The sequence below is a fragment of the Herpailurus yagouaroundi genome, unplaced genomic scaffold, assembly GCF_014898765.1.
Source record: "Herpailurus yagouaroundi ecotype Mexico unplaced genomic scaffold, PumYag 387, whole genome shotgun sequence".
In the NCBI taxonomy this organism is placed as follows: Eukaryota; Metazoa; Chordata; class Mammalia; order Carnivora; family Felidae; genus Herpailurus; species Herpailurus yagouaroundi.
In genome coordinates this window covers 1,813,604-1,885,692 of record NW_024412604.1, presented here as the reverse complement: position 1 = coordinate 1,885,692, position 72,089 = coordinate 1,813,604, and the positions used below count along the sequence as shown (strand labels likewise).

General features: G+C 43.2%; 1 protein-coding gene and 3 long non-coding RNA genes across 4 annotated transcripts in view; 3 read left to right on the top strand and 1 right to left on the bottom strand.

Moving 5' to 3' along the window:
* LOC121022281 (uncharacterized) overlaps positions 1 to 6,855 on the top strand; it is a 7,757-nt gene extending 902 nt beyond the window's left edge. Inside the window, exons 2-3 of the long non-coding RNA XR_005786887.1 lie at positions 6,319 to 6,406; positions 6,812 to 6,855. This is a non-coding gene — a long non-coding RNA (uncharacterized LOC121022281). The remainder of the gene's footprint in view (positions 1 to 6,318; positions 6,407 to 6,811) is intronic.
* Positions 6,856 to 15,206: 8,351 nt separating this feature from the next.
* LOC121022271 (uncharacterized) lies at positions 15,207 to 21,462 on the top strand. The gene is made up of 4 exons (XR_005786882.1): positions 15,207 to 15,254; positions 16,170 to 16,437; positions 16,684 to 16,881; positions 21,419 to 21,462. It is a non-coding gene; the product is annotated as an uncharacterized LOC121022271 (long non-coding RNA).
* Positions 21,463 to 23,351: 1,889 nt separating this feature from the next.
* LOC121022252 (uncharacterized) lies at positions 23,352 to 27,060 on the top strand. The gene is made up of 4 exons (XR_005786868.1): positions 23,352 to 23,694; positions 24,313 to 24,410; positions 24,606 to 25,630; positions 26,108 to 27,060. It is a non-coding gene; the product is annotated as an uncharacterized LOC121022252 (long non-coding RNA).
* KBTBD12 (kelch repeat and BTB domain containing 12) lies at positions 27,047 to 56,744 on the bottom strand. Its single transcript, XM_040463259.1, has 2 exons — positions 56,450 to 56,744; positions 27,047 to 29,873 (listed from the first exon to the last, which is right to left on the bottom strand). Exons 1-2 carry the CDS (start codon positions 56,541 to 56,543, stop codon positions 29,692 to 29,694), a joined length of 276 nt encoding a protein of 91 aa, XP_040319193.1. The 5' UTR covers positions 56,544 to 56,744; the 3' UTR covers positions 27,047 to 29,691.
* Positions 56,745 to 72,089: the final 15,345 nt, after the last annotated feature.

Genomic DNA, 72,089 nt, shown 5'->3' with positions numbered 1-72,089 from the left:
TGCTGGGACAGGAAGTCTTTTTTTTGAGAACCTAACCGGGGGTGGCAAATTACAATGACTGCAAGAGGCAGGCAGGTGACTTCAATCATTAGTGAAGCGGTCCAGGTGTGACATCACTTGATATCCATCCCCCACACAAAAAAGTGACCATGCACGACTCTCAGAGGTGCTTCTGAAATGCAGCCTCATCTTCCAATCAAGGAGCCATTGATAGTCTTTTCTGGGGTGGCGGCCAAATGCTAAAACTGGCAGCTCCTGGTCTAAATGCAGGAGATAGGCCAGAGCTGGTTTAGCCAGCCCGCACCCTGTACCACACTGATGGTTAAATTATTGAAAGACAAGGGGTGCCTGGGCGGCTCAGTCAGTTAAGCATCTAACTTCAGCTCAGGTCATGATCTCACGGTTCATGAGTTCGAGCCCCGCGTCAGACTTTGTGCTGAAGCTCGGAACCTGGAGCCTGCTTCAGATTCTGCGTCTCCCTCTCTCTCTGCCCCCTGCTCCCATTCATGCTTTAATGTTTTAAATAAACATTAAAAATTTTTCTTTAATATTGAAATACATAAGGGTAAATTGTATTGTACTAATTGTGATGTGTTATAGTTAGTTAATATAAGTTTAATATAAACTCATTGGTGACAGTTTTAGGATATTAGTACCATTGAAACTGGGCCTCCTGATGTAGCTACATCTGAGAAATAGTCATGACATAGTTTGGCCTGTGTCACTGAAGGAACTGGCTGAGTTACTTATGTTAACAAAACGCTAATTGCTTTAGGAGAATCACTAGCTAAAATAATCTTATTGTTGGCACTTTGTGATTGTTTTCAAAGTAGTAGCTGTGCAGCGTCTCGTATTTATACATGTAAGATTTTAGTATAAAATACTAAAAAATACCTAGAATGAACAGACAAAAAAATCTGGATACATTTTTAAATATATTTATTTTGAATATAATAAACATGAATCTGGTCCATCTGCAGAAGAAGGAATTCCAAGAGCAGTGAATCCCAGCCTGAGACTTGTTTCGATGCTGTGCGAGAATCTGCACAAAATGAAACTTGTATTAAATAAACTTTATCATATAAAATCTATAGATCTGGAGTGAGAAAGAACTTGATTTTTTTTTTCCAAGCAAGAATATGACTTCTTGCTGGTGACAGAAATGTTGGATGCAAATAGTGCTCGAAAGTTATGTGTTGAAACATTAAAGTACTAAGCAAGTGTATTTCAGCAGGATGCTGTTAAAACTTGTTCAAGTGAAATCTTTGGTACTATATAATTGGGCATTTTTATGAAAATATTTAGAACTTTTTTTTTAATTTTTAAAATTTATTTCTGACAGAGAGAGAGACAGAGTTTGAGCAGGGGAGGGGCAGAGAGAGACAGAAACACAGAATCTGAAGCAGGCTCCAGGCTCTGAGTTGTCAGCACAGAGCCCAACACGGGGGCTCGAACTCACGGGGGCCACTAAACTGACTGAGCCACCCAGGCACCCCTAATAGGACTTCTAAAGGACTGCTATTGATATGGACATGGGTACCATGGACCCACTCGTTACAAAACATAGATGTACCTAAATGAGAAAACAACTTTTTGACAAACATAAATGAAGGCAGTGCATTTAATTTTTTACTTACTAGATTACCGGTTTATTATAAAAAGTGTACTCAGGAAAAGCCAGATGGGAGAGACACACGGGGCAAAGTATGTGGGAAAGGGCTCAGAGATTCTGTGCCCTCTCCAGGTGGGCCGTTCTCCCCAAATCTGCATGTGTTCACCAACAGGGAAGCTCTCCAAACCCTGTCCTCTTGGGTTTTATGGAGGCTACATTACATAGGCATAATTGATTGAATCATCGGCCGTTGCAAATTGATTTCAACCTCTAGCCCCTCCCCCAAGGCACAGCGTTTTATTTTTTTATTTATATATATTAACAAAAATTTTTTTAATCTTTATTTTTGAGAGAGAGCATGAGCAGGGGAGGAGCAGAGAGAGAGGGAGACACAGATTCCGAAGCAGGTTCCGGGCTCTGAGCTGTCAGTACAGAGCCTGACACGGGGCTCGAACTCACAAAAGCGAGTTCATGACCTGAGCCCAAGTCGGATGCTTAACCGACTGAGCCACCCAGGTGCCCCTATTTATATATATTTTTAATGTTTTTATTTATTTTTTCCTTTAAATTTTTATTTTTGTGTGTGTGTGTGTGTGTGTGTGTGTGTGTGTGTGTGTGTTTTAATTTTTTTTCAACGTTTATTTATTTTTGGGACAGAGAGAGACAGAGCATGAACGGGGGAGGGGCAGAGAGAGAGGGAGACACAGAATCGGAAACAGGCTCCAGGCTCTGAGCCATCCGCCCAGAGCCTGATGCGGGGCTCGAACTCACGGACCGCGAGATTGTGACCTGGCTGAAGTCGGACGCTTAACCGACTGCGCCACCCAGGCGCCCCTTCCTTTAAATTTTTAAAAATGTTTATTTATTTTTGATGGAGACAGAGACAGAATGTGAGTGGGTTGGGGCAGAGAGAGAGGGAGGCACAGAATCTGAGGCAGGCTCCGAGCTGTCAGAACAGACCCTGACGTGGGGCTCGAACTCATGAGCTGTGAGATCATGACCTGAGCTAAAGTCGGACGCTCAACCGACTGAGCCACCCAGGCGCCCCTGTTTTTATTTATTTTTGAGAGAGGGGGAGAGCCAGCAGAGGGGCGGGGGGCGGGGGGTGAAGAGAATCTGAAGTGGGCTCCCTGCTGACAGCAGAGAGCCCAATGTGGGGCTTGAACTCAGAACTGTGAGATCACGACTTGAGCTGAAGTCGGAGGCTTTTCTTTCTTTTTTTAATGTTTATTATTTTTGAGAGTGAGAGAGGCAGAGCACAAGCAGGGATGGGCAGAGAGAGAGGGAGACACAGAATCCGAAACAGGCTCCAGGCTCTGAGCTGTCCGTACAGAGCCAGACGTGGGGCTCCAGCTCGGGAACAGCGATATCATGACCTGAGCTGAAGTTGGGCACCCAGCCGCCTGAGCCACCCAGGCGCCCCAGGCAGATCGTTTTAAATTACCATCAAAGAATCTTCATTTTGGGGCCCCTGGGTGGCTCATTTGGTTGAGTGTCTGACTTTGGCTCAGGTCATGATCTCGCAGGTCATGCGTTTGAGCCCTGCGTTGGGCTCTATGCTGATGGCTCAGAGTCTGGAGCCTGCTTTGGATTCTGTGTCTCCCCCTGTCTCTCTGCCCCTCCCCTGCTCATGCTCTGTCTCTCAAAAGTAAATAAACATTAAAAAAATATTTTGAGGGGCGCCTGGGTGGCTCAGTTGGTTGGGCGTCCGATTTCAGCTCAGGTCACGATCTCGCGGTCCGTGAGTTCGAGCCCCGCGTTGGGCTCTGTGCTGACAGCTCAGAGCCTGGAGCCTGCTTCCGATTCTGTGTCTCCCTCTCTCTCTAATCCTCCCCCGTTCATGCTCTGTCTCTCTCTGTCTCAAAAATAAAAAAAAAATAAAAAAAAATATTTTGAAAAAAAGAAACTTCATTTGTTTTACTTAAAGTGTTTCAATAATTTGCTTAAAATACAAATTTCAAGATTTTGAAGATGATGGTTTTTGTTGACCTTATGATGTGAGCCACATTTAATACACTGTAAAGAACTTTGCTCGTAGGTAAGAAAAATTATATTTCACTGAAAAATATTTCCATAAAAATGTCATTGGAGTATTTGACAGCAATTTAAAAAAAGCCATTGGATTTTGTACAAAAGTACTAATGTAATATTAGAAGATCTGGGGTTTCAGCCAAAAGTTTAGAAAAAATTTGGATGTATTAACTTGGCACTAAGTTACCAAATTTAATTAATTTTGGATAAAGCAATATACAAGATGCAAGTCAAGTAATTCTCATATTTTGTTTGATGCACTATATTTACTATCACACATCAAATAAAGATCAGAAAGAACTGCAAATTACAGAGTGAAAATGGAACCTTGATAGACAGCTTGAAGCCCTAGAACTTCAAAAGCAGTTTGGAAATCAGTAAGTTGTGTATACGTTTGTTCACTGTCAGAAACAAACGGAGTGGTTAACTGTTTCAAAAACATGTTTTAAGCATGTTGGCCTTAATAAATGATATTTTCATGGAAATGTCAAAATTCATTTCAGTTTAATGAGAAAAGTGATTTCATTATTGTAGCTGATATTTTAATGAACTCCATAAATGAAACAGCTGAACGTATGTAAACTGTTTAGTCTGTTTGGGCTGCTATGATAAAATATGAAAGACTGGTTACTTATAAACAACAGAAACTCCTCACAGTTCTGGAGGCTAGAAGTCAGATTACGGTGTCAGCACAGGGTGGGTTCTGGTACAAACCCTCTTCTGGGTTGCAGACCACAGACTTTTCTTTGTGTCCCCACGAGGTAGAGAGCAGAGCAGAGGAAGCAAGCTCTCTAGTGACTCTTATAAGAGCATTATTCGTTATGACTCCCACCCTGTGACTTTATCTAATTCTAATTATCACATTGGTGGGGGGGGCATGGGGTTTTTTTTTTTTTTTAATTCTTTAAACATTTATTCATTTTAGAGAGAGAGACAGAGCGTTAACAGGGGAGGGGCAGAGAGAGAGGGAGACACAGAATCCAAAGCAGGCTCCAGGCTCTGAGCTGTCAGCACAGAACCCAAAACAGGGCTCGAACCCACAAACTGCAGGATCATAACCTGAGCTGAAGTCAGACACTCAACCGACTGAGCCACCCAGGCGCCCTGGGACAAGACTTTAGTATGAATTTGGGGAAGACACATTCAGTCCATAACATAAACAAAGAAAGGAAATTGTGAAACAGATGTGGAAGATACAGATATGAAAAAAATATGTACACTGTTTGAAACTAAATAAAGTATCAATTTCAATAAAAAAACTATAAGATTGTCCCACAGATAGTATGAAAACATATTTGAGGACAAAAGTGAAAAAATGTAATGAACTTTCTGATTGCTTCAATTTACTGAGTTCTGAAATTTGGCCAACTGGTTTATGCAGTTCTGCAGATTGAGGGTGAACAAGAAGTAGTAAATTAAGCCAACTGGTTAAAAGGCATTTCAATAAATGATTTTTGTGATTTAGTCAATAATAGAAATATTGAATATGTAAAAGCCTCAGAGTATACGTCTGGGAAATGTTTAAATATAATTGCTATTCATCAGAAGCTGAGAATTCAACACTGTCATTGATGTGAAGAAAGATTGGCTACTTAAAAAACTCATCTAGTGGTTATCAATTTAATGAGGAAGTTGTTGGAAGAATTTGACGTCGCTCCCTATGTCAAATCATGACAGAATTTAGTGACAGCTGCATCAAAAGATAAATAATTTCCAAATATAAACAAATGATTTACCCTTACTGGAATGATCTGATGAATTATTTTTGCTACAATTATATTATTTAACTAGCCATTTTATAATACATATTGTTTATCTAGAAAATAGTGTAAGATGTGTTTTAAGTTTTTCATTTACATATTGATCCATATATTAATATTGCTAGTTCAATATTTCTGTGGAAGATAGCTTTTGTTGTTATTTTTTAAATAAATATAGGGAGAGTACATAAAGCATAAAACCTAAATTTTTACTTTGAAAAATCAGAAGAGACCTTACAACATTGTGCCTACATTCCTACAAGTGAGAACTCAGCCACATAGTGGTTGCTCTTTTTAGGTTGGTCATGAACTCTTCAGCTCCCATAAGCATTTGAAATTGTGGCCCCTGCTTTAGAGTTTTAAGCCTGGGCTCCTGGCTGGATGGTGGTGTCATCTACTCCATTTACTAAATCAGAGGAATCAGGAACAGAATGAGTTGTCTACCCTTAGCTCTGTGGTGAGTGTGTGTGTGAAGGAGAGGGAGAACTGTGGGCTTGATTTTAAACATACAGAGTTTGATGTGCTGGTAATGTATCAGGGAAGAGAGGTCTGATAAGCAGAACTGATGCTGAGAGATGGGTTAGGTTTAGAAAGGTTTGAAGTCCTCTTCAATGACAGTAGATGAGATTTCCAAGGAAGAAAACATGGAGAGAAACCAGATTTAAGGAAAGACCTTGAAAGAGAGAGCGCCACCCATGTTTAAGAGTAGCGAGGAGGAAGAGCAGTAGTTCAAGAAGTAGAAAGGCTGAGTGGAGGGGGCGTGTTATTTTGGCAAGTTTGTTGATGTACTACTTAGGATGTAAATTTGGCTGTTGCTGCAGAGTCCGAAAAAAACACAGTACAATAAACCAGAGGAAGTCTGGGTAGCAGTATAGAACTCAAGTTCTGCATATCTTATCACTTCTCTCCCTTTAGGGTGGTGTCCTTGCCTACAAAATCCATCATGGCACATCACTGTGTCTACGTTTTGGCATGCCCTTCCTTTTAACACACAACCTGGAAGGTGAGCACATTACTTCTGCTCATATCCCATTGGCTATCACCTAGTCATATGACCACACTTATCTGAAAAGCAGGCTGGGAAATGTAGTCTCTATCTTGAAACGTTATGTGCTGGCTAAAAATCAGAATTACCATGGAAGAAAGGGAGAATGGATATTGGGAGACAGCCTGAGCATAGGATGTTAATATAGGAATTACCATCAGAGAGAAGTCTAGGGAATTAGGTTTTAGATTGGAGAGCTACCAAACAGAATTTGTTCGTTTTCTCTCTTCTGTGGGGGAAATTGTTCCTTTCTGTTTTTATTTTATTTTATTATGTTTAAAAATTTTACTTTTAAATGCAACTTGTGTTGCCTCTTCTTTTTATTTAAAAATTTTTTTTAAATGTTTTAATTTATTTTTGAAGGAGAGAGAGAGACAGCATGAGCAGGGGAGGAGCAGAGAGAGAGGGAGACACAGATTCCAAAGCAGGCTCCAGGCTCTGAGCTGTCAGCACAGAGCCCGACGTGGGGCTCGAACCCATGAACTGTGAGATCATGACCTGAGCCGAAGCCGGACGCTCAACCGACTGAGCCACCCAGGCACCCCGACCTCTTCTAATCTTTTTGTCAAGTTGAAAAAGGTATGCAAAAATGAAACAAACATCCTTATTCCTACCACTCACAGTTAACATTGTCAACAGATTGTTCACAGACAAGGCTGGGTGCTTCAGTGGATATAAGAATCCCTTGCATTAATTTCCTCACCCTCCTGGCTTAGCTGTATATGACAAAAAGAATACCCAGTTTGAATACATTGGAAAAAATAAACAATCCTGGAATTTTTTAGCTGATGTACGTCTAAGCATAGGTGAGTCTAAGGGCTCAAAAAATGTCATCAGACTCAATTACTCTCCACCTCTTCTCTGCTGTCTTTTGTATATAGGCTTCCGCCTTAGACTGATTCTCCAAAGTCCCAGTCTTCCTGGTTCAAGTCCTCCAGAAGGAGAGATTCTCTCCCACAGTTCTTACAAAAGTCATGGGTTTGAGTATCATTGGATTGATTTGGACCAGGTGTGCATCCCTGAGCTGTCCCTGTGACTATATGGGATGAAATAAACTGATTGGTCAGGCCTGAGATTAATCTCATCCAAACCATAATGGATGGACAATGTTTGAAGGGTGGTTGTATTGTGGAAAATCAGGGTGCCCCTTCCAGAAGAAGGAGGAATAGATCCTGGGTGAGTAAAAAAGTATGCATATCCCTACCTGTCCACAACCTGCCACTGGAACGAGCATTGGATACGGAGTCCAACAGACTCACATTCCCATTCTGGTTCAAATATTTGATAGTCACATAAGTTATTTAAAATCTGAGTTTCAGTTTTTAATCAGAGAGAGATGCTAATATTCTTATGGGTTTGTTGTGAAGGTCAAGTGGAATAACACAGGTGAGGACACCTAACAAAATAATGGGCCTGGACAGCCTAACGTTTGCAAATTTCCTTTTTGCTATTAATTCAAGCCTCTTTGAAGCATCCAGGGGCAAGTTCACCTTTCTTGCAAAAAAAAAAAAAAGTGAGTTAATAATTATCACACTTGTTAGCACCTATTGTTTGCTGTGCACCATATGCATTGTTAGATAGGACTGTCTCACAAGCCCACACAGACTGGGCTGCACAGCTCCCCATCTGGCCAATCACAGACTCCAATGAGGATGGCGCCCCCTGGGGGTGGCAATGCAGCAGTCCTATTTACAGGTACTAAGTCAGTCCTCATTGGTCCTGTGAAGATGGTATTATTAACCCATTTTACAAAGACCTTTGTAACTTAGGTTAAGGAACTTGCCTAATGTCATTTAATGGCTAAGTGACACGAGCCAATGGAAACTGTACCCTTCGGAGATACCTTGCTGTGGCATTATAAGCATAATCTCAGGATCCACAATGAGTACAGTCCTCCACTGAGGGGACGGGAGGGGAGGCAGAGGGAGAGGACAGACCATTTCATTTTGTAAAACCATCTCCAACCTCCCCTCCCCACCCCCAATAAAAAACGCCTACCAGAACCCCGGAGCTGAGAATATTGCCAGCTGACTCATTTACTATCCCTAGCCTCTAGGAAAGGGACAGAAACATAAACAGTCTGGAGCATCTTCTACCTCCTCCAAATAATTTGAAGCAATTATAGCAATCGTGAAATGTGTCAGATTGACAAGCTTTGGAACGATGCGGTTTATTTATTTACTCAGTGGATAATGCTCTGGATATGGTAGCAGAAGTATCTTCCAGGGTCCTGTCAAAGTCAGATGGTGCCGTTTCTTGGATTTTTCATGTGAAAATACATGCTTGTAATTCTGGAAAGGACTTCAAGCACTTTTGCTCCAACCACGTTGGCCTCAGAGTTAGTTGAGAGAGTTAGAGAGTTAGTTGTCTTCTGTCTCTTAAAAAGGTTTTGATTAACACCTCTCCAAAGGCCATGAGTCCTCACAAAGTTGTTTACTTCAAAACAATACATTTGAGATATTTTTTAAGAAAATATTTTAGGGGCGCCTGAGTGGCTCAGTTGGTTAAGTGTCCAGCTCTTGATTTCAGCTTAGGTCATGTTCTCACGTTTCCTGAGTTCAAGCCCTGCTTCAGGCTCTGCGCTGACAGAGTGGAGCCTGCCTGGGATTCTCTCCCACTCTCTCTGCTCCTCCTCTGCACTCTCATATGCGTGCATGCTCTCCCTCTCTCAAAATAAATAAATAACTTTAAAATATTTTTTAAAAAGAAAGAAAATATTTTATAGATCACAAATAAACCCAATTTTTTATTTGATAGGCTTTCATGACAGGTTTTGCCAAAACTTGCAGTGGTTTTCAGTGGCCTTCAATGTTTAGCTTTGGGGAAGCACCTGCTGGCCGTCTGTCAGGTCAAGGCCAGCAGGCTGTGCGTGGCGCTCAACATCAGTCTTACAAAATGCTCAGCATGACTCCTCGCTTGTTCAGGGAACTTAATGGCAACCTCAGCTCTCAAGAGAACAGCTGAGAGTAAATCAAAGGAGACTCCCACATGGCCCTCACAGCCGTCCTAGGGCTCACTTTACTCTTGAAAGAATCATTTCAGAACCTATTTGCTTTTCTAGAGGTACGGTCGTATGTAGTTGTTTTCTGAGATGCAATTCAAATACCATAAAATTCAACCACGTAAGGTGTACAACTCAGAGGCTTTGGTATATTTGCATGTTTGCACAAACATCATTATCTGATTTCAGAACATTTTCATCACCCCCAAAAGAAACCCCACACCCATTAGCTGTCGATCCCCATTCTACCACCCTTACCCCTAACTCCCAGCCACTGGTGACCACCTGGTCTGTCTTTAAGGATTTACATTTTCTGGATACTTGTTTAAGTAGAATTATATAATATGTGATCTTTTGTAACTGGCTTATTTCACTTAGCATAATGTCTTCAGGGTTCATCCATGGTGGAGCCTGCATCAGTATTCCATACCTTTCTATGGCTAAATAATAGTCCGTTGTCTGGTATTTAATAGCACTTTTCACCTTTTCATTAGTCGGTGGATGTTGAATTCCTTCTACTTTGTGACTACTATGAATAATGCTATTACGACAACTCACGTATAGGTTTCTGTGTCAGTATTTGTTGTCAGTTCTCTTGGTTATGTATACATAGTGTGGCATTGCTACATCATATGGTGTCATTATGTTGAACTATTTGGGGAATTGCCGAACTGTGTTCCAAAGCAGCTACCCCATTTTACGTTCCTGCCAGCTGCATACAAGGGTCTAATTTCTCCACATCCTCCCCAGTGCTTGTTATCATCTGTTGTTTTTTAATTGTCATCTTAGTGAGAGTGAAGTGGTATCTGGTTGAGGTTTTGATTTCCATTTCTGATGGCTCATGAAGTGAGCATCTTTAATGATGTTGAGAATTTTCTTTTTAATATTTTTTTTTCAAATTTTTAATGTTTATTTATTTTTGAGACAGAGAGAGACAGAGCATGAACAGGGGAGGGTCAGAGAGAGAGGGAGACACAGAATCGGAAGCAGGCTCCAGGCTCTGAGCTGTCAGCACAGAGCCCGACGCGGGGCTCGAACTCACGGACCGTGAGATCATGACCTGAGCCGAAGTCGGACGCTTAACCAACTGAGCCACCCAGGCGCCCCGAGAATTTTCTTTTTAATACTTATTGGTCCTGCATATATTTTACCTGGAGGATGTCTGTTCAAATTCTTTGCCCGCTTTTAAATAGAATTGCCTTTCTACTGTTGAGTTGCAAGAGTTTTAACATATATTTTGGGTATGAGTCCCTTAGCAAATATATGATTTATAAATATTTTCTCCCATTCTGAGCACTGCCCTTTCACTTTATTTATTTATTTTTTTAATGTTAATTTTATTTTTGAGAGAGAGAGAGAGAGCAGGGGAGGGGCAGACAGAGAGGGGGCAGAGGATCCAAAGCAGGCTCCACGCTGACAGCAGCGAGCCCGATGTGGAGCTCGAACTTACAAACTGGGAGATCATGACCTCAGCTGAAATTGGATACTCAACTGACTGAGCCACCCAGTGCCCCTGTCCTTTCACTTTCTTAATGGTCACCTTTGAAGCACAAAAGTTTTTACTTTTGAAGAAATCCAATTATGTGTTTTTCTTTTGTTGCTTGTGTTTTGGATATCATAAGAAATTATTTCCTCATCTAAGGTCAAGAAGATTTACAGCCATTTTCTACTAAAAGTTTTATAGCTTTAACTCTTAGATCCATTTTGAGTTAATTTCTGTATATGGTGTGAGGTGGGGATCCAACTTTATTGCTTTGCATGTGGATGTCCAATTGGCCCAGCACCATTGGTTGACAAGACTATCCTTCCCTGCAAAATTCTTATGCGGAAGCACTGACCAACCCCTAGGACCTCAGAAAGTGACTGTACTTGGAGATAAGACCTCAAAAGTGTTAATGAGTTAAAAAATGAAGCCATGACAGGGAGACTTCATCCAACATCCAACTGGTGTCCTTTTAAGAAGAGGACATGTGGACACACAGAAACATCAGGGATGAATATGCCTAGAAGGATGGTCATGTACGTGAAGAGGCAGCAGGAGGGCAGCCATCTGCAAACCCAGGAGAGAGGCCTTAGAGGAAACCAACTCTGTCAGCCTCTTAATCTTAGATTTCCACCCTCCAGAACTGTGAGAAGTAAATGTCTGTTGTTCAAGCCACACGGTCTGTGACGTTTTGTTATGGCAGTCTTAACAAACTAATACAGCTGAGGTGAAATAAGAGTAGGTTCAAGGGCAATTGACAGATAGGAGCCATTTATCACGCCCCCTCCTCCCCCTCCACTGCTGGCCCAGGGTGATATTTGTGGCACCTCTCACTTCCTCTTGGTGCCAGTGTCTTTCTATGATCATTTCCTGTCCCCTTTACCAACCTGACATTGCCTGAAAAAACAATACCCACAGTAGTTAAAACTGGATTGCTGTTGATGTCAGTGCAGTTGGCAGAGTGAGGACCTTGCCCATTTTCTCCTTCATAAAAGACACAAGAAAACTGCCAAAAATGATTAAAAAAAAATCGACTTATTCAGAGCTCTGAAGGGTAGCCAAAGCCTTGCGGCAATCTGGCGAGCATTGATTCAAGAACAACAGCAGAATCACGATGAAAGTGGTGAACTTTGTGGTGTTTGAACCTGCCCTGTCCTCTCCCCACAGCCCCCAGCTCTGCGGTACCCCCGGAAGAGCAGCAGGTGCAAATGGCGAAAACCGATGGCCTGGCAGTCACCGGAGGGTGCAGAGTGGGGTGGAGCTGCTTCAAAGCCCCGTTGCAAGAGAGCTGGCACTGCTTGACTTGTCCGGAGGGTCTCTGGAAGACCCCACTTGGAAGACCCCACTTTATTTGACTTGATTTGGAGCTCAGAATTCACCTAGTGCAAAAAAGCCTTTTCCCCAGGGGCATTTGCCAATAACACGTACAGGCAAGGGTGCAGGCAAGGGTTCAACTTGCCTTCACAACTGCCTGAAGTAGCAAATAATGCTTGAGACAATAAGTTAGCCAAAAAGGTTAAAAGGCAGAACTGGAGAATGGGCATCCATAGCAGCCCCAAAGAGCTCTAAAACATTCCTGAAATCTAGAAGGCCACATGCATGGGTTGAGTACACACATGCGTACGGCTATGCATGTGCCCAGCAAAGACTCTAACACGGGGCGGACCTGGAGGCTCTACTCCTTGAGCTGTCCACTGACTAGCTGAGTGTTGAGGGTTTGCTCAGGCAGTGAACCCCTCCGTGTATGTTAGGAGAATATTGGTCTCCTGTGTTTAAGGAAATCTCCATCTAATCATTAGGTGATCACTAACCTAACTCAGCAGAGACTTCGGTGGCCACACACAGCAAAGGATACAGAATTAGTCCAAATAAATCACTAAGCAAACAAACAATAACAATGATAAAAGTAAGCCCTAGAGAGGGGACAAAATCGGCTTCTAGAGTTGCCCTATTATATTATTTAAAATGTCCAGTTTTCAATGTGGATTTGAAAACATGCCCCGAAAAAAAGGAAGAAAAAAAAGAGGAAGAAAAAAAAGGAAGAAAAAAAACTTAATACACAATGACATTTATGTATGTATGTATGTATGTATGTATGTATGTTTAAATGATTCATTTATTTGTCAGTGTGTTTGCTTTAAAACTTTTTTAACATTTATTTATTTTTGAGACACAGAGAGAGACAGAGCATGAGCAGGGGTGGGGTAGAGACAGAAAGGGAGACACAGAATCTGAAGCAGGCTCCAGGCTCTGAGCTGTCAGCACAGAACCCGACGCCAGGCTCGAACTCACAGACCGTGAGACCATGACCTGAGTCGGAGTCTGGTGCTCAACCAACTGAGCTACCCAGGTGCTCCTGTCCGTGTGTTTGCTGTATTAGTAAGGTACAGCATACATACTATAAGATACACAAATCTGTGTCCAGCTCAATAAATTTTACTTACATACACACTTGTTAACCATGATCAGATCTAATTCACCAACATCCAGAAGCCTCTCTTATGCACCCTCCCAGTCATGACTTTCTCACCAAATAGAACCACTATTTTGACTTCCATCACTATATATTAGTTTTACTTGTTTTAGAATTTCATGTAGATAGAATTAAACAATATGGATTCTCTTGTCTCTGCTCTCTCATTCAACATTGCACCTGTGATGTTCATCCATGCTCCATGTAGTAAGACCTTGTTCTTTTTCGTTACTGGTAGTATTCTATTGTACCATATAGCACAATTTCTTACTCATTTTATTGTTGTGGAACATTTGGTTTGCTTTTCATCTTTTACTATATTGGACAATGTTGCTATGAACCCACTTGTACATGTCTTTTGCTGCATGTATCTATGCTTTTTCATTGGTATCTAGAAATGGAATCGCTTATCATATGGTCATGTCACACTGCCAAACAGACTTCCAAAGTGATTCTAGAAGTTTATACTCCCATGAGCAGTGAACGAGAGTTTCTGTTGATCTGTACGGTTATCTACCCTTGGTTTTACCTTTTTTCTCCTTTAAATTGTACTCATTCTAGTGGTCATGTTGTGATCTCTCATTGTAGTTTTAATTTGAATTAGCCTAGATGGCTAATGATGTTGATCACCCTTTCATGGGTTTATTATCTGGTTATGAAATGTCTGTCCAAATCGTTGGTCTTTTTTACGTGAAATTTTCAGGGTTGTTTTTTCTTGTTAATTTGCAGGATTTCCTTATTTTTGGCTCTATTATTGTGAACATAATTCTGTTCTGTGACTTGAGTTTTCACTTCTTGGTGATATCTGTTAATAAACAGAGAAGTTCTTAAATTCAATGAAGAAGAATTTATAAATCTTCTATATTATAGTTTGTGTTTCTGTACTTCTGTAAGTTTAGTGTTTAAAAAAAGTTTTTTGCATACCTCAAAAGAATGAAGATTTTCTCTTATATTTTGAATTTTTATTGTTTTATGTTTTGTAGTTAGGTCTTTGACCCACTGGAAAATGATTTTATGTACAGTGTGAAGTGTGAGGTAAGGGTTCTTTTTATGTTTTAATTTTTTTCCTCCAAATTTTAATTTAAATTCTAGTTAGTTAACATATAGTGTAATATTGGTTTCAAGAGTAGAATTTAGTGATTCATCACTTACATATAACACATGAGAAAGGCATCAAAACAAGTGCCCTCCTTAATACCCATCACCTCATTTCGCCCATCCCCCACCCACCTCTCTCCATCAACCCTCAGTCTGTTGTCTACCATTAAGAGTCTCTTATGGTTTGCTTCCCTCTCTCTGTTTTCCCCTTCCCATATGTTCATCTGTTTTGATTCCTAAATTCCACATATGAGGGAAATCATATGGTATTTGTCTTTCTGTAACTGATTTCGCTTAGCATAATATACTCTAGTTCCATCCATGTTGTTTCAAATGGTAAGATTTCATTCTTTTTCATGGCTCAGTAATATTCCATCACACACACACACACACACACACACACACACACACACACACACCACATCTTCTTTATCCACTTATCAGTTGATGGACACTTGGGCTCTTTCCATAGTTTGGCTATTGTTAATAATGCTGCTATAAACACTGGGGTGTATGTGCCTCTTCAAATCTCTATTTTTGAATTCTTTGGGTAAATACCTAGTAGTGCAATTGCTGGATCATTGGGTAATTCTATTTTTAACTTTTTGAGGAAACTCCATACTGTTTTCCAGAGTGGCTGCACCAGTTTGCATTCCCACCAACAGTGCAAGAGGGTTCTCGTTTCTCCGCATCCTCGCCAACACCTGTTGTTTCCTGTGTTGTTAATTTTAGTCATCCTGACAGATATGAGGTGGTATCTCATTGTGGTTTTGATTTGTATTTCCCTGATGATGAGTGATGTTGAGCATCTTTTCATGTGTTTTTTTTTTATCCATCTGAATGCCTCCTTACACAAAAACTTTAAATGTGCTTTTCCAAAACATGTACAAAGAGTTAAAGCATGTCTGAAGAATTAAAGGAAAGTATGCGAACACTGTCTTACCAAATAGAAAATACCAATAAAGAGCTACAAATTACAAACATAGAAATTACAGAGTAAAAAAACAAATACAGTAACAGAAATGAAAACTCCATCAGAGGAGCTCAATAACAGATTTCAACAGGTGGGAGGAAGAATCAACAAACATAAAGATAGAACAATTGAGATGATCCGTTCCGAGGGAAAGACAGAAAAGTGAGAGCGAGCTAAGCCCCAGGCAAGCATAAGGAAGCATATGACAGTCACAGTGATGACCACGAGACCTAAAAGGGGGCTTTCAGTTTGGTACAGTAGTTAGTCCTTCTTACAGGGGATTGTAAGGTGTATTTTGCATATATTCAAGTCCCGTTATACAAAAGTGTGTTGATCACAGGATAAACCCTGAACCCCCAGAACAGCTAGTCCCAATGTTGTTCTCTGCTGGGATGTCTCTGACCGGTAGTAGTTCTATTGCAAGCAGTCCCTTGGGTTGTACGCAGTGTCTTGTTTGTACCTTCCTGGTACTCCCTGTAACACCTTCATTCCCTCCCAAGAAGCCACTTTTAAAGTGCAAATGATGAGTTTGATCTGATTTAAATAAAGCAAATCATTACTGACAGACCTCTCACAGTGCACTTTACTCTGATCAAGTCACATATGTGACTTAATGCATTTTCCAGCATGACAGTTGAATACTGTTGGCCTAGGAATTATGCTTACTAGAAAATCTTTATTCTCTCATGTTAGGGATAAATGAAGTGTTCCACCAGCAATGACTCATACCTCCAAAACTGTTTTTGAAGATCCACGGGGCCAACTCGTATTTACCTCTGAGAAGTTCAGCCTGGGTGGCCAAGGATGCCAGAGAGCTGCTGTGGACGAGAGAACAATCAGTGAAGCAATTCAAGCCCCTCCTCCTTGTAGTTTTCCCTGTGCCACGGACCCGTGGAAGAGATGGGGCCAGTTTTCCTGTAGAAAGTCCCTTTCTCTGGATTGATCTGCTTGCTCCCCTGAGGTATTGTATTAACTGCTTCTCCATTTTTTGTTTCCTAACAACTTAAAGTTATATTGAAGGATGTATTGGATGTAGTTACAACATTTTTGGCAAGAATCCTTCACAGGTGGTGCTGGGTACTTCATTCCGTATCATGTCAGATGGCACAGAATGTCTGCTTGTTTTGCTCTTACTGATAAGTGGGTCCAGATAATGACAGCTTGCTCTCCCTTATAAGGTATATTTTTCCTCTGGATTTTTCCCTAGGGGATGAGACTTTGTCAGCCTGTGGCTATCACCCCACGGCTTTGGCATTCATTGATGATTGTAGCCTGGATCAGTTATTTCAATTGTGATTTTAAAGCTGTCCCTACTTCCACATTTATAAATGGAATGCTTCTGCAAAGAAGAGCTTTCCCACATCAGCTGGAGTTCCTTGGTAACCCGGAATTCCAGTTTGTATCGGTAAGTCAGGAATCACGCTTAATTATGCCCCGTAATAATTTTGAAAATAAGGAGTTGATACTCAATAGTGGCAAATTAGATTTATTTTTGCTTTCCCTTATTTTGATTATTCTTATAAACTTGTGAATTTTTATTTGATGGGTTTTAATCAATTATAATAATTCTTTTTAATGCTCAAATATTCCCATCTTTGGACAATGGGGCCTTTTTTTAGGGGGCTCCTTGTGATCTTTGACGTGTTATGGAGCTATTTTTAAACATTTAATTAAATTTAATTTTAAATACCAGTATAGTTAACATATCGTGTCATATTAGTTTCAGGTGTACAATACATTGATTTAACAGTTCCATACATCACCCGATGGCTCATCATGACAAGTGCACTCCTGAATCTCCATCACTCATTTAACCCATCCCCCCATTCACCTCCCCTCTGGTAGCTGCCGGTTTGTTTTCTGCAATTAAGAGTCTGGGGGTGCCCAGGTGGATCAGTCAATTAAGCATCCGACTTCGGCTCAGGTCATGATCTCACCGCTCGTGAATTCGAGCCCCACGTCGGGCTCTGTGCTGACAGCTCAGAGCCTGGAACTTTTTTCCTCTGTGTATGTCTCTCTCTCTGCCCCTACCCTGGTCACACTCTGTCTCTCTATCTCACAAAAATAAACATTGGAAAAAAATTTTTTAAAGTACATATATCTTTTTGAGTTAGTGTTTTTGTTTTCTTTGGGTAAGTACCCAGTACTGCAGTTACTGGATCATAAAGTAATTCTATTTTTAATTTTTTGAGGAACCTCCATACTGTTTTCCAGAGTGGCTACGCCAGTTTGCACTCCCACCCGCAGTGCACAAGAGTTCCTTTTTCTCTACATCCCCACCAACACCTGTTTTTTCTTGTGTTGTTGGTTTTAGCCATTCTGACAGGTGTGAGGTGGTCTCTCATTGTAGTTTTGATTTATATTTCCCTGATAATGAGTGATGATGAACATCTTTTCATGTGTCTGTTGGCCACATGTATGTCTTCTTTGGAGAAATGTCTATGTATGTCTTCTGCCCATTTTTTAAATTGGATTATGTGTGTTTTGGCATGGAGCTAGGTTTTTCAAAGCTGCCTTATCACCACTCATGTGCCAGACTAGCTAATGAACAAGTCTGATAACAGCAAGGGACAGTGAGCTCATGGAGCCATAGGACCTCTGGTACATTGTTGATGGGTGTGGAAATTGGTGTGACCGTTTTGGAAAACAGTTTACCTTAAGCTACACATACACCTATGCTACGACTCAGAGATTCCACTCCCAGGAAGATACTCAAGAGAAATGATTGCATATGTTCACCAAAGGACATGGACAAAGTGTTCATAGCACCCTTCATAACAGTTTCCCAAACTGGAAACTATGTGTTGATTGATGGCAGAATGGAAATATATCGTGATATATATATATGATATATATGATATATATATATATATCTGCACTGTCAGTGTAGACCCCAATGCGGGGCTCATACCCATGAACCATGAGATCATGACCTGAGCCAAAGTCAAGAGTTGGACACTTAACTGACTGAGCCACCCAGGCCCCGACTCCTTCATTTCTCCTGACAGGGTAGCTCTTACTATTTTCCTGATACAGATAAGGAAGCTCAGATTCAGACAGGTTAAGTGACTGGGCCAAGGCCACACAGCCAGTGGTGCGGGAGCTGGGGTTAGAACCATGGAGTGCTGTGTGGCTCTTTATAAAATATATTGGAAACATGTAGGAAAGAATAGAGAACAATGTAACAGATATCTGTGTGAAGATCACAGGGCTAGAACAAATCCTGATGTTGCCTCCTACTTGGTTGGGAATCCTTGAGGTCCTGGAGACATTCTGATGAAACCGAAGTCAGCTTTGGGCCTTTCTACATCGCGTTTCTCTCTCTCCCTACACATAAACCTGTCTGAGGTCATTGTGAATCTTTGTCATCCATGTTATTTACTTTATTACATCCGTACACATCTCTAACTCATACACAGCATCATTTTGCATGTTTTACGCTGTGGTTTCATGCGGGATCTATAATCCGGCTACATGCTTGTTGTCATTCAATGTTATGTTTCTGAGGTTTATCCACACAGATGTGTGTATTCTGGTTTGTTCTAATTTCTGCAGATGGTTCCGTTGCACGAATGCACCTAGAGTAGCCATCCATTCTTCTGTTGAGGGGCGCTGGGTTCATTTTCTGACACCTTCCCAGTTATTACAGAAAACGCTGCTGTGAATGCCTGGCGCGCATGCTTACACTTCCCTTGGCCTGGGGGCAAGGGTTTCTTCCCTCTGCATCTGCGAGGGTGGCAGGGCGTTTGCACCTTCAGCTTTACCAAGTAATGCCAAGCCATTCTCCAAAGAGGCTGCCTTGAGGTGCTCCACGCGGCAGAGGGTCCCGGCCAGGCCGGGCCAGGACGGCGCTCTTGTCTGCTTTCTGCCAAAGGAGGGGTGAGGAGTGGTGTCTTCTCGGCTGCTCATCCCCCCCGCCCACCCCCCTGCTTTTTTTTTGCTTATCGTTTTGTAGACCTTCTTTAGGTACCCTGTTTCTAAACCAGGTCTAAGGGACTTTGCCGATGCGGTTCCTGCTTCTCCGGATCCCTGCTGTCCGGGTTGTGTCGGGAGCAGGCCCTGCCAGGGCCTGGGGAGCGAGCCTGGTCCCGGGGCAGTGGGGGGGCCCACCGCCTCAACGCAGGCAGTTGTCGGGTCCGGCCACCAGGGGGAGGAGCTGCTTCCCTGACATCCTCGCCCGGTTCGCGGCCGCAACGTTGGGAAACGCGGCCTCCCGGAGAGGGGCAAGGAGGGTGGGTCGGGGCTGGCGCCCCAGGAGGGGCGTGGCCTTGACCCTAAAAGCAGGGTGAGCCCCCCTGATGGTGGCGCTGAAGGAGGCGGCCCTGGCTAGCTGGCACCTGACGCCTGGGCGGGGCAGCCCTTGTCCACGGGACAGTGACCCGAAGGCTGCGGCTGGAGCCACCAGGTCCAAGGCCGTTTTCCAGGTGGTCCTGTTTTCCCGCTCCATTTGCTACCATCCTTCATCCTTCCTGGGTTTAAGTGGACCAAAGAGCAATCCGGTTGGCAGCTCGACCTCCCTCCTCGGGAGAGCCTGATGTAATCAGTGTTCTTGGCCCTTGAGTCCTGACTGCCCTGAGTTTCACACCCCGCCTGTCTGACCCGGGTCCTGTCTGACCCGCAGCCGCAGCCGCTGCAGGCAAGACTGGGGCTGGGCGGGGGGGCGGCGGAATCGTGTGAGACGAAAGCCCTGAGGGGGGGGGGTGGAGTCTGGCTGGGTGGCTCCCAGGGGAGAGAGCCAGGGACGCAGGACTGAGGGCTGTAGGCCCCAGGGACCAGCTGTGGGTGCCGCCACTCGGACCCCTGCGCTGGAGGGACACTGGGCACGTGGTTGGCACACAGAGACAGGTCTGGGTGTGACTCCACACCCCGGTGTGCCCCCACCCCCCTGACTTTGGACAAGCATCAGCTTTCCTGTCTCTAAAATGGGAGTGATCACAGCAGCAGTGATTGGCTGGCAGGTCTGCCAAGTGCTTTGGAGGTTACATGACTGAAGGATGTAGGGCCTGTAGGGAGCTGTGGTTGGGTTAACTGTCATTAGTCATATAGAGAAAACCCTACTGCAGACAGTGCAAAGTGACTGGAAATTATGTCTTTTTCTGAAAGACAATGCATGTACTTAGTTCAATTGCCACACAGAGTATATAGAAAAAATTTGGTTTCAGGGGCACCTGGGTGACTCGGTTGGTTAAGCATCTGACTTCGGCTCAGGTCGTGATCCTGTCGTCCATGAGTTCCAGCCCCGGCTCGGGCTCTGTGCTGACAGCTCAGAGTCTGGAGCCTGCTTTGGATTCTATGTCTCCCTCTCTCTCTGCTCCTCCCCAGCTCGCGCTCTGTTCTCTCTGTCTCTCAAAAATGAGTAAACGTTAAAACAAAATTTAAAAAAAGATTTGGTTTCTCCCTTCCCTGTCTGACCACAGTCTCCCAGTTCCAGAGTCCTGGAGGGGTGCAGTGTACCAGCTTCTTAGGAATCTTGCTATATACCCCCACGCGCCCCCCCCCCCCATGCCTACATATACACCCAGGCACACACACGTGTATACACACACACTCCGTCGTATACACATGCACATACCGCTGGGAAAATAATTAAAATCTCTTGCCAACCCAGAAAACCTCTCCATGAAGATAGAAGAGAAAGGAAACGGGTTTGTTATTGAATAAGCATTGAACCAGACTGCGTGCATCATGGGTAATCCGCTCAAGAGGTTGCAAAGAAGAAAACGACAGCTCACCTTTTTATACAGCCTGGCAGACACACGCCATTGCCCACGTGCTAGTTGTCTCTGCCCAGAGGAAAAGTGAAATTCCTCCCACCCTTTGACAAGCAGGCAGTTGCGTCCTGGGACCTGGCAAGAGGGGGGACAGGCACCAACCTTCTGAATGTTTACATTTAAAAATTTTTTTTTTATTTTTTTTTCAACGTTTATTTATTTTTGGGACAGAGAGAGACAGAGCATGAACGGGGGAAGGGCAGAGAGAGAGGGAGACACAGAATCGGAAACAAGCTCCAGGCTCTGAGCCATCAGCCCAGAGCCTGACGCGGGGCTCGAACTCACGGACCGCGAGATCGTGACCTGGCTGAAGTCGGACGCTTAACCGACTGCGCCACCCAGGCGCCCCGGAATGTTTACATTTTAGAGAGGGAGGCTTGACTCTGAGAAAGCCAGTCCCAGGATGCAAAACCATCAAGAAGCTTATTTAGCTTTTATTTTTAAAAAGTTTATTTTATTTATTCATTTTTTTTGTCATCTCTACACCCAATGTGGGGCTCGAACTCACAACCCTGTGATTAAGAGTCACATGCTCTTCTGACTGAGCCAGGTAGGTGCCTCCTTATTTAGCTTTTTTTTTTTTTTAATTTTTGAGAGAGAGAGAGAGAGAGAGAGAGAGAGAGAGAATCCCAAGCAGGCTCCATGCTGTCAGTGCAGAGCCTGATGCAGGACTCAATCTCATGATCTCTGAGATCATGACCTGAGCAGAAGTCAGGAGTCTTATGCTCAACCAACTGAGCCATCCAGGCACCCCCTTATTAAACTTTAAAAGAGAGTGACATACCAGGCACCTGGGTGGCTCAGTTGGTTGGGTGTCCAACTCTTGATTTGGGTTCAGGTCATGAACTCACAGTTTGTGAGTTCGAGCCCCACATGGGGCTCCGTGCTGGCAGTGTGGAGCCTGCTTAGGATTCTCTCTCTCCCTCTCTCTCTCTCTCTCTCTGTCCCCTGCTTTCTTGCTCTCTCTCTCTGAATAAATAAACTTAAAAAAAAAAGAGAGAGATTTACATACATCTCAAGGAGACAGAGATATAGCATTTACAATGTCAACTTTTCTAAAGGAAATGCTTAAGTGTGGGAGAGGGTCTGGTTTTCCTGTCATGCACCAGATAAGACTCAATTTCTTTAGTTTTAGGTTTGTATTTACCCTTACAGGACACACTCATACATATATACACACACACACCGCCATACACACATTATAGGCACACACGCTCTTATACACATATACACATGCGTCTGCATACACACATAACATTTTCATAAACACTCACACACATGCATACATGTACACAGACGTGTGGTGGTGCTCATGGCCTTGTCCACATCCCGCCAATGGAACCGGGTTATATACTTAGTTCTCCATCTTGCCTTTTTCACTTGACATTGCACCACAGAGATTGTCTCTTCCTGGTAGAGGAATTAACGATAATTAATGGTAATGCAGACCCCTAACTTTTAGGTGAGCCAATATTCCCCTAGGCGCTTCATCTACATGCGTGCTTTTAACCCCCATACCCTAAGGGTTGCTTACTACTATACCCCCATTTTACAGATGGGGCAACAGAGGCTCAGAGAGGCCCCGAGGGCCACACCTAGTGCTGTTTCGTGGTCTTTAAGCAGTGACGTTCTCCACCAAGTGCATGCACAAGAGCGAGTGGGGAGGGGACCGGGGTCAGCTGAGTGGGTCGTGTTTGGTTCTGCCACGAGCTCCTGGTGTAGCCTTGCAAGAGTCCTTCCCAGCTTGGGCCTGGGGTCCCCCTTCTGGCGGGTGAGAGGTTGGGCCTGTGGTGCGTCCAGGCCAGCTCTGAGTTTTGCTGTTCAAGGGCCTCCAAACTGTGGGTCCATTAGCTCCTGAGAACCAGGCGCTGCCCTGCCAAGGCTCTTCAGTGACTCGGGCATGGAAGGCCCTTTCCTGCAATAATGGAGAACACCCGGCACAGGAGTGGAGGGTGCCTGCTTGTTGAGGATCTTTCGTCCCTGTCCTCACCCATGTCCCTGCCCCTATTCCCTTCCTAGTCATTAATTCCAGCTCAGGCTTTGCGTTCTTGTAAACTGATGTAAACACCAGTCATAGCTGAGCCTTGGTAAGGTGTGGCTAGCTTTCCTCTCCGGGGTTAATGATGCTCTGATTTTTATTTATTTTTTTCCTTTGGCTTAGCTTTCTATGTTCTGGAGAGACTGAAGAGGGGAGTTCCCAGAGCAGTGCATGGACCATGGCAGATACTCAGCAAGAGTGTGTCGCAAGAGTGAAGAGCTCTTGGTGCTGTGGGGGGAGCTGGAGAAATCAGAGCAACGGAAGACTGTTCTACTCTCTTCATAGCTCTGAACAACGGTCTGGTCCAAACGTCTGGTCTTCACAGCTATCCTGAGACCGATGCTGTTCTTTCTCACCCTTCTTTTCGCAGACTGAGAAACTGAGGCAGAGAGGTTTCAGGTCACATAAGGTGGGTGGTGTGGGATGTGGCCCTGGAGAGCTGTGGGTAGAGAGAGGCCCCAGGGTCACTCCCCCAGGTTACGAAATTTTCTCCTCCAAGGGGGGATATGCACTTCATTTCATTCGATTCTCCAACACCCTGCAAGTGGAGTAGAAATGATTAGTCCCACTGTCTAGGTAGGGACCAGAAAGGTAGGAGAGGGGATGAGGGGTGCCCAAGGCCACACAGCAGGGTGTGGGGGCTGGGATGGGAACTGGTTGGCCCCGCTTTCTCTGCACCCAGCTACCTGCACCTGGGGTTCTGGGCCATGAGAGAGGCCAGCAAGGTGGTGCTTGCATGGGTCTGCTTTTGAGACAGAAAACTTTTTTTGGTAGGGCTTGGTGGCGATTAGAGAGTATGTGTGCTGGTATTTTAACTAATCTCTATGCCCAATGTGGGGCTAGAACTCACAACCCTGAGATCAAGAGTCACGTGCTCTACCCACTGAGCCAGCCAGTGACTTTTTTTCCGGCTGAAAGTTGTGCACATAATGATTGGAAACCACTTGGGCAGAGTGAGTGCAAAATGTGTAGACTCCAACCCCTCATAAGATGTCCTTTGCTGTATATGCATTCGTCTCTCCTCTAGAACGTGAACTTGTGGGGGGCAGGGCCCTGCATCACGGATCTCTGCCCAGCTCAGCCCTGGCTCAAGAAAAGTGAGAAAGACCAGGTTCCCCACTGCGGGTGAGTTCTGATCCTCCTCGCGCGGCTCCCCTCTGAGTAGCTCCTTGGTGGCAAGGGGCCTCCCGCTAGCTCAGGGCTGAGCCCTCCAATGTGCCAAGTGGAGAAAGGGGGAGAGTGGCTCCATCTGGGCTGGAGCTGTCAGATCTGTGCCATGGGATGTCCTGATCCTGCCCTCTCCCTCGTCCGTCCTCTCAGGTCCCGCCCCTCAGATGCTACAGACACAGAGTCGGCTTGCTCCCCTTAGAATATGGTTCTGGAGGCCCACAGCATTGCAAAGGCAGAGAAACCGGCGATCATTGCCACTGCTGGGCCTTAGACCATGCCTCTGACTCGAAGTGCCCTTGGGGGTGAAGAGCCTCAGGTTTGGTGTGGCACCAGAAGCTTCGGTTGCTCTTTCTGACCTCATTTTTCCTGTGCTGCACTGGCCCTTGGAGATGACCCACTGCTGGGTCTTTCAATGCTGAGGGAGGTGCCTGGCCTCCCACGTGGGCTGCGACCACGCTCACACATCAGGTGCCCCTCTCGGTGCTGACTGGGTGCCCTCCTCGTGAGCCCTTCAGTGCGGCTCAGACCAGCCTTTGCATGAATCCACTCTGCTTCCTAACTTGGCTGCTACCTGCCATGTCTCTCCATAAGCCCAGATGCCACTGAGTGGCTTGAGACCACATGCAGCACAGCCGGGCACGCCCCTGCATCTGTCTCCCAGGCTCCCGGCCTCCACAGAGAACCTAAGTGCCGTGCAAAGCCCACTTTCCAAACAACCGCCAGTCTGGAATTGGGTGCCACAGCTCACAGCAATAGAGCAGGTCAGATCCCTACCCCTTCAAGTAACAGCTGGAGGGAACAACTGTGAAATCCCCATCCCTGGGTGATCTGTTAGAGAAATTAGGTCACACCTGTGATAAGGTGCGATATGGCCCATAAAAAAGAAAGTGAAACCCTCTCTTTTAGCCATATTGCTGAGTAAAAGCAGAATGGAAGAGAACCATGGTATATATGTGAAAACAAAAGACTAGGCATCTATTTTCCTTTATAATGGATGTATTTCCTTAGCTCAGTATTTCTCGTCAAGGGAATCTGATGGAAGGCACTGGAAGTTGGCAAACCTTTTCTGTGAAGGACCAGATGGTAAATATTCTGGGCTTCACGGGCTGGAGGTCTCCATCGCAGCTCCTTGGGTCTGCTGCTGCAGCCGGAAAGCCATAGACAAAACGTACATGGTGAGCGCGGCTGTGCCCCCAGAACATTTTATTCACAAAAACAGGTGGCGGGTGGGATTAGTAGGAAACAAAAACACTGGAGTTTTGAGAGGAAAATACTGGAGAGATAGCTCGGAAACCATCGGCCAGGCATGCAGAACTCCCCTCACAGAGGGAATGAAGACACTCTCAGATATCCCAGGAACTGGACTGTTTGAGTCCTCCCCTTGGGCGGGGCTAGCAAATGTCACCCCAAGAGCAAGTGGCTTTGGTGGGGGAGGGTTGGAGTGTTGGGAAATCTTGGGCTGCAAGTAACTCAGGGAAGTCTGAACTTAGGGAACGTTTATTGAAACAAGTGGCATGTGGCAAAAAGTCCCATGGCTGGTTCATTCCGTGGCTTCAGCGTGTTATCCAGGACTTGGGTCTCTCCATGCCCCCAGCTGGTCCCCATCTATGGGTCAACTGCAGCTGTCTCTGTTTGTCTCCTTGTCACCGCAGGGCAGTGGCTGCAGCCCCAGTGGCACACAGACTTGAAAAGACTTGGCAGAGAAAACCCTTCCAAAAGTCCCTCCAGAGATGTCCCTCTAGATCCCTTTGGCCGAGACTATTCCACATGGCCTGTTAAGCTAGCTATGGTACAAGCAGTGGCTTCTGTGACCGCTTCTTGCAGGACTTCCTGATGAGCTGGGACAGCCTCCTTGTTGTTGCAAACAAGGATGGGGCCAGCTGGGGCCGCTAGGGCTGGCAAAGAAGTGGGGTGAGTCAACTACACCCCAAACCCTCTTTTCTCTCTTGATGACTCCCAGCTGGGCCCGGTGTGAACGGCTGAAGCCATCTGGTTGGTGGCTGTCTTTAAGGGTCACTGGTGGAGGGGGCAGGACCCCTGAAAACGCTTTCTGGGTTTTGGTTTTGGGTGACTGGCCATTCTCCTGTGGTAAAGCTCCCAGCATCTCCCTGCTCTCTGACTCTGCTAGCAAACCACACACACCCTCTGTTTCTGTGCAATGGACTTGCTGTCCTAACCTCGCGGTTACCAGGTTAGTTCAGCTTCGGTGACAGGGACTCCTGCCCGTGTCTGCTCTCACCCTGCCCATCCACACTGCACCCTGGAGGGTTGTTCCTGAAGGACTTCCTTGCCTGAAACCGAGGTGCCAAGGCAGCGACCGACTCTCTGGTGTGGCATTCAAGGCCTTTCGTGATTGGCCTCATCTCTTTTTCCTGACATCCTCCTGTGTTTCAACCGTCCTGGAAGCAGGGTCACCTCCTGCCCCCCTTCCCACCTCACACGTCCTGGCCTCTGGGCCTTGCTTGCTCCCTGTGATCTTCTGGCAGGACATCCCTCCCTGCCCTCCCCGGGATGCTCAGTACTTGCTGGGCACAGAAGTCCCTTCTTCAAGAGAAATCTACATGGAATTGCAATATGAAAAACAGTAAAAGTGATTGCTCATTATCGTACATTTATATTTTGTAAGTTCAAACTGAAAGCATTTGCTCATCGTAAAGTCGATCAGTGAGAACAGTGGCGCTTTCTTGGCGGATGCAGACCAGACGGGGCTGGGCTGATGGCTGCCATCTCTTGCCAGCCTCAGCCTCCAGATCATTTCCCTACTATGGTGTGCTGCTCAGCGTCCGGAAGTCCTGCCTCACGAAGAGTCCATGTTTTCTGAGAGTCCTCCACTGAGATACTGGGACAGCCGTCAGCTGAGATGAGGAAAGGAGCGGTAGGAATTCAAAGCCGAATCTCTGACAATATCTGCCAGCAGGAGGGCAGAGACATCTTGTTTTTAATTACAAATACGAAAGTCAGACAAAAAGCACCTCGGGCTTAAAATAGACACTAAAGTGAAGGCTTGCTTGTTTACCTGCACACCACCTGGAGGGCCTGAGTGGCTGGGTCTGGGGAGCTAAGAACCCCCTCACACCACATGCACGGCTCCCCTATAATCACAAGTACTGGTTGTTGTGGGCACCATGCTTTGGGAAATGCAGACTACAATGACGATGCTAGTAGAAATAATGGCAGGTGAAGGATGTTTATTGTCTTAGTATCGAACAGGGACTGTGCTCAGCACTTTCTCACTCGGTCCTCACACCAACCCTAGAAATGATTTTTCTTCATTTGGGGAAAATGAGGCTTTAGAAAAGGTTATTTTTGGCCAAGATCACACGGCTGGCTAAGTAGCAACGCTGGCACCAGGGCCGAGATCTTGAACCCAGTGCCTCTAGAAGATGGATCACGACGCGCTGACCAGGCCTCCTTGACACACGGAAATGTGGCAGCTTCTAGTGTGTGTGTGCAGCAGGCACCGTGGTTCTGCTAAGAGGAAGTTGGGGAAACAGACCTGTGGGGGGCTCTCTGCAACCATGGCTTCCATGGCCAGCACAGCCCACTCCCAGAACTGCTCTGCCTTTGCAGCAAGAAAAATAATCCACAGATTGTGGAGAAGGATCAGCTCATTTGAACTCACATGAGTAGTGTTCTTAGAACCCTCTGTATAAACACAGAGAATGTGTTTGCGCCTCACTGCCTACAAGCACACTTTGCTCACCATGGGCTTCGAGTAGCACAGTTGCAAACTGCAAAGTGACAGACACGGCCCCTGCCCTCCTAGAGCCTGGCCTACTTGGGGACAACCTGCGCTGGTCTAAGTGGACCCCCTGGGTGGTGGCAGAAGCAGGTTTCCAACTGGCTCCAGTTTCCATGGACCTGGCTTTTCTGCCTGGTGTAGCCTCTCGCTAGAATCTGGCGACATGGGCTGATGGGCATCACGGCCACACAGCTCTGCACCAGCGAAGAGCCATCTCGATCTAGCATTGTCTCCTTCTGGGAAAATTCTAGGGAATTTGCTGACCACTCCTGTGTAAGCAAGAGTCCCGTGCACTGGGAAACTCTGGAGAAGCTACCAAAATGCATTCTTTGAATCCATTGTGCTTCCAAGAGTATGGATGGCCAGGAAAATAGATGGATTTCCCACGTGTCATTTACATGTCAGCCCTAAAGCATATTTTGGGAGTGCCTGTTTTCTGATGATGCTCAACCGGGGGCTGAAGCAGGCAGCTCCATCCCTACCTTCCAGTCTTGGGGAAGATATTGCAAAGGCTGGGTAAGAGGGCAGGCGGCAGGTAGCCAAAAGGATATGCTTCCTCTCTCCTTCACTCCAGGGCCTGGACTATGGGTGGCCTAGGCCAGTTGCATGCAGCCAGGGCCAGTGTCCAGAAGGTCATATGCACTTGAGAGCCGGCCAAGGGCAGCTTGGATAAGTGTTGTCCAGGGTACTGTGTGCCAACCTGAGTGGGCCAGGGTAGCAGGGCTCCCCATCTCTGTCCCTGGCACTGCCCTGGCCCAGGGTGGAGTTCCTCTCTGCTCACTGTGGTTGGGCTTGAGTGCCTGAGCTGTTGGCAACTTGTGGTCCACGGCTAGCCCCGTTTTGGGCAATGTTGTCGCAGTAGAAGAGTATCATACACGAGAATAGAAAGCCTTTGTAAGACTGAAACCAGAACAGAGCAGAGAGAGAAGTCTTCCTTTAACATCACAGGATGTTGAGATAACTCCTCTGCTCAGAGACCAGGTCCACAGTCCTTGCTTTTCCAGGTGTTGGTCACTTATCTGCAACCTTCTTTTCCAACCTTAGTAGCAGAGCCTATGGCCCCGGCAACCTGACCCAGCTCTGGGCCTTTGCTCAGCTGTTTCTGTGATGTCCCCATCAGCTGCACCCATGGGACTGCTTCTTCCTCATCCTCCAAGGCCCTGGCGAAAGGCCTGCTCCTTGACAGTGCAGTCCTTGAGTCCCAGCAGCATGAGGTCACTCCATCACCCGATTCCTATGGCACTCACCCTGTGTTCTTCCTGTGCTGTCGCCACACTTGGCCTTGTAATGTCTTGTCCATCCTAGCCGACTGGAGGTCCCTGAGCACAGACCCTGCTCACTCCCTATCACAGCACCAAGCACACGCTGCTATGCACATGGACCGCTATGCCTGCAACACACATGTCCAGGGTGACTGGCTGGGGCCTGTGGCTCTCTCCATTCCTAATGCCTCCTGTGCAGACGTAGCAGGAGGTCCTACAGCAAACACTGACTTCAGTGCTCATTGCCTTCTTCCACCAAATCTGAAGGTGGGGGGATGAGGTCTCGGGGGTTCATCCTGGCCACCAGGCAGACATCGTAACGGTCATGCATGAGGACATCAATGGCTACAACATTCCACTGGTTTTCCCATGGGTCTAGCTCCAGTATTTCTTTGGAGATAACTTCATGTCGATCTGAAAAATAGCAAGGTAGGAAGACAAAAATATCATGGGGGTATTAAATTCAGAGGCCATTTCACTCTATTTAACAACTTCCTCTAAAAGGCATCAAGTACCAAAATGAAAAAACAACTGAATAAACATACTTTAAATGGAAGGCACAATGCCCCTGACATATAAGAAACTAACAAAGGCCATGTTACAACTCACATTCAGAAATTATTTGACATGCTAACAGGGTATACTACTGTCTACATTTGCTAATTTATTAATGTTGGGAGCTACAGATGAAATTGTCCTATTTCTACACCTGTAGGGGAGATACAGCTTGTGACCTTGTATGACTTGCTGACCTCCCTGAGTTTATGTTTCCACAAAGCCAGACAGGGATGCTAATACTAAGCCAGGGTCCTTGCAGGAAACAGATGGTCACCCTATCTGGGTGATTTGAAGAGAATTTAGTGAAGGGACTGTTGGAAAGGTGTGGGCAGGGTTCAAGAAGACCCACAAGGGATGGCACAATCCTCCAGGGCTAAGAACATCAAGGGCTATTACCACCCCTAGACCTGAGAGGCAGCAAGGGGAGAAATAGGGACTGGCCTTGGGGAGGGCAGCTGTCTGGAGGGGTGCCTAGGTGGGGAAGATGGAGCAGTCATCCTCAGCAACCCCACAGGGAGGAGGCAGGGACAGGAAATGCCCTGACTCTACCCTCCTTTCACCCAACAATCTCTGCTCTTGCCTCCCATTGGCTGAACCCAACCAGAAGCCAGAGGAGAAAGGTGTCTGTGAATGCACCCAGTATACATCGGCTTCACAGGACATAGAGCATGACAGAGAATGGGGCAGGGTGAGTCTGGAGGGGCAGATGGAAGATTCCTGGTCTGGATGACTATTTCATAATTTTATGATGATCAGAGGAGATAATATATACAAAAGTGCCCAATCCTGGCATATTATCAATTTTTGAAAATGGTCCATATGTGCCTGTAAAGGATGTGTATTTTGTAGTTGTTGGTGCAATGCCCCATATACACTCATTGGGTCATGTTAGCTAACACTTCCATGTATTTTCTGGTTTTTGTGAGCTTGTTCTTCCAGGTACTGAGAGAGTTTTGTTAAAATATTCCGCTAAGATTATGGATTTGTCTGTTTCTCCTTTTAGTTCTGTCAATTTTTAGCATACACATTTTGAGTCTGTTATTAAGTACATATAAATTTTACCATTTATAAATTTATTGTTATGAGTGATCTTCTTACTCTAGAATAAGTTCCATCAGCAGTCTTTTGACTGATATGATAAATACTAAAAAGTGAGATTTCAAGAACCATTCTAATGATCTTTGTCTTTTAACTGGAGCATTTAATTCATTTATATTTAATGTAATTACTGATCTATTTTGGTTTAAATCTACCACCTCATTTGTGGATTGTCCTTGTCTCACTTATTCTTTCTTTTCTCTTTTAATGCCATCTTTTAGATTGGCTGAGTATTTTTTATTATTCCATTTCCTTCCCTCTACTGATTCAGAAGTTATAAACCCTGTTTCTTTCTTTCTTCTTCTTCTTCTTCTTCTTCTTCTTCTTCTTCTTCTTCTTCTTCTTTTTTTTTTTTTTTTTTGGTGTTTATCCTAGAAAGTAAAAACATGCATACTCAACTTATGAAGACCTAAAGATAATCAATGCTTGACCCTCTTCTTGGAGGGCTTTAGAATAGTTTAATTAGGGGCACCTGGGTGGCGCAGTCGGTTAAGTGTCCGACTTCAGCCAGGTCATGATCTTGCGGTCCGTGAGTTCGAGCCCCGCGTCAGGCTCTGGGCTGATGGCTCAGAGCCTGGAGCCTGTTTCCGATTCTGTGTCTCCCTCTCTCTCTGCCCCTCCCCCGTTCATGCTCTGTCTCTCTCTGTCCCCAAAATAAATAAGAAACGTTGAAAAAAAAATTAAAAAAAAAAAAAAGAATAGTTTAATTATATTTACTGCCCTCCCAATTTATTAGCAACTGTTGGTGTGCATTTAAATTCTACCTATCTTTTAACTGTGCAAGACATTATCATTATTGTTTTATACGGTAAATGCTCATTTAGAATTAACCCACATATTTACACTTTCATTGCTCTTCATTATTTTTTGCATCTTAGACTTCATCTATGATAATGTATGATAAAGTATATATACTGTGATAAAGTATATACTTTAGAGGAGGTCTACTGCAAACTCTTCAGCTTTCATTTCCCTGAAAATGTCTTTTTTCCACCTGCATTTCCTGAAAGACTCTTCACTCCCCAAACACCAGAAAATAGTAAAAACTGATATTTATTGTATGTGTACTGTCTACTGTGCTCACTATGTGCTGGCTGCATTTGAGACACTGTGTTATATCATCCTCATAATAAGCCTGTGAGCCAGTACTCTTGTTATTCCAGTTTTACAGATTTGGAAAAACTTACAGCAATTAAATACTGTGGCTACAGGCATACAGTTAGAAGTGGCAGACCCGGAATATGCACCCAGATACGCAGTTCTCAAAACCTGTGCCCGTAACTACTAAGCTCTATTGAATGAAGGGGGACATCGTGGTATCACTGTATTTTCCACAGTATATTGATGAGGACAATGAGTGGGACCTAAGGCTTATATAAATTTGGTGGTCCTCTTTAAGGAAAATATCACAAAATTACAAATACAAAATTAGGTATAAAGGTGAATATTTTTTTCCAGCTTTACTGAGGCTAATTGACAAAAATTATATATGTTTAAGGTATACATTGTGAGATGAATACCATAATCAAGTGAATTAACACATCCGTCACCACACAGTTACCTTTGTGTGTGTGTGCATGTGTGTAGTGAGAACACTAAAGCACATTTCAAGTATACAATACAGTATTGCTAATTGTAGTCACCATGCTGTACGTTAGATTCTCAGAACTTACTCATCTTATAACTGAAAGCCTTTGACCAACATCATCAGTCTCCCCACCCCAAGTCCCTGGCAACCACCATTCCACACTCCACATCTGTGAACATCACTATTTTAGATTCCACATATAAGTGAGATGGTATAGTATTTGGTTTTTTGTGTGTGTCCAGATTATTCCATTTAGCACGTTGTCTTCCCAGTTTATCCTTGTTGTGGCAAATGGCAGGATTTCCTTCTTTTTCATGGTCGAATAATATTCCTGTGTGTGTGTGTGTGTGTGTGTGTGTGTGTGTGTGTATCACATTTTCTTTATACTAATTCTGTCCAGTAGAACTTACTGTGATGAAGGAAATGTTTTATAATCCATGCTGTCCAACACAGCAACCTTTAGACACATGTGGTATTGAATAATTTGAAATATTACTACTGGGACTGAGGAACTGATTTTGAATTCTTATTTAATTGTACTTAGCTTAAATTAACACAAAGCTCTAAATCTCTTTTTGCTTTGATTTCTTTTTTTCAATACCTATTTGATCTGTCCATTTATGAGAAAGGTATCTTAAAGTCCATGCAGATTTTGTGGATTTATCCATTTGTCTTGTGATTTGTATACATTTCTGGTATGTATATTTCAAAGTTGTTAAACACAAAAGGGTTATGCCCTTCGTGTCAGTTCAGGTTCTTGGTAGCCACAGCAGAAACCAAATTGGGCTGGCTTTCCAAAAATGGGGATTTATTGCAAGGAAGGTAGGTCAACAGATTGAGGAGACCTGGAGGCTTGGCGGGAGGCCCTGTCAGGGGAGAGCACTACCACTGCTCCTTCACACGGCTGGCTGCTGTGGCTGTGGGCACTGCTGCTGGAAATGCCGTCAGCCCCTAAAACATGACAGGCGTCCAGTACAATGTTCCATCTTCTTGCTTGTTACTCCTATTGAGATGAAACGGCCTTCTCCATCTTACTACCATTGTCTTGGAATGTGTCTTTTACCGTTGCCACATCTGGCTTACTGTTTTTTTGTTTTGCTTTGTTTTAGCTGGGTGAAGGCTTCTGGTATCCTTCTGCAACTTAATGCAGGCTGGGGCCTTTTACAATTTCCAAGTAGACAGTTTTCTTCACTAATTTTGCTTCCTTCTGCTCATTGCAGTGTTTATTGGGGAGACATTTTTAAAAAAACCATGTATGCCTATTACCAGCTTTTCTAGAAATCTCTTACTTTATTTATATGGAATGAAAATTACTGCATCAGTGGCAAGGAAGTGAAGAAGACAGCCAGTAAGCTCTCTTGAGTATGAAAGCTCTGAACTAGTGTTCTAGAAAACAGGCATGCTTGTGGGGGGCTTGAACTCTCAGGAAGAGCACAGAACCCTGCCACGCTGCCCCTCCCCTCCCCCGCCCCAGAATCACCTGGGCAGGGCCACACGTTCTGGTGGGGCCATCCTGGATGCTGTCCTAAATTTCTGCTAACAGAGCTCATAAAGCAAGGAATCAGGGGTTGGCACTTGTACTTACCTATTTATGAGAGTTTTGGTTCTGGAAACATTATCACACTAACAAGGAGAAAGAAACTGGGGGTTGAACTCAATGTCAGCTTTTTTCAATTCAGCTAATATTCCAAAAAGAAACACACTTAATTATTAAAGGAGTCAAGAAACTCTCCCTGCATCCTGACACTTCCAAAAGTAAGTGGTCTGAAACATTATTTTACATGAAGTAAATAGAAGTTTTGAGATAAATAATGAGCTGTCAAAGAAATTCCATCTATGTGGTAGACTGCCTTGGATTGCACCCCTATGTATTTTAGGGGGGTGCTGTCTGTCGTTGGTGGTACCTCAGTGGAAAATTTGAGAATCACACTTCAGTCTAAATTTCATCCTTGAGGGGCACCTGGGTGGCTCAGTCGGTTAAGCATCTGACTTCAGCTCAGGTCATGATCTCACGGTCCGTGAGTTCGAGCCCCACGTTGGACTCTGTGCTGACAGCTCAGAGCCTGGAGCCTGCTTCAGATTCTGTGTCTCCCTTTCTCTCTGACCCTCCCCCATTCATGCTCTCTCTCTGTCTCAAAAATAAATAAACATTAAAAAAATTTTTTTAATTTCATCCTTGAATTCAATCAGACTACCAGAAAGCCAAAAACTTAGAATATTTTAGACCTTTGTAGAGTTGTTTTCTTTTGACTTACTCTTCAGTGAGATGCTAACTTGCCATTTTATTCATTATGGGAGCATTGCTGGGGGCATTTCCCACTACTCTATATGAGGCTATGGTGAGAAGTTTCTCCCATGTTTAAAAGATGTGTATGTTCTAAGCAGTGGCTTGTTCTTCCCTTGAGGGTACTGCACATCTCTGACAGGGAGTGCTTTCTTTTCTGCTCTGGCCTCTAGTGAGATCAGAGATAAATTGGCAGTCCAGACATAGCCAGGGCAAAAGAACTTCGGGCATCTTTATGTACTGACATCACCTCATCTTGCTTGATTTTCTTTTTCTATTTTCATTTTCCTTTCATTCAATTACCTGATTTATTTTAATTTCTATCTTCTTGCATTGTATGCATCTCTATAAGCCATCTCAAATTCTATTTCATTTTGAATGAAGGGGTATGTGAATAAATAATAAATCATAAAATGAGTAATGGACCCCAGGCTAAATTGGTTTGTCCTCCGCTGAGGGGACCCTAGTGGTGAAGGGGCCACATACCAGTGGAAGGAGCCACTTAACTGCCCCTGACTCAGTCAGGAAGAGGAGGGTCATAAATGTCACAAATAGGCATAACCAGCGGCTGATGGCTTCAACTAGTGGAAGAAGCCAAGAGTCCATTCAAATGGGGGGAAAAAACCCCAAATGAATGGCTGAGTATATGTAGTTGTCTGTCTGCAAAGGAGGTGGACGGGGAAGCAATGGTTCTCTATAGCCCTCTAGAGATATCAGTGTAATTATAAAATCATGTTGCATGGTCACGTTCTTTCTCTGTCTATAAATTCAATTAGTTAATCAAAGATTTTATATTTTCCACCAAGTTGTAGAAATGGATATGTAAAACCCCTTTTGATCAAGTGATAATTGACATTCTATGTAATGGTTTGTAAATGAACTCCTACTAAGTATTCTGGGTTTATGTATAAGAAATATAGAATTCATTTTATGCTTAAAGTTACATGGAGGAGTTAAAATAGGAAATGATTCTTTCAAGAAAATATTTTGAGTTTCATTTTCCCAAGAGGAAGACATCTTTTTTATTTTTTTAAATGAGATTACACTTTCTTTAAGCAGAGGTGGAAGGTCTATGAGATGAAATTACCTGATAAAGACCATTATATTTAATGTAAGTATTGATATGTTTAGATTTAGGTCACTATTTTATGATTCCTTTTATTTTTGTACCTTGATTTTCTCTTTCCTTCTTTTTGTATTCTCTGAACATTTTTAATATCCATTTTAATTTATCTTGAGTTTTTACACACCTTTTTAAAATAGTTTTTTGAGCAGTTGTTCTAAGGATTACAATACATATACATAACTTTTAACAGATTAGTATATTATCATTTCAAGTGGAACATAGGAACCATGTAGTTCCTCTCCCTACCCTTGGGGAGATGGTCCTCTCTGTATAACATTAACATACACTGAAAACACTATCAGACCATTGGTTGTAGCAACTTCTTTCTAGAAGAAAGAAGTCTCCAGAGGCAAGAGAAACAAAAGCAAAAATAAACTATTAGGACTACATCAAAATAAAAAGCTTCTGTACAGTGAAGGAAACAATCAACAAAACTAAAAGGCAACCCTTGGAATGGGAGAAGATATTTGCAAATGGCATATCCAATAAAGGGTTAGTATCCAAAATATATAAAGAACTTATAAAACTCAACACCCAAAAACCAAATAATCCAACTGAAAAACAGGCAGAAGACATGGACAGACATTTCTCTAAAGAAGATACCTAGATAGCCAACAGGCGCATGGGAAAATGCTCATCATCGCTTATCAGTGAATGCAAGTCAAAACTACAATGAGATCTATTACCTCACACCTGTCAGAATGGCTAAAATCAAAAACACAAGAACCAATAGGTATTGGCTAGGATGTGGAGAAAAAGGAACACTCATGCACTGCTAGTGGGAATGCAGAGTGGTGCAGCTGCTGTGGAAAACAGTATGGTGGTTCCTCAAAACGTCAAAAATTGAACTACCTTGGGGGCGCCTGGGTGGCTCAGTTGGTTGGGTGTCCAACTTCAGCTCAGGTCATGATCTTGCGGTTTTTGAGTTCAAGCCCCACATCAGGCTCTGTGCTGACAGCTCAGAGCCTGGAGCCTGCTTCGGATTCTTTGTCTCCTTCTCTCTACCCCTCCCCTACTTGTGCTCTTTCTCTGTCTCTGTATCTGTCTCAAAAATAAATAAATATTAAAACAATAAATAAATATTAAAACAATAAATAAAAAATAGAACTGCCTTATCACCCAGCACCCACACTACTGGGTATTTACCCCCAAAATACAAGAACATTAATTCAAAGGGAAACATGCACACTTATGTTTATAGTAGCACTATTTACAATAGCCAAGACGTGAGCAGCCCAAATGTCCATTAATTGATGAATGGATATTATATATATTATATATTTATTACCTTCAAATTTACTTCACATGTATATATGAATGTACACCTGAAATATTATTCATCCATAAAAAACAATGAAATCTTGCCATTTGCAATGACATGGATGAAGCTAGAGTGTACTATGCTAAGCGGAATAAGTCAATCAGAGAAAGACAAATACCATATAATTTCATTCATATGTGGAATTTAAGAAATCTCTCTCTGTATTTAATATATACATTTAATTATGGAAAAAGAGGAAGCTGAGAAAAAGAGAGATAAAAAAATCCAGGAGTATGAGGGGAAAATTAGAGAACTAAGTGATACACTAAAAAGAAATAATATACGCATAATTGGTATCCCAGAGGAGGAAGAGAGAGGGAAAGGTGCTGAAGGGGTACTTGAAGAAATAATAGCTGAGAACTTCCCTGAACTGGGGAAGGAAAAAGGCATTGAAATCCAAGAGGCACAGAGAACTCCCTTCAGACGTAACTTGAATCGATCTTCTGCACGACATATCATAGTGAAACTGGCAAAATAAAAGGATAAAGAGAAAATTCTGAAAGCAGCAAGGGGTAAACGTGCCCTCACATATAAAGGGAGACCTATAAGACTCGTGACTGATCTCTCTTTTGAAACTTGGCAGGCCAGAAAGAATTGGCACGAGATTTTCAGTGTGCTAGACAGAAAAAATATGCAGCCGAGAATCCTTTACCCAGCAAGTCTGTCATTTAGAATAGAAGGAGAGATAAAGGTCTTCCCAAACAAACAAAAACTGAAGGAATTTGTCACCACTAAACCAGCCCTACAAGAGATCCTAAGGGGGACCCTGTGAGACAAAGTACCAGAGACATCACTACAAGCATAAAACATACAGACATCACAATGACTCTAAACCCATATCTTTCTATAATAACACTGAATGTAAATGGATTAAATGCGCCAACCAAAAGACATAGGGTATCAGAATGGATAAAAAAACAAGACCCATCTATTTGCTGTCTACAAGAGACTCATTTTAGACCTGAGGACACCATTAGATTGAGAGTGAGGGGATGGAGAACTATTTATCATGCTACTGGAAGCCAAAAGAAAGCTGGAGTAGCCATACTTATATCAGACAAACTAGACTTTAAATTAAAGGCTGTAACAAGAGATGAAGAAGGACATTATATAATAGTGACAGGGTCTATCCATCAGGAAGAGCTAACAATTATAAATGTCTATGCGCCGAATACCCGAGCGCCCAAATATATAAAACAATTACTCATAAACACAAGCAACCTTATTGATAAGAATGTGGTAATTGCAGGGGACTTTAACACCCCACTTACAGAAATGGATAGATCATCTAGACACACGGTCAATAAAGAAACAAGGGCCCTGAATGAGACATTGGATCAGAAGGACTTGACAGATATATTTAGAACTCTGCATCCCAAAGCAACAGAATATACTTTCTTCTCGAGTGCACATGGAACATTCTCCAAGATAGATCATATACTCGGTCACAAAACAGCCCTTCATAAGTTTACAAGAATTGAAATCATACCATGCATACTTTCAGACCACAATGCTATGAAGCTTGAAATCAACCACAGGAAAAAGTCTGGAAAACCTCCAAAAGCATGGAGGTTAAAGAACACCCTACTAACGAATGAGTGGGTCAACCAGGCAATTAGAGAAGAAATTAAAAAATATATGGAAACAAACAAAAATGAAAATACAACAATCCAAACGCTTTGGGATGCAGCAAAGGCAGTCCTGAGAGGAAAATACATTGCAATCCAGGCCTATCTCAAGAAACAAGAAAAATCCCAAATACAAAATCTAACAGCACACCTAAAGGAAATAGAAGCAGAACAGCAAAGGCAGCCTAAACCCAGCAGAAGAAGAGAAATAATAAAGATCAGAGCAGAAATAAACAATACAGAATCTAAAAAAACTGTAGAGCAGATCAACGAAACCAAGAGTTGGTTTTTTGAAAAAATAAACAAAATTGACAAACCTCTAGCCAGGCTTCTCAAAAAGAAAAGGGAGATGACCCAAATAGATAAAATCATGAATGAAAATGGAATTATTACAACCAATCCCTCAGAGATACAAACAATTATCAGGGAATACTATGAAAAATTATATGTCAACAAATTGGACAACCTGGAAGAAATGGACAAATTCCTGAACACCCACACTCTTCCAAAACTCAATCAGGAGGAAATAGAAAGCTTGAACAGACCCATCACCAGCGAAGAAATTGAATCGGTTATCAAAAATCTCCCAACAAATAAGAGTCCAGGACTAGATGGCTTCCCAGGGGAGTTCTACCAGACGTTTAAAGCAGAGATAATACCTATCCTCCTCAAGCTATTCCAAGAAATAGAAAGGGAAGGAAAACTTCCAGACTCATTCTATGAAACCAGTATTACTTTGATTCCTAAACCAGACAGAGACCCAGTAAAAAAAGAGAACTACAGGCCAATATCCCTGATGAATATGGATGCCAAAATTCTCAATAAGATACTAGCAAATCGAATTCAACGGCATATAAAAAGAATTATTCACCATGATCAAGTGGGATTCATTCCTGGGATGCAGGGCTGGTTCAACATTCGCAAATCAATCAACGTGATACATCACATTAACAAAAAAAAAGAGAAAAACCATATGATCCTGTCAATCGATGCAGAAAAGGCCTTTGACAAAATCCAGCACCCTTTCTTAATAAAAACCCTTGAGAAAGTCGGGATAGAAGGAACATACTTAAAGATCATAAAAGCCATTTATGAAAAGCCCACAGCTAACATCATCCTCAACGGGGAAAAACTGAGAGCTTTTTCCCTGAGATCAGGAACACGACAGGGATGCCCACTCTCACCGCTGTTGTTTAACATAGTGCTGGAAGTTCTAGCATCAGCAATCAGACAACAAAAGGAAATCAAAGGCATCAAAATTGGCAAAGATGAAGTCAAGCTTTCGCTTTTTGCAGATGACATGATATTATACATGGAAAATCCGATAGACTCCACCAAAAGTCTGCTAGAACTGATACATGAATTCAGCAAAGTTGCAGGATACAAAATCAATGTACAGAAATCAGTTGCATTCTTATACACTAACAATGAAGCAACAGAAAGACAAATAAAGAAACTGATCCCATTCACAATTGCACCAAGAAGCATAAAATACCTAGGAATAAATCTAACCAAAGATGTAAAGGATCTGTATGCTGAAAACTATAGAAAGCTTATGAAGGTAATTGAAGAAGATTTAAAGAAATGGAAAGACATTCCCTGCTCATGGATTGGAAGAATAAATATTGTCAAAATGTCAATACTACCCAAAGCTATCTACACATTCAATGCAATCCCAATCAAAATTGCACCAGCATTCTTCTCGAAACTAGAACAAGCAATCCTAAAATTCATATGGAACCACAAAAGGCCCCGAATAGCCAAAGTAATTTTGAAGAAGACCAAAGCAGGAGGCATCACAATCCCAGACTTTAGCCTCTACTACAAAGCTGTCATCATCAAGACAGCATGGTATTGGCACAAAAACAGACACATAGACCAATGGAATAGAATAGAAACCCCAGAACTAGACCCACAAACGTATGGCCAACTAATCTTTGACAAAGCAGGAAAGAACATCCAATGGAAAAAAGACAGTCTCTTTAACAAATGGTGCTGGGAGAACTGGACAGCAACATGTAGAAGGTTGAAACTAGACCACTTTCTCACACCATTCACAAAAATAAACTCAAAATGGATAAAGGACCTGAATGTGAGACAGGAAACCATCAAAACCCTAGAGGAGAAAGCAGGAAAAGACCTCTCTGACCTCAGCCATAGCAATCTCTTACTCGGCACATCCCCAAAGGCAAGGGAATTAAAAGCAAAAGTGAATTACTGGGACCTTATGAAGATAAAAAGCTTCTGCACAGCAAAGGAAACAACCAACAAAACTAAAAGGCAACCAACGGAATGGGAAAAGATATTTGCAAATGACATATCGGACAAAGGGCTAGTATCCAAAATCTATAAAGAGCTCACCAAACTCCACACCCTAAAAGCAAATAACCCAGTGAAGAAATGGGCAGAAAACATGAATAGACACTTCTCTAAAGAAGACATCCGGATGGCCAACAGGCACATGAAAAGATGTTCAGCGTCGCTCCTTATCAGGGAAATACAAATCAAAACCACACTCAGGTATCACCTCACGCCAGTCAGAGTGGCCAAAATGAACAAATCAGGAGACTATAGATGCTGGAGAGGATGTGGAAAAACAGGACCCCTCTTGCACTGTTGGTGGGAATGCAAATTGGTGCAGCCGCTCTGGAAAGCAGTGTGGAGGTTCCTCAGAAAATTAAAAATAGACCTACCCTATGACCCAGCAATAGCACTGCTAGGAATTTATCCAAGGGACACAGGAGTACTGATGCATAGGGGCACTTGTACCCCAATGTTCATAGCAGCACTCTCAACAATAGCCAAATTATGGAAAGAGCCTAAATGTCCATCAACTGACGAAAGGATAAAGAAATTGTGGTTTATATACACAATGGAATACTACGTGACAATGAGAAAAAATGAAATATGGCCTTTTGTAGCAACGTGGATGGAACCAGAGAGTGTGATGCTAAGTGAAATAAGCCATACAGAGAAAGACAGATACCATATGGTTTCACTCTTATGTGGATCCTGAGAAACTTAACAGGAACCCATGGGGGAGGGGAAGGAAAAAAAAAAAAAAAGAGGTTAGAGTGGAAGAGAGCCAAAGCATAAGAGACTCTTAAAAACTGAGAACTGAGGGTTGATGGGGGGTGGGAGGGGAGGGTGGGTGATGGGTATTGAGGAGGGCACCTTTTGGGATGAGCACTGGGTGTTGTATGGAAACCAATTTGACAATAAATTTCATATATAAATAAAAAAAATAAATAAATAAAAAAAGAAAAAAATATATATAAATTTAAAATATATATATAAATATATATGTTTAAATATATATTTAAGAATTTATATATATAATATATATAATATGTATTTCTCCTTTGCTCATTTGTTTTGTTCCTATATGTCTATATATAGAGAGAACAAACTTATGGGTACCAGAGGGGAGGTGGGTGGAGGGATGGTTTAAATGGGTGACAGGGATTCAGAAGTGCACTTGTGATGAGCACCGAGTGATGTACAGAATTGTTGAATCACTGTGTTGTACACCTGAAAGTAATATAACACTATGTTAACTAACTGGAATTAAAAACTTAAAAAAAAAAAAACCGCTGTCAGACAATGTAAAAATTTTTTCTGCCAACTGTCAAACATATTCTAAAGAACTGGAGGAGAAAAGCAGTCGATTATACGAATATCCACGTATTTACCATTTCTGTTGCTCTTCCTTGATTCTTGAGGTTCCAACTTTGTCTACATCATTTGCCTTCGATCTGAGGAATTTGCTTCAGCTTTCTTTTTTAGAGGTCTATTGGCAAGAAACTCTTAGTTCCTCTCCATCAGAGAATGTCTTACCTTAATTTTGCCCTCATTCCTGAAGGATATTTTTACTGAATATACAATACCAGGTGATTCCTTTTTTTTTTTTCAGAGCTTAAAATTTTTGTTCTGCTTCCTTCTGGCCTGGTTTGAGAAATTCACACCCATTCTAATACTTTCCCCTCATATATTATCTTTTGTTCCTCTCTGGCTTCTTCAAGATCTTTTCCTCTATCTTTAGGTTTTGGAAGTTTGGTTATGATGTGTCTGGGTGTGAATTTTCTTGTGTTTATCTTGTTTTTAGTTTGCTGAGTTTCTTGAATCTGTAAGTGTATTTAGTTGGCCAATTTTGGCAAGTTTTCAGCCATTATTCTTTTAAATATTTTTTCTTCACCCATATTTTTCTCCTTTCTTTCTGGGATCATGACATGAGTATTAGATCTTTTAATATTGTCTCATAGGTCCCCAGGGCTCTGTTCACTTTTCTTTTTCAATTTTTTCTCTTTGTTACTCCGATTGGGTAAGTTTTATTTATTACCTTCAAATGTACTCACTTCTCATTTTTTTCCTGTCATTTCCACCGTGATATTAAGACCATTGAGTAATCTATTTGCTATTTCATTTTCCAGTTCCAAAATTTCCATTTGGTTCTTTTTAAAAAAATAACTTCTACTTCTCTACTGAGACTTCCTATCTTTACATACCTTTCAAAAGTAGTCACTCTTCCTTCTTAGAGCACCATTATTATAATTGCTTTAAAGCATCTGTCTAGTTATTTCAAAATCTTGGGGTGCCTGGGTGGCTCAGTTGATTAAGTGTATGACCTTGGATTTGGCTCAGGTCATCATCTCATGGTTTGTGGGATCAAACCCCACATTGGGCTCTGTGCTGACAGCATGGAGTCTGCTTGGGATTCTCTCTCTCCCTCTTTCTCTGCCCCTCGCTGGCTTGCTCACTCTTTCTCTCTCAATAAATAAATAAATAAATAAATAAATAAATAAATAAATATTTCAAAAAAACCCCAAAAGACAAAATCCGTCCCATCTCAGAGTTGGTATCTTCTCTTGTCTTCTCCCTTGTGAGACATTGATATTTTCTTGGTTTTTGGTATGTCAAGTAATTTTGAATTACATGTAGGCATTGTGAATATTGTATGATTCTGGGTGTTGTTTAAATCCTGTGGAAAAAATATTGATTTTTTTTTTTTTAAGCAGAAAACTAACCCAGTGAGGTATGTTCCCATCTATCTTTTGCAGGCTATGCTCCTGGTGTCAGCTCAGTTTTCAAAGCCCTTGCAATGTTACTGGTGTGCCCATGCAGTGGCTGTGCAGCGACTGAGCAGTGGTTTACTATTCAGATCAGTTTTCAAAGACTTTGGTATACCAAAATATATGGCTAAATCATCCATGTGCACCTTGGGCATGAGCTCAGGAGTTCATAATCAACTTCACGGGACCTTTTTTTTTTTTCTTAACTAGCTGGGCATTCCACCGCACCACTATTGATGACATCAACATTGTAGCCCACACACTGGGCAGTCCCCAGGATATCTTTAATGGTTCCAGAGAGTTCTCTGGCTAAAGCTTGGTGCTGTATCTGTTGAGAAATGTTGACAATCTCATCAAAAGTGATATTTCCATTGTGCTTAATGTTTTTCTGCTTCTTTCTGTCTCTTGCTGGTTCCTTGAGGGCTTTGGTAATTGGGGAAGACGTGGAAGTTCCCACTTCAATCTGGGCCTGTCAGTTTCACTGTGATCCTCAGACCCTTTCAACCACTGGTTGCCTTGGCAATGTCATCACCAAACTTTTATGGAGACAGATGCAGTGGGTTGATCTTCTGGGGCAGGGAAGATGTGGCACTGACTGCCCCACCCATGCACCTAAGATATATGACTTTGAACTTAGGTGGTGTTGAACTTAGGTGGTGTGGTGGAGGTGGCTGGTATCAGATGAACCCAGATTTGGGTTGATGAAAGATAGTTGCACCTTCCCTTCCTCTGAGCCAAAAGCCCAAAGCTATGGGATCATTTTCTTGAGCTCACTCCTATCTGCAATCTTCCTGACACTTTTCTGCCCCTAGGGATTCCCTTGTTCTCCTTTCTGGCCTTCTGGCTATAAAGCTGGGGCTTTAAATTCCTGGCTCTGCAGCACACGTTCCTCGAATGTGTTTGCCTCCAGGTCTAAGTGACCGGTAGATTGAGAGAGAAAAGCATTGGGGTCTTTCCTCACATACTTGGGACCAAAGTTCCCTGGTCAGGAGAGAAGGATGCCAGCCCAGACCCTGCAGCTGCCAGGCACCACCTGGCATTGCCTGAAGGCTGGGGTGGGAGAGAAGGGAAAGTGAAGCAGAAAAAATCCCCCACTTCCTCTAACCCATGGGGTCCTCTTTCTTGTTCCTTGAAACAGAAATAAAGGGCTTCTCTTAGAGCTCTTTCTCTCCACACTTGGTGCAAGGTTCCAGGTTTCAGATTGCTTTTGAGTCTTGGCCAGTGGGTACCAAGGGAAACAAATGAGGAACTTACTGATTTGGTAGTATTGCAAGTTCTGGTTCTCTTCCCCAATTTGCTCATGACCATTTAGTTTCAAGAGTTCTCAGGTAGCTGCTCCATGCATTCTACCCAGGGATATTGCTTGCATTCAGTGGGAGAGACAGGGTGAAAGGCACTTACTTGATCTTGACTGGAACCCAGTTTACAATCTGTTGTTAAAATCAGGCAGATGGCCCTAGCTTTTGGTCCAAAGAGATGTTGGGGAGTTGCCTTAGCAAAGAATAAAGAACGGAGTTCCTATGATACATAAACACAATGGAACACTAGCCAGTAAAAATGAGCAAGGATGATTTCTATTACCTGATATGGAGTGATTTCTGGGAGATACTGTTAAGTGAAAAAATTTAAATGTGTGGTTTTAAAGCATCTCCTCACACATTGCTCATTAGTTGCAAGGGAAAAATAGGAATTATACATTGGAGAAATTAGACAATATCTTGAGCAGGTAAATAAAAACTTCACTGCCAGTGAGGGGTAATGGACTTGACTTGCCTCTTTTTGTCATGCCCTGAGAAGGACCTAGTGGATATGTAATATTTTAGCCAGAAAAGCATTATCTGAGTTTGAGCACAAGGAAACATCAGCTGGATCTCAGAAGAGGAATGTTTTATTTAAAAAGGGGGAAGATTGCATCACTTTAAAATATCAATGTTATAAGAGGCAAAATAATGTATGTAGAAATATTTCAGATTTAAGGAAACTGAAGAGACATATCAACAAAATGCAATACCTGCTTATAGTGTCGAGAGGAAAAAATTCTATGAAGGATGTTATTAGGTCAATTGACAAAATTAGAATACTAAGAAGAGAATAAAAGGATGGAATAATGTTAAAATTCCTAAAATTGTTAGTTATATTGTGGTTATGTAAGAGAATATTTTATTCTTCGTATTCCACACACTCCAGTAGTTAGGGCTAAAGGGCATGATGTTTGCAACTTACTCGCATATGATGAGAAGAAAGTTATGTATCTGTCAGCATGTATGAATATATACATAACTATGGCCAGATGGATTCAATTACTAAGCACATGCTAAATAAAGCAAAAGGGACAATGTGTTAGTGACAGGTGAATCTGCATACTCAGTATGCTATTTTTATTTTTGCAACTTTTCTGTAAGTTTGAAGTTGTCTCCGAGTGAGTTTTAAAAAGAACAGAGTTCCCTTCTTTGGAAAAATGTCTATTCATGTCTTCTGCCCATTTCTTAACTGGATTATTTGTTTTTTGGATATTGAGTTTAGTAAGTTCTTTATAGATTTTGCATACTAACCCTTTTTCAGATATGTGCAATTTAAGAAACAAAACAGATGAACATATGGGAAGGGGAAAAAAAGAGAGAGGGAAGCAAACCACAAGAGACTCTTAACTGTAGAGAACAAACTGAGGGTTAATGGAGGAAGGTGGGTGGGGGATGGGCTAAATGGGTGATGGGCATTAAAGAGGGCAATTGTTGGGATGAACACTGGGTGTTGTATGTGAGTGATGAATCACTAGATTCTTCTCCTGAAACCAATATTGCACTATATGTTAACTAACTTGAATTTAACTAAAAATTTGAAAAACAAAAAACAAAAAACAACAGTTTCCCAAATTCTGTTCTGTCATGGGCGTTGTGATATCTATGTTGCAAATGGCAGTAACTGATCCTAGGCCTTTCTGCTACCTGCAGTCCAGCTGATAGCAGTCTTCCCCAGCCTTTCCCAGCTTGCTGAGATTGGAGAGAAAATTTTATGTCATGCTTACAAATCAATGTCAATCTTTAAAGCTTGCAAAAACTTATAAAGCATATATAGATCTGTATGCCAGCTCAGCACAGAGCATAGAGGCTGCATTCCTATTCTTAGACGTGTTCTAGAAAAAAGAATGCGAACCCAGTGATTACATGGTAAGAAGAAGCTGGTGCAAGATGAAAACAGTGACAGTCGGCTAAAATCACCAGAAGCTGAATCTGCTCAGATGCATCTTTTTAGTTAAAAGTAATAAACCCTCTTTGTTTAAAGGTGGGTGGTTAGGCTGGTGTAGAAAACTCTGTCAGTAATATCACTGACATATCAGCTGTCAGCCATATCCCCTCTGTGATCATTATTCCAGAACATGCTGATTACATCCACCTGCTACTCTTTTTGCCTTAGGATTTTCTCTCCACTCAAGTGCGGCAAGTTGGGAGTGCGAAGAAGTCAATTTGAGGATAAATACCTCAGATTCTGCACCCTCTGGTAGGGAACAGCCCAGAGGCTGTTCCACACTGTCTCCAAGTTTTCGAATGGGATTGAATGCCAGTGGCCCAAGGCGGTAACCTGTCAGTTAATTTTCCCTTGTGGCCCCCTACTTTCCCATCTTTTTCCTCTCTTAATGCCTCCCAGAACTATGTAAACTCAAATCCTGTCTCAGCATATATTTTGGAGGAGCTCAACCTAAGGCAGATGATTATTTTTATTAATTGGAAACTTAATTGGAAAATTAAGCCACATGGTGTGGAAAGAAAAGCTGATGTGGAACAAGGAGTTAGTCCCTTAGCAGTCAGGACAGGAGCTGATGTGGTGTAACCCCAGGGTTTCAGGATGACATGTTAGCCTCTCGCTCTCTAGTGACAGGAGGTCACACTAGTTGGAGGATATTACCTTTCTGATGGCCTGAACATGAACTGAGGCCCACTCCATTGCTCTAGCATCTAGAGAACAGTGCTGGATGACTGGAGAGGCAGAACAGGGTAAAATTGATGGCTGTTGCACCATCTTGCCCTGTATCATGGAAGGTCTCTGGGAAGGGCACAAGTGGAAGAGAAAGAAAATAAGTCAGGACAGAGCCTGAATCATTAACCTGGCTTCACTTCATCAGGCAGGCAGTTTATTATCTTGTCACTCTGGGAGGAGACAAAGGATTCTGGCAGAGGACATGAAACTGTAGTCAGAGACAAAGGACTCCGTCAGTCATGGCACACTTCCCTCAACAAGCAAACTGAAATACACCTAGGATCTAGCTTCCTTTATTTGACTTTTGTTTTGTTTTGTTTTAAATTAAAAAATGTTTATGTTACTAATTTTTTTCTTCCTCCAAAATGACAAGACAGAGGAATTCACACCTAAAGAAAGAACAAGAAGAAATGACAGGGGTTTAATCAGCACAGATATACGTAAGATGTCTGAACTAGAATTTAAAACCATGATTTTAAATAGTAATAATAGTAGCTGAGGTTGAAAAAAGCGCAGAAGACACCAGAGAATCCCTTTCTGTGGGGATAAAAGAACTAAAGTCTAGTCAGGCCAAAATTAAAAATGTTGCAACCAAGATGCAATCTCGAATGGCTGCTGAAACAGCAAGAACGGATGAAGCAGAGCAGCGAATCAGCGATACAGACGATAAAATTATGGAAAATAATGAAGCAGAAAAAAAAAGAGGGAAACAAAGGCAAAAGATCACGATACATGACTTAGAGAAGTCAGCAACTTATTAAAGAGGAAAACCATTTGTATCATAGGAGTCCCAGAAGATGAAGAGACAAAAAGGGTCAGAAGGTTAATGTGACCAAATTATAGCTGAAAACGTTCCTAATCTGGGGAAGGGCACAGATATTAAACTCTATGAAGTACAGAGAACTCCCATTAGATTAAAGATTCAGGCAGACTTGGATGAGAAGCAGTAGAAGGAGGCACTTACATGCCTCTATCGATAGGAGCTTCAGAAACCATCATTTTTCCTTCTTTGCCTTGGTGGCCAAGAAGCTGAGCTAAAGTTCCGGAAATTTTTCTTAACTTAGGTTTTCTGATAAAATTACCCCCTCTACTTATTACTAAGCACGTTTGTAGTTTCATTGCGCCTACACTTATCCTTTAAATTGTCTCCATTGTTTTTGGAATACAAATGGCATATATGACATATACAGTATAAATATGTGGTGTATGTGGAGCAAAAACCAGAGGTAGCAACTCTCCTTCAGGGTATCACAAGTTCAGTACAACTTTTCCAGGGAGGACTGAAATAGCAATAGTAAAACAGACAAATTCAATCACAGTGTATCTCTCTCTGTCGATAGTCCTGGGATAAAACAGAATTTGATTCTGTAGTTGCGACCAAAGTTGTTTGTTCCTTTCTCAACTTTCTATTTTGAGAAATTTGAAACAGTTGAAAGAAGAGTACAATGAATACCTTCAGACTTTACATCCGGATTCAATAGTAGCTAACATTTTTCCATATTTTTACTGCCTCCCTCATGTGTACACATGAACATGCACTTTCTTTTTCTGAAACCCTTAAAAATTAGTTGCAGACATGATACTTCACCCCTTCACCCTTCTTCTAAGAATAAAGATATTCCTTTACATAATTACAATACCATTATACCTATGAAAAAACATTAATTCTATCCCATTAAGTAATTCTGTCCATGTTCTGATTTCCCCAAAATGTCTACATTGTCGTTCTTTTCAATCAGAATCCAATAAATGCTCACATTTTGTATTTGGTTTTTATGTCCCTCTGATCTCTTTTCACTTAGGATGGAACCATCTTTTTTTCCCCATGACATTAACTTTTTTTGAGTATCTGGGCCAGTTTTCTTGTTGAATGTCTACATTCTGAATTTGTCTGTTTCTCATAGGGTCATTTAACCTGTTCTTCTCCCTTGTATTCCCTATAGATTGGAAGTTTAGAGGCTTGATTACACAGGAGTTAATCATTTTGGTGGTGGTAGGTGGGCAAGAATCCTTCCTAGTGTATTACACAGAAAGAAAATACACTCATTCTTGAACAACCTGGGTTTGAATTGCATGGGACTACTTATATGCAGACTTGTTTCAATAAGTATAGCAAGTACTGTAAATGTATCTTCTCCTTATTATGATTTTTAACATTTTATTTTCTGTAGCTTATCTTAATACAATTATTTTAGCATATAACACATATACACAATATGTGTTAATTGACTGCTTATGTTATCGGTAAGGCTTCTGGTCAAGAGTGTAGGCTACTAGTTAGGTTTTTGGAGAGTCAGAAGTTATATGTGGATTTTTGACTGCACGGGGGGTTGGTACCCTAACTCCACATTGTTTAAGGGTCAACTGTACTATAAAATTATCCCATTTTAAATGATGATTATTTGGTTGCAACGGTAGCCATCCAATTTCACCACTGTAAGAGTATATATTTTTCCTCATAGTAATTAGTATTAATTAGAATTGTGGTTAGTATTGGTATTATTCGTATTATTAGGCTAATACTTTGGTGTCATGTACATATCCTGTTCTTCATAACCTTTCAATCAATGCTTTTAGCATCCGCTGATGATTTGCCAGAACCAATTATTATATGTAGTCTTCTATCATTCCTTCTACATTTATTATTCATTCAATCAATTATAGTCAATTATGATTTTTGATGTTCAAGTTATTTCAAATTTGGCCACGGACTGCCCTTTTACACTGGCTTGTCTATCTTTTGATGGGACTCCCTTAAGTCTTTGATAGTTCACCTGCTTTCTGGTATAACAGGACATCCCAAGCTCAGCTCACCATTTTCATGCTCCACACCTGGAACGGGCTATTTCTCTAAGGAGCACAGCTACTTTCTAAGCCTCTGACTGAAAGCATTGTTCTACTAAGGTAGCAACTTCCTATTTGGTCCTCGCTTAGCCCCTTCAGGGCTGGGACTGCATATATTGGTTCTCTAGGGCTTATCTAGAAGTCATTCAATAAAGGTTTGTTGAATGAATGAACAATGGACATCAGCCAGGACAGTGGTTCTCATTTGAACCACTGCATATTAAAACAATCTGAAGAGCTTTTATTTTTTATTTTTCTCAATATATGATGTTTATTGTCAAATTGGTTTCCATACAACACCCAGTGCTCATCCCAAAAGGTGCCCTCCTCAATACCCATCACCCACCCTCCCCTCCCACCCCCCATCAACCCTCAGTTCTCAGTTTTTAAGAGTCTCTTATGCTTTGGCTCTCTTCCACTCTAACCTCTTTTTTTTTTTTTTTTTTTTTTTTTGAAGAGCTTTTAAAAAATATCGATGTCTAGGCCCCATACCCAAATATTCTGATTTAACTTGTCTGGCATGGAGAGACAATTTAGCTTCCGGGTTAAAAAAACACAATACAAATGGTGGGGCCAGACTATCTGAATTTTGAATCCCAGAATCAACACGTACCCTCTGTATGACCTCTTTAGGTGGCTTGTTTCTCCAGTGGTCTGTAAAGGTAATGACAACATCTACCTCACAGACAGGTCACGGTGAGATTTGTATAAATTAACATATGCAAAGTGCTCACAAGGGCTCCTCGGCTCCTCTCCTCGCAAAGTCAACACCAAGTAAGTCTTAGATGTCCATTTGATTCTACATTTGTTAGTGAGGTAATTAATTTTTTTAAATACTTCCTAACGCGGTTCCTCTTTTTGATTATTCAAGTTTGTCCTCGGCAGCCTTTCTCCCTTTAGGGCTGGGCCCCGTGCTGAATGAGAGAAGACAGAGGGGTGGTTTGCGAGAAATTCCTGCCAGGGACAGGGAAAAGGCAGAGAGCTTCTCTGGTCCTGGGCAGAGAAGGGGCAGCTTCCTGGCTCCCCTAGAATTATCTAGGGAAGATGGTGCAAATGAGTCAGGTGGGTTAAGGGGGGCTGGAAGCAGAAGGGCCTTACGGCTGGACTCTGGCAGAAACTCTCTGCCCAGAGCTCTACCCACTCTGGTAGCCAGCATGGAGCCAAAGTGGAGAAGAGGTGCGCTCCCTCAGCTCGCTCAAGGCGTTCCTATGTTACCTTGGAAGGATTGCAAGAGTAGCTACAGACTGCAAATAAGTGCAGGTGCCAACTGGCTGCTGTAGTGGTAAAAGGTGAGGGGACCCTGCCCCAGAGACTTAGGGGGAAACACACTAAAACCAGAGGCTGGGAGGAAGATGCAGGCGAGTCTCAAAGAGCTAGTAGCTGGAACAAGAGCCAAAGTGGGGGCTCTGTCAGCAGGAAGCCACCTGAGCCCTGGGAGCAGCCCCTACTCCCAGGATATTCAAGAATCCTGGGTGCTCACTGGAGCTAGAAAACACGGGATGCTTCCTCTCCAAGCTCACTTGGTCCCTCGAAAGGTAGGACTTCTGGGGGTGCCTGGGTGGCTCAGTGAGTTGAGAGTCCCACTTTGGCTCGGGACATGATCTCACGGTTCGGAATTCGAGCCCTGCATCGGACTCACTGCTGTCAGCGCAGAACACGCTTCGGATCTTCTGTCCCCCTCTCTCTGTCCCTCTCCTTCTGGCGCTTTCTCAAAAAGGCAGGATTTCTGTGTCATCGACACAGGGATCCTTTGCAAGTTCCTAAGGCCACGATGCCATCTCCTCCTGGAGGCTTTTATGAGCAGGAATAAGTTCCCGCCACTAGGTGTCACCTGCCACCACTGTCTCTCTGTCTCTGGAAACTTAACATTTCTGTCCCTGAATAGAGCCATTTCTGCCTCTTCCGCACAAAGAACTCCCCTCCACTGCACTCTCCTGTGGGCAGTTCAGCTAATTCTCCTTATTAGTGTCAAACACAAGAGCCAATTACTTTGGGGGGAGAGAGAGGAAGAGCCTCTTTTTCCTTAATAACAGCATTATTGAGATATGATCTACATGCCATACAATTCATCTTTAAAAAATGTGTAATTCAGTGTATTTTAGTGTATTCACAGAGCTATGCAACCACCACCAGCATCTAATTTCAAAAAATTTTTGTCACCTCAAAAAGAAACCTTGTACCCCGTACCCACTGGCAGTCATTTCTTGTTCCTGATTCCCCCTGACAAGCACAAATCCACTTTCTATCTTTATGCATTTGCCTATTCTGCACATTTCATAGAAATGGAACCATACAGGGTCATCTGTGATGGCTTTCTTTTACTTAGCATAATGTTTTCAAGGTTCATTTACATTGTAGTATATGTTAGGACTCCATTCCTTTTTAGTGTCAAATAATATTCCATTGTGTGAATGTACCGTATTTCCTTTGTGCATTCATTAGTTGATAGACACTTGGGTTGTTTCTACTTTTGGGCTGTTAAAAATACTGCTGCTATGGGGGCGCCTGGGTGGCTCAGTTGGTTAAGCATCTGACTCTTGGTTTTGGCTCAGGTCATGATCTCAAGTCACGAGATTGAGCCCCGTGTCGGGCTCTGCACGGGGCGTGGGGTCTGTTTGGGATTCTCTCTCTCTCTCTCTCTCTCTCTCTGCCCTTCCTCTGTTGGTGCTCTCTGTCTCTGTCTCTCTCTCCTCTCAAAAAAAAAAAAAAAAAAAAGAGAGAGAGTGGGATGCCATGGAATGCCATGGAAACTTTCTCTGTGAGGTTCTCCACAGGGTGACTTGACTTATGCTTTATTTTGGGGCTGGTCAGGTCCCCGAAGACAAGTCTTCCGGCCCCCTGCTGGAGGCTAAGGCTGCCCACATTCCGGGAGCCAGGGAGGGAAGAAAGGTGGTATCTTAATATTCAGTGTGCAATTTTCGCTCAGCCTGTCTGTTTTAGTAGCGAGTGCTTGCCCTCCACTCCCGGCCTCAGCTTTGGTCTCCACTGGGGTGAGCAGGGGCTCTGTGTCACTACTGAGAGTGGGGCAGGAGACTGGCTCCTCCTTGCTTCCAGCCAGTCTTCATGGTCTCGGCTTCATGTTTCAATCGCCTTTTTCCTGAATCAACTACACAGATTATGAGACATTCGTTGCTTGACTGTGGTTTTCTGAATAAATAAATGGAATGACTAGGTTTGTGTCACACAAGGAGAGGAAATCCAGTGCCTGTTTTTAGATCTGATGCTGAAGTTTCTGGTTCATAACGGGCATGCTATTATACAATTGCTCTATTTTTCATAAACCCCAGGAATGATTCATTCAGCTAATCCCAGACAATCCATCATGTTAGGACCAAATAATTAAAATGGACTTTGAGAGCTCATATGGTAAATCCCTTTCCCTCTGGCTGAAAGCATTATTAGTCCCTGTAGTACCAAGAAAAGAGGTTGGCTCATAGTATGAGGATAGACCGTTTGAAAAGTTGGAGGTTATCAGTTCTCTAAGTCAATATTATACAAGGAATGAAAAGATAAAGAAAGGAGACAAAACAGAATTATCTTCTCGGTCTTTAGACACTAACTGCCACCCACCCCTCTGGATATTCTGAGGCCATCCTTTGTATTCTCCTGGTGAAGGGAAAGCCAAAAGCCAGGGGATGAAGAGGAGGCCTGTGATCCCAGCGGGAGGAGAGCCCTGGTGGGTGTGTGGATCCAGCAGCTGGAATCTCTCTCCTGCCTCCGTACTCGTATCCTTCTTACACACAGAGCTTGAACCTGGGGGCACTTATACATCTCCTTCCTGAGCCAGGGTTCTTGGCTACTGTGATAGATGACACAAGCATGTGCAGTTTAACATAAAAGATATTAAAAGCACTTTTTAAAAAACCTCTTTGGAAAGTCTTCTGAAGAACAGACAGAGAAAGGAAAATTAAAGCTTTTTATTATGGGAATACTCAAACATACACGAAAGTAGTAAAATAACACCCCAGTGTATCCATTATCTAGCTTTACCAATTAGCAACATTTTACCAATGCTATAAAATCTGTTCTCGCCCCCCTCACCCCAATCGCTTTTTAAAAAGTCTTTGCTGGAGTAGATTAAAGCCAATTTCAGACAGCATATCACTGACACCCATAAATACTTCTAGATGATCTCTAATTGTTAACATTTCTCTTTTTTCCTTTCTCCTTTATATAAAACCACGAAGCCATTATTATCATAACCGAACAATTAACAATTCCCAAATACCATCTAATTCTCCAGTCTATATTAACATTTTCCAGATTATCTGAAAAATATCCTTTTTAAAAAAAAATTTTTTTTAATGTTTATTTATTTTTGAGAGAGAGAGAGAGAGAGAGAGAGAGAGAGAGAACGGGGGAGGGGCAGAGAGAGAGGGAGACATAGAATCCAAGCAGGCTTCAGGCTCTGAGCTGTCAGCACAGAGCCCGACCCGGGGCTCGAACTCACGGACCGCGAGATCATGACCTGAGCTGAAGTCGGACGCTTAACCGACTGAGCCACCCAGGCGCCCAGAAAAATATCATTTTACAGGAGATTTGTTTGAATCAAGGGGCAAATAAGGCCCACTTGTTGTATTCAGTCTATCCATCCCCTCTTGTGGTTGGTAGTGAAAACTTCATTCTTAACTTACGTCTAATTATGTGCATTAAAAATGAAGGTGGGCTTATAAAAGGCTTTGCTCTGCTGCAATGTCAGCTTTATTTTAATCTGGCCGCCTTCCAAAGTTTTAAGTGCTCTGGAGGCATGCTTTTCATGGATATATACTGGCCTAGCGCTTCTATCAGTGAGGTTAGAATTGAACAGTTCGTCATTTCAATATACCTGCATTCTGCCGTATTTACTGGTGTGGCGAAATAACTTTGGAGACAGTTGCTTATGAGATTGGTGCCTATTTCAACAATTTCTGTTACATTAAAAATTCTAAATCCATACTGTGCTTTGCAGTGACGTTACAATCTGGTACGTGGGAACTAAGTGTGGTAATAAATACGTGTGTATTTAGAAATGCTTTCAAGCAATTGATTTCAAGTGGTAGTCGTGGAGGACGAATAAGAGTGTCCTCTGAGGGTGGGATCTCTTGGTCATTAAAGACAGTGATGAAACCCAACAGTCCGGCCATGGCTCTATTTGTGCCTGGTCTTCACGTTCTCAAATCTCTTGTTAGCCCTGCAGTCGGGCCTTAGACTTGCTCTCCTACTTCTCCTCTCCTCATATTCGGCTAATATTTACTGAGTGACTGCTGTAGGCCAGACACATTATAAACTGGATCTCATTTAACTCTTAAAATAGCCTGTGGGGGTGGCGGTTTCATTTTGCAGCTGTGAAAACCCAGTTCAGAGCTTCGGTGAGAGGCTCCAGGCCACTGAATTCTGAAGGCCAGGCTTCTTCCCGGGCTCACCCTGCTGTCTGGATTATCCTTTGGGGGCTGCGTCAGTTAAGGGAGTTTAAAGCCAACACCGGCGGAGGTGATAAAACATTTAAAATTGGATCGGTACCTGCTCCGTGGAATCCCCCGCAGACATAGAGCTTCCCATCCACTGCTCCTGCGTTGGTAGAATTGGTTCGAAGGGAGAGCAGGGGAGTTGGCATAGGTGGGCCCTCTCTCCAGAAGTCCCCATCAGGGTTATAGATCTCTACCACATCGAGGCACTTTCGAACCTGGCCTTTGTCTCGACCTACACAGCCAATTCCACCTACAGAGAATGATACACAGAAATGAGATGACCAAGAACTGCACCTTCATCGTGGTTAGCACCCCCTTCCTGCTACAGTTTGTATCACACATTTACAGGCCTTTGACTTTTCCTTGCTTGGTGCTACTTCTCAGATAATTTCTTTCCTTTGCTCGCTCTTTCTTTCTTTCTTTCTTTCTTTTCTTTCATTTTCTCTTTCTTTTCTTTCTTTCTTTTCTTTCTTTTCTTTCTTTCTTTCTTTCTTTCTTTCTTTCTTTCTTTCTTTCTATGTTTATTTTTTTAGAGAGAGGGAGACAGAGTGCCAGAGGGGGAGGGGCAGAGAGAGAGGGAGACACAGAATCGGGAGCAGGTTCCAGGCTCTGAGCCGTCAGCACGGAGCCCAATGTGCAACTTAAACCCATGAACCGTAAGATCATGACTTGAGTCAAAGTCAGACACCTAACTGACTGAGCCACCCAGGCACCCCATCTTTTTTTTTTTTTTTTTTTTAATGTTTATTTTTGACAGAGAGAGCACGAGCAGGGGAGGGGCAGAGAGAAAGAGAGACACAGAATCCGAAGCAGACTCCAGGCTCTGAGTTGTCAGCACAGAGTCCGACGCAGGGCTCGAACTCATGAACCATGAGATCATGACCTGAGTCGAAGTCTGATGCTCAACCGATTGAGCTACCCAGGTGCCCCTCAGATGATTTCCAAGCAATAGTGATGTCTGCTCCGTACTCCATACCCAAAGTTAACATCATTTTTATTCATAGTGTTCTGTATGTTTGTGCTATGCATGAGGCTGATTCCCTTTTATGTTCTACAACTTCCAACACTGGTTCACACAATGAGCATCGCCCTTAGAATAAGAATTTCAGGTTTGAATGTGAGGGTAACTCAACTCTGACATCTGTCTTTCTGTTGATTGTTAGCAATGATTTCACTAATCTGCTAGTAGGGATGCATCCTTTCCATTCTTCATCATTGTAAGCTTGTCTCTTTCTCTCTTCTTAAGTTGCATGAACTTTTCCCCATGAGGGAAGGGCTCTCCTTTAATGAATTTCAAGTTTGAGGTCAAAGAAAGGCTCCAAACCCAAATGCCCAGGGCTTGTTCCATTTTTGGATGATACAGGTCATTCAACAGCTATTCACTGGTTGCCTATTTTATCAAGGCAATGTGCTAAATTATAAGAAGTTTAGGGAAATGAATAAGGCGTGTTTCTTGCCCTTAAGAAATTAATGAGGTGGAGGGGCACCTGGGTGGCTCGGTGGGTTAAATGTCCGACTTCAGCTCAAGTCATGATCTCACGGTTCGTGGGTTGGAGCCCCACATTGGGCTCTGTGCTGTCAGCTCAGAGCCTGGAGCCTGCTTCAGATTCTGTCTCCTTTCTCTCTCTGCTCCTCCCCTGCCCATGCTCTGTCTCTCTCTTAAAAAATAAAATAAACCTTAAAAAAATGTTTAAATGAAATTAACGAGACACAAAGGGTCATGTATGCAAATAAATAGGTAGACAACATCATGACAGGTAACTTAAAAGAGATACAAATTAGACTCAGAGGTCCAGAGTCTGTGACAAGTAACAGATATATCATTTACATAGTTATGATTTTAAGTCCAGCCCTTCATGGGAAAAGTAATCGTATAAGAATTTCTAATATACTGTAATAAGAAACACTCGTTTGTAGGTGATCTTTTTTTTCTCTCTTCTCCGAAGTCCCACAGTGAAAGGTCTTTGCTGCCAGGGCCGTATTTCTTGACCTGAAGGATGGCTCCTGAGGCAGAGGTGAATTTCCCGGAAGGACAGACATTCCTCTCATGGGTGACCTCCTTCCATGCTGACCCAATCTGACAACCCTGCTCTGCATGACCAATCTCCTTCCTGTTTCGGGGGTCCAGAAGAGTCATGTTGGCTGGGGCTTGGCTGTGTTGTTTACAGCAGCATCAAAAAACCTAAACTGAGCTGCTCTGATCTCCTGGCATTTACCTCACATACCACTTACTGAGAATTTAATCAGATACCATTTTATGGCATTTTTTCTTTCACTGTTACTTCACACCTTTTGCCCATCGTTGTGCTAGTCAGATGGTATTTTCATCACCGCCTGTTTTTTTTTCAGTCTTTCTTCATACCTAGCACAGTGTCTGACACATGGGTGCCTGGAATGAATGAATGAATGAATGAATGAATGAGCAATGTAACTCTTCCTCTGCTTTCTCTGTCCAAGTGGATGTATCGTAAGCTCACTGAGGGCAAAGGTTGCTTTTTACACCTCTATCTCACAGTGCCTCACACCCAGTGCTCAAAGAATTCAAGGAGATTGATGGGAACAGCTTATTTTCACCCTGGTCGGGACCTACGCCAGGCAGGAGAGGTGATGGCAGAGGACTTTGGAAGAAGATTCCATTTTTTTTATCCCCCCTCTTTGCTGATGGAGCCTGGCCTGTTTCCTGTCTCAGTATGAATCCAGGGACAGAGACTATCAGCTCAGGAAGCTCCTAGTTGCTTTCTCTCGTATCCGACCAGATAAATAATTTAGCCCATTCCAGTGCCAAGTCTGGGCCGCAGCGTTTCCAGGGAGGGGACGCGCTGGCCTTGGCTAACTGCACGGCTCTGCTGTTCACGGGCCCTCTTTCAGCGTGGCACTGTGGTAGTCAGAGGTGTCTTAGGCCAACAAGAAGTGGAATTTCCTATGTGTGGGGCAAGACGGCTTTCAAGAAGAGGATTTATCACCAGTAGCTAAACCTGGCAACTACTCATCAGGTAAGAACGAGACGACTTAGTTACCTGCTCTGCAAAGACCCAGGAGAGGTATTATTAGGCTGGTTTATATTACAACCACTTTGGAAAACTTATGAACAAGTGGAAGCAAGCAGGTTAAATGTGAGCCACTGGGAGTCAAGCTGGGGGCAGGCGCAGCAGCCAGCATCCTGAACAGAACTTAGAAGTTTCACTAAGAGCCCATTCGAAAAGCTTTCCCAACATAATGTGTATGAAGAATGGTAGTATTCTCTTGGTTTTTGGAATAATCGGAGCGCTTGCCATTTTTGTTATTCTGGTACTAAGTGCACTTAATTATCGCGTGCAGCCCTCACTCTGCTCTTGGAGACATGTGCCCTTTCTGTTTGGTTGGCAGACCGCGTGCACGCTCCGCTCTCGGGTGCCACATGGCTTACGGGACATTGTCTTTGCTCCTGACCATTAACGCGTGAATATGTTCCCTGTCTCACTTGGATGTAATCCCACCATCAAGTACACTTAGAGCGTCACTCTGTAACAGCAGACTTAATGAGCTTAAACTGAAGGTGAATCCTGATTAGATAAATAATCAAATAAAAGCGTGATCTTTATTAATAAGTCAGCAGCGGCACCACAAGAGAACTCTTTTGATGAGAGAAATCTAGGGTAAGATCAGCACATCTTTAGAATTTCAATGAGATACCTCCATATCTTTAATTTATATGCTATCAGAACCTCTCAGCCTGACTTTTCTTTATTCAAAACAGGCAAATGAATAGAAATCAGCTTTGGGAGTCATCCCCAAATCGACCTCAAGTGCAAACTATACTCCTTAGGGTTTTTTCAGTGGGTGGAAATTATAGAAGAGGACAGTTTCTGCCTCTCCTCGTTTTTGTTTCTACAAAAATGAAAACCCGCTCTTCTTGGGTTTGGCTGCTACAGATTCCTTCTCTTCTGTGGCCTGGCGGGGAGGTGGCTGAGGGCAGAGGGGAGTAGAACCTCTCTGACCCCCTCCAAGGACTCCCTGTCCACAGCACCCTGCCTGCAATGGGGCTGGCTCCCAGCATCTGCCCTGACGGGTAGCCTTCAGGTGGCAGACTTACTCTATTCTTCCCTGGGCTGGATCCAAAAGAGGGAGGGGATTGTGTAATGGCTCTGACAAGCTCCCAAAGTTACTTGCATTGCTAAAGACGCTTTAGAAACAAGCTTTAGTAAATATCTTTGGTGTCGTAAGTTCCCTTGTGACGCAGGAAAAACACGTGGGCTTTTGGAAACAGCCAGACTCTGGTTTACATGCTTGGGTCGCCACTTACTAGCTGGTAACTTGGGTCAATATGATTTCCCCAAGCCTCAGTTTTCTCATCTGTAAATTAAGGATAATAATACCAATGTCATAAGTTGTGGCAACGATTACGTTATTATATAACTATGTAAAGGGGAAGAGGGGGAAGGAGGTACTTGCGTTTGCTGTGTATCTATCTATTCACAGGCATTCCTATGGGAATTTTCTTTATTCTCCTGTACTGTATGTAAACAAAGTGGCTGGCAGGCAGTGTGAATTCTTTCTCCTGCATGTTCTGCAATGTTGGGTAAGTAAGCCAGTGGTCACCGAAGTTGCTTCTTCTCAATTTAACTATTTGCTACGTCTATGGTTGATTTGACTGTGTGGTCAAATCTCTCTTAAAAGTTTCATCTTCAGGAGGTCAGGGGGCTGCAAGTAGGCTGAGCCATCATCTCAGCCATCACGAGGAGAAAAGCTCCCTGACAAGATTTAGAGGAATTCATTTGGTCATGAACGTCTGAGAGAGGCAGGGGCTATCAAGTGACATCCTAAAAGCCAGAAAAGGATTTTGCAGTGAGCACGTTTCCAGGAGCGAAGCTGGCCCACCCGTCTGAGTGGATGGGCTACTTTCTGACTTGCGTGTCAAATGCGATCTATTCACTGCTGATAGAATGCCTGTGACGATTTTGTTCTCACTTGAGTTGTCTGCTCTCCGAGTTTTTTTCTACTCTCATTTTAGAGTTCCCGATTTGGAGCCCAAGACCCTAGGAGATGTGATCTTGTTCCTTTCTTAGTCTAACACAGGCATCTTGGGTATTTTGAGAAAAAAGTCCTTGAAGACTGGGTTGAAAGCAGGCTTATCTGCCGTTTACAAAATTCCGGGTGATGCCAGGCACTGCTTATCTGTGTTGTGCCTTGGCTCCCAGAACATGGTCTGACAGTCCTCACTTGTAATAAGGCCATTCTCTTCACCTGCTAACCCTTTACTGTCCTTTGTCAGTTTTTTTTCTCACCAGGCTAAGAAAACAATCATCTGTCTGCATTTAATTTGCTCCTCAAAACATATTAGCTTGAAAATCAAATAAAAGAGCTGAAAAGTTCTTGATTGTGAAAAGCTTGATTTTGCTTGAGGGCAAATCATGTGTTTGAAATGTCTTACATTTCCACTGGAATTAGAAATACATTTCCAGGGACACCTGCGTGGCTCAGTCTGTTAAGTGTCAGACTCTTGGTTTCAGCTCAGGTCATGATGTCAGAGTCTCATGGGTTCAAGCCCCGCCTTGGGCTCTGCACTGCCAGCATGGAGCCTGCTTGGGATTCTCTCTCCTGTCTCTCTGCTCCTCCCCGACTTGTGCTGTGTCTGTTTCTTTTAAAATAAATGAATAGGGGCGCCTGGGTGGCGCAGTCGGTTAAGGCGTCCGACTTCAGCCAGGTCACGATCTCGCGGTCTGTGAGTTCGAGCCCCGCGTCGGGCTCTGGGCTGATGGCTCGGAGCCTGGAGCCTGTTTCCGATTCTGTGTCTCCCTCTCTCTCTGCCCCTCCCCCGTTCATGCTCTGTCTCTCTCTGTCCCAAAAATAAATTAAAAAAAAATTAAAAAAAAAATAATAAAATAAATGAATAACCTAAAAAAATTAAAAAACAATACATTTCCACATTGAGAGAGAGAGAGAGAGAGAGAAATACACTTCCCACTGGAAATGTAGGCAGCTGAATAGTAAGTTCTGGCACTGAGCCCTCGGGTGCCAGATAAGCTGCAATTACAAAATTGCTGTCCCACCTGATTCTGATAATCCCTGGGCTTTACTGGATCCAGTCCTGGGAGTCAGTGGATTTGAATATGTGAGACATATTCAAATACGTGGCCTGACCCCAGCAGTTCTTTCAAGCCCTGGGGTCCTCTTTCTTTCCTTCCTTCCTTCCTTCCTTCCTTCCTTCCTTCCTTCCTTCCTTTGTTCCCTCCCTCCCTCCCTTCCTCCCCCCCTCCCTCCTTCCTTCCTTCCTTCCTTCCTTCCTTCCTTCCTTCCTTCCTTCCCCACACCTCTTCACTAGCTTGTTCTGCAGGCTTGACAGGTCTGAAGGCTGAGTCCCTATGGGGAGAACCAGGGAGAGCCTGGGAACGGTGGGTAGGAGCAAGCTTAGCAGGTGACCTAGAGATGTCACGCCAGGTCAGGGGTGACAGGGCTCTCAGCCTCAGATGAATATCACCATTGTCCTCCTTGATTCAGCAACCTCTATATCTCACCTGTCACCCAATTCCGTTGGTGGTACCTCCTCAACACGTCTCCTATGTACCCCTTCCCTGTAAGGTACACAAGCTTTGATGACCCAGCCACTGCCTGGTGCTACGCCTTCCTATCACCTCATGCTCCAGGCATGCTGGGCTGCTTGCAGCTCCCCAAACAGGTGAGGCTATGTAGCTCTTGGCCTTTGCTTAGGCTGATCTCTGCCTAGAATGGCCTCTCTTCCTCCTCCTCCCCTCCTTCCTCTCCCTCCTTGTCCTCCTCCTCCACTTCAAAAACTCCTACTTCTCTTTTAAGGCTCAGCTCAATAGTCACCATCAATAAATCTTTCATGTCTAGGGGCGTCTGGCTGGCTCAGTTGGTAGAGCACACAACTCTTGATCTCGGGGTTGTGAGTTCGAGCCCCATGGTGGGTGTAGAGAGTACTTAAGAATAAAAAAATCTTTAAAAAAAAATCTTTCATGTCTCTACATAAAATTGGCCTTTCCTTTCTTTGGGCTTCCACTGTCCTTTGAACCGAAATCAGATTCTATATATAACATATATTGTTCTTATTTATCTTTATGTATGTTTCCCTATTAGATTAGGTTGTAAGTCACTTGAGGGCAGAAGAGTGTCTAGGTCACATCTGTATCCTCAACACTTTTTACAGATAGTTACGAAATAAACATTTAACTAAATGCAGAAATGGATCCGCTCCTCACCCTCATCCCAGGTATCTTTTTTCTTTTTTCTTTTTAATTTTTTTTTCAACATTTATTTATTTTTGGGACAGAGAGAGACAGAGCATGAACGGGGGAGGGGCAGAGAGAGAGGGAGACACACAGAATCGGAAACAGGCTCCAGGCTCTGAGCCATCAGCCCAGAGCCTGACGCGGGGCTTGAACTCACGGACCGCGAGATCGTGACCTGGCTGAAGTCGGACGCTCAACCGACTGCGCCACCCAGGCGCCCCCCAGGTATCTTTTTTCTTACACATTTTGTCAAAACAAAAAGCGATGACTGCCTTCCCAGAATGTGGCAAGCCCTGAGTCCAAAGGGCTGAAAATTCACTTCCTGTCAGTTTATAAAAATCGTCTTCTTAAGGATACGGGAATGTCCGCCCAGGTATTGAGAGAAATTGTGGGTGTGAGTCTGTTGTTGTTGGGCTCAGCTCTTCCCCCGGGTCAGCCTGCCTACATCAGTTAACTTCTCTTAACCTGGGCTGGACCTGACCTGACAGGACACGAGCCCACACTCTGCTAATACTTCTCTGAGGTGAGGACTATGAATCAGATATATTCCCCGGCTGAAAAATGTAGACACACAGGATGTAAATCCTTGAAGGCAAGGTATGCGTATTGCTATATTCTCTGAGGTGCTTTTTTCCTAGGGGAAATAATGCTTTTTTTCCTAGGGGATCTTGGCAATATTTGTCGAGTAACTAACTATTGAAGAAAAAAGGCCATAATAAGGGTGTGGCATGTTTATCTCATGTGTAAATAAAATGATTTGCAGGAAACCATAATTTGTGCTCATTTCCATATTTACCCAAGAACTTGTAGAGAATCGTAGTGATAAAAAAATGATCGCATGTATGAATCAGGATAAACTCGTTGAAGATAACACATTCTACTCTTTTATGATGTTTTAAAACATATGTTATTCTCTGCCTTAGTGAACTGAAGATACCAATTGTAATTAAACATTTTCTCAAGGACTCAGGAGTAACAATACAACTTGTTGTCATAATATGCCATAGATACAGAGATGACTCTATTCATTAGGCTGCGCGAAAACAGACCCAAGATTTGCTTTCATGAACAAATCTTTGCTGTTGGCTTTTTAGCAATCTACCTCTTTTCATAGAAGCAAAGCATAGAACGTCTAGGTGCACAGCCCTTTGGCTGTGGAACACTATGCTAAATCAGGGGCCAAGACAACAGTCTCCAGAGATATTTCTCACTCACTTTCAAGAACATTATCATCACTGCTCATCAGGGGCTTTCACATTGGAGAAGCTTCCAATTTTGACTTCAGAGTAAAAAAGTGGTTTAAATTTATAGTTAATTTTAAGCAATCTATAAGTATATTCTGGATATCCACTTTGTATTTATACTAGGTATCTGAGAATAATATGTTTAAGAACCTTTTTTTTTTTGTCCTTAAGACACAGTCTACTGGGGGCTGTGGGGGGGGGCGCCTGGGTGGCTCAGTCGGTTGAGCGTCCGACTTTGGCTCAGGTTATGATCCTGAGTTTGGGAGTTCGAGCCCCGCGTCGGGCTCTGTGCTGTCAGCTCGGAGCCTGGAGCCTGCTTCGGATTCTGTGTCTCCTTCTCTCTCTGCCCCTCCCCTGCTTGTGCTCTGTCTCTCTCTGTCTCTCAAAAATAAGTAAATGTAAAAAAAAATTAAAGAAAAAAAAAAAGACACAGTCTACTGGGAAACCAAAGGCAAATATGAAATCACAAGTCACATAGCATTATAATTATGCATGGATTGAATAAATAAGTATATATAAATAAATTATATATTATAAACGTATAAATGAAATATATACATAAAATATAATTTCTAACTAACTGTCACAAAGAAATACGGGACTGCCAACTTTCTGTGAACTTTCAGGATATCAGTGATAAAAATTACTATAGCTAAGTTGTAATTTGGGAGCCACTTGGACTTCAGAAATGTCCCAGTCCAGAACACTCTGGAATTAGATCAGAACACACTGACAGCCTGCTTGATAACTTATGACGGCCAGGATGCTTTGACCAAATAACCTTGACATGCTCCAAGAACACCTGACTAGACAGTGCTGTCCCGGGGGAAGGGATGTGGTTCCATTCTTCTCTGCAGCTCTTCCAAGAGCCGCCTCAGGGCCTGGCCTGTGTGATGCACGCTCAGTAAATATTCTGGGCATATGATACTCCGACCCACATGATACTACCTCTTCTCTGTCCTCACCATATTTGTATTTCTCAAAGGGTAGTTCTACGACGAGTCATTCCAGAACTGCATGGATGCTTCCTGCAGTTCAGATTCCTAAGTCCCACTTCAGACCTACTAGCTCAGAACCTGCCAAGGGTGAGGGCCAGGGACCTGCCATTCTGACGAATAACTGAGGTAATTTGAGGAACACTTCTCTCTTTTAAAAAGTTGCTTCAAATTGTATCTGAAGAAAGATAAAGGCAAAATCTTACCATAATAAAACTTAGTGCTTCCATCTGATAAAAGCATTCACCTCTAGCGTGATCTCTGAAGTGCATTTACTCTAGTGACTGGAACCTTCTGTGTGACTTCCCGTGTCACCCTCGCTGGCACTCCAGCTGAGAGACTGCACAGTATGGCTGCCTCAGCGAGCCAGTGAGGCACAGAGTGGTCTCCTGGAGAAAGTGATACCTGGTGGTTTGGGACATCAGCTGTGTGGGAAGACTTCTTGTTAGCTGGCTCCCCAGACAGGAAAATGAAGAGTCCTACTTAAAATTTTTTTTTTAATGTTTACTTATTTTTGACACACAGAGAGAGAGAGACAGAGCATGAGCGGGGGAGGGGCAGAGAGAGAAGGAGACACAGAATCCGAAGCAGGCTCCAGGCCCTGAGCTGTCAGCACCGAGCCGGACGTGGGGCTCGAACTCACGAGCTGTGAGATCATGACCTGAGCCCAAGTTGGACACTCAACCGACTGAGCCATCCAGGCGCCCCAAGAGTCCTACTTTAAAAAATTCTCCACGATACCCGGAACTGATTGTTTTTGTGGCTTTTCATACGATGGGAGAAAATGACGCTACAGAGATGAGGGAAGTCAGCTCGGTAAACTAGTGTATATCAAGCCGCTGTCACAGAAGCCAGGCCCTGGGCTGGCTCTTGGAAGAGATGCGGACACGAATGAGCCAAGGTCTCTTCCCCTCGTCCGTCTGAGTATAGCGTGATGATGGCAATGACAGCCGCAGAGCAGCATGCTGTGGGGAACCCGGACCTAGTGGCCACACAGCCACCAAGGGGAAGGACATTTCTTGCCAGGTGTTGAAGGATGTGTAGGAGGTAGGGAAACAGAGGAGGAGGCAGTAGAAGCAGAGGGAGGAGAGTAGCCACAGGTACACAATGGAGGTGTGGACAGGAAATGACTGTTGCTGTGGCTGGGGTTTAAGTTTTGTGGGGCTGGGAGGGGAGAGGCTGGAGGGGATGAGGCTTCACAGGCAGGCTGGGGTCAGGTTGGGAAAGGTCTAAGCCTTTCCACAAATAGACGCGGGTGCTCACCTTCTATATTTGAGTTTCCTGACCCATCAAGCTGAAGCAACTTCTGACTTTTTAAAAACACTTGCCAGAATCCCATATTTGTGAGTATCCATTGCCATTTCAGAATCAAGCATAATTTATTCAAAAGCCTAACTAAGAGCAGGAGAGCTAAAATGCTTGCTAGTTTATTTCACAAAAACTCTTTTTCAAAGACAACTCCTAGTACCATATTTAAAATCATTTTTTTTTTTTTTGGTCATGCAGACACCCAACAAGAGCTCACAACCAGGGATTAACGAGGTGGAGCCTGGAAGATTCCATCTTTCTCAAAACTTTACTAATAGGAGCCTGCATTTAATTCATCTCCTCCTTTATTACTCATAAAAATATGAGTTTAAACCTTGAAAACAAGGAGTTAACATTTTCTCACAGTGATGGGATAGGTTCACCTAAAATTTTAAGGCTGCCTGTTTAAAGAACATTTTCTGGGAGATTAGGATGTATTTTGGATTAAAGTAGCTTAACTATCTCTTATAATGAGCATTCATAGTACAAATGACAAAAGATTGTTCTTGAAAAATAAAGCATTTTAAGATGCATGGCTTTAAACAGCATTTTAAAATGCAAGGCTTTAAACAGCACCCTCTGCTCTCTTCCCAGAGGGTTTCAAATGGTTCTGCCATCGAGCCCACGGCCTGCTCCTTCCTGCACAAAAATGGTCATGCTCCAGAGAAGCCCTCAGAAAAAAAGCCAAAATGAAAATCAGCCAGTTTTAAATACCTGGGCTTTCAATAGGGTGTCATTGACTCATAAGGCTTACATAGACTCTTTCAATTATTTAAAGGTCTCCAGGAAGTTATTCAACAGAAGAGCCAAAGACAGTGTGCAAAACTGATCAAATACACATGTAACTGAGTGGACAGTGGAGTCACTTAAGCAAACAATCTGGCCGTATCTTTTCCTGTATTTTTATTTTAAGAATGCAATTTATAGATTTCCAGGAAAAACTATCCAGTGTCTGACTAATATGCCTCTTGGCTAGTTTGCCATCATTCCAGGAGCCATTTTCGTCTAAATTCAAGTCATTATCTGTGGCAAGACACTTATGCAAAAATTTAGCACAGATGTTAACTGAAGCCAATATTCTGAAATCTTGACAACGCCTATCAGACCTTGGGGTCAGCCTCAGCCACAACGTGCAGTAGTGTAAATGGAAAGAATACATTCTGGACAGGATTCTCCAAGAGCCCCTCACATGAAAATGTGTCCCTGCTCCACACAGAAAAGCAGGCTGGATGGACACGCAGTGTGTGTTTGGTGTGTATTTACAATGGGAGGGAATGAGGAAAGTGGACAGAAACAGACCTCTGACCCCAATGCGTGAGGGCAGAGCGATCCCAGCACCCAGATGGCTCCCCAGCTGGGCCCGGCGGCCACAGCACAGAGACCTGTCAGCCGAGGAGCTGGGACAGCTCAGGCTACTGAGGTTAGGAGGACTGGGCTGAGCATTTTGGGGACCAAAGTGTAATTGTCACTTATTACGAGTAATAATAATAATTATCATTATAACTCTTACTTCTTGTGCACTTATATATGTGCCAGGCACAGTATTCCTCATCTGACATAATACTCTCGAGCTTCACGACTGCATGAGATGACGGTGTATTATTATTATCCTTATTTTATGAAGAAAACGGACTAACGGTTAAGCAACTTGCTCAAATGGCATGGCATTAATAAGTTGCAGAAATAGGATTTGTCTGCAGAAGGACCTTTCCTTTATACAGCTTATTTGAGGTAAAGAAGAAACCTGGGAAATCTTTGTACAGATGGCATTAACTCAGATTTGTAAAAGTATAAAAAAGTAAAGGCAAGGGCCATTAATCAAATGAGCCAGATGCCGCCCCCCCCCCCCCCGCCCCGGCCTAAATCTCTCCCCAGGGTGGTTAGATGCTTATTGGGACTTTCAGGCCCCTAGGGCTCCAGTTAACCTGACACGCTAACCCCTCATTTAACAGGAAGCCAGATTCCAAGTCACGGCCCAGAACACAAATACCAACACTGAACAAAGTAAAGAGAAGTGAATGGCAGTGCTGTGACGGAGACCTTGAATTCTATTCTGAAGAAAACTGGAGACATTGTTAAAGGTCCACAGCCGCACAATCTGTGTGAATGCACGATCAAAACTGGAGACATTGTTAAAGGTCCACAGCCGCACAATCTGTGTGAATGCACGATCGTCTGCCCGAGCAATCTTCAGGCACAACTTGGGGAAGGCAAGGAGAGGGGAAGAAGCGGCACCGGAGCAGTGGGAAGGAAAGGAAGGACCATCACAACATAGCACCTGCTGGCCTTCTAGCTCGGGGGGCTGACGGTCCTACCTAATTCACAGCCGATTTGTACGGCACTCACGTACAGAGTGGTACACTTTTTGATGTTCCTCATGATTACCTGTACAAGTTATTTTAACCTTGACATGGGGCAGATTTGGGTTTGAACCCTAGATTTAATCGCACTACTTGTATGATAAAAACAAGCAGAGACGTCACCTTTGCAGGACATTGTGAGAACTCGGACAACACATGCAAAGCACCAGCATTTAGTGATTCTTCAACACAAATTACTTTCCTTCAAGGAAATTTCTTCAGGAGGCAGAGAAAAGTGTGATAACCTAAAACATTTTCTGTCTAGTTAAAAATGTTATCAGATGTTGGCACTTAAAGGTGCCGGCACCAGTTATTTGTCAAATGTAACTTTGTAGACTCTTTCCTTTTCCAATGCCTGGGAAACAGTTTTGGCACCACTCAGAGCATAGACTGACAAGGGGGATTATCTACTTATTTAAAGGTATATTTTACTCCACAAGTAAGGTAATAAACTTTTTGTGGATAGGGGCTTTGTCCACGTAATTACCTAAATAGTGCCAGATAAGTAATAGAAAATTGTCCACACAATAAAGGCGAATCAATAGGAGAGTTGGAAAAAAATTTTAGGAAACTTCCAAACAATTTAGGGTAAAGTAAGCCTTGTCCTCTCTCTTTGTAAACGGACTCAGAGTGGAAACAGGAGTCTAAGAAAAATAAATTGGGATTAAAAAATTGCTGATTTAGAAGATCTCTAAGATGGGCTTAACGTTCTCAAAGAGAAAGAGCAGGAGGACCGGACACCCAGCCACTGGGGATCTTAAAGGGAAATTCTCCAGACAACCCCCAGAAGCATTTACTCCTTGGAGCATCCTTGGGATGTGGGAAACAAAGGCAAATGAAAAATTCCCTTACTGCCTGCAGCCCATTGACAAGTCCTTGAAACAGGCAGAGTGACCTCCCTCTAGGAGCTCGGCTGCCTCGATGATGGTGACACTTTGCTCAGGCCAAAAGGCAACCTTAGCTTAACATTATGTCAACACCCCCCCACCCCAGCATCCTGTAAGTCCACTTTAACATATAAATATTCCTTTGGAAATTTCCTTTATCTCTACCCGCTTCCCCATATATGTTGGCAATCATCCTCCAAGCTTATGGCCCCCCGACATACATCTGAAGGTCTCATGACTGAACTTTTACTAAACAGTAATAAATGACCTTTTCCTAACAACAGCTAGCCCCTCAAGGTCCTGGAAACCTTGCTTCCAAAATTCCTTAGAGACTCTCGCTGTCCCTAACCCCCTCCCAAACTGAAGGTTTATAATCAGTCACCCATCATAACCTCACAGCAGCTTTCTGCCCATGGGTCCTGCCCCTGTGCTTTTAATAAAATCACCTTGTTGCACCAAAGACGTCTCAAGAATTCTTTCTCGGCCGTCAGCTCCGGACCCCCACCACCACTCAACTGCATCACTTAGACTCAGACCATCAGGACAAGACTTTAGTAAAACCACTGTCAGGCTCTTCTTTGTGTACTTCTTTATCCCTTTGGCCATATTTTTCCCTCTTTACTGGTTTACTAAGGGCTGGTGGCCATCCTAACTTTTTAATTTGCCTCTTCCAGACTATTGCTTTTGCAGTGAATTTTAAGTATGGTATAGAGATATGTCAAACTGATGTTACCAATAGTGACACAATAAAAAAAAATGAAAAAAAAAATGTCCCCGCATTGAGAGAGAGGGATAACAATTTTCTTGAGATTGTTTAAAACAAACAACCCACAAAAGGCACAAGGCCCAAAATGGTGTCATTTAGACCAAGTTCTCACATCAGTGCTCTATACATAATCTAATTGCAGTTTCAACCTCCCCCAGAAATATAGTCTTAGCTGGTCGGTCAAGAATTTTTCAGTCCCTGCCAGTGAGTCTGCACCGGAGTCCTTTCAGGGCCCCCAAGGAAAGATGAGGTCATCTCCATGATAGGGCACTTTGCTTCTCCCCCGCCCCGGAAAGCTGCCTCACATAAAATAATCCTTTTCTTTTGCTGATGACTTTCTTGTCCCCACACTGGGCTGTAACGACCTTCTGTTTAGTCCCACTCCTCTGGCGCCTCTCCACCTGCTAGGCAGGGGCTGCCCAATTCATGAATGGGTTAATGAAGCCAGTTAGACCGTCAGATTTACTTGGTTGAGTTTTGTGATTTAACAGGATGTGACAGCGATTGTTTATCATGAACCCTTAAGACAAATCTACCTCCAGCCCCAGTAGCGCTGATCATGTCTCTATTGCAGCACTCAGCGTCTTTTTTCTGTGTAGGTACCAGGCTCTTTGATGCTGATCCAGGACCAGGACAACTGTTTTATCAGTCTTTTAGTTAGACCAGGTGTACAACTCTCCAGTACCCTCTGGGGGTTATGTCTTCTTGTAAAGAGTCCGAAGGGATAGAAACCCTTCCCACATTGGTGGGACAGATTTCTGAGGGTAACAATCCCATCCCCAGGTGCTGCTCAACTCAAGTGATCCTTGGAAATTTCTCCCTCGATTTGGTCAATATAGAAAATAGTAAACAAACCAGTTAAACTTCCTTTGCCCAAAGAGCTATGAATTAGCATAATCCTTGATT

Coding starts and splice junctions, on each gene's coding strand:
- KBTBD12 (XM_040463259.1), bottom strand. CDS start 56,543: ATGCCAACTCCCCTGCTCTCCCTTCGAACCAATTCTACCAACGCAGGA. Junction 29,874..56,449: donor CGGGGGATTCCACGGAGCAG/GTACCGATCCAA, acceptor GCTATTTTTCAG/ATCGACATGAAGTTATCTCC.